We start from the raw sequence: 72089 nt of genomic DNA on the forward strand, positions 1-72089 counted from the left end.
ATTTAGCCAACAACACCAGTCTGGGATCACGCTGCGACCATTGAGGGCATCTCTCCACCAGCAGCTCTGCTCTGAAATCCAGCAACGATACCAGGAGACAGAGACGTCAGACAATAATGCGAGCAGGAACGAGACCATCGGACTGGAAAACACACCGGTTGTCAGGAAAAACCAAACTGAAGTGACGAGTAGTGTAGAAGACACAGCTGCGCAAGCCCACCTGAGGGATGAGCTCAGCATGTCCTCGCGTGGTAGCATAGAACGGGGCCATAAAGATGCAGAGATGTCACACGCGGGAAACACTCCTGTGGACGAGGCTTCCTTCCTTAACAGATTACCCCATCCCATCTCCCAGTCGACACCTGGGGCATTCACAATGACTCGTAAACCGCTCTCGGGTAGAATACAGCAAATCAAAGCCAAGCTGACTGGTTCTGACATGTCGTTACATGAAGAACCTTCCACTGAGACTTCTGGTCATAATGTAGCTTCTTCTGCCGTGCCCCAATCTATCCAGAGCAGCCAAGGATACCCAGAGAGCAGCGACTCTCAGAGGTCACTATCCCCACAAAGAAGGAGAATTCAGTCACTGCCAAGTCTAAATTATATCGAGAAGGTTGGAGCCTGGAACACAAATCAGTCATTCGATGCTTTGGTTCTCCGTGGCTTAACTGGAATGTCTCCTAAAAAATTGGCTTATAACGCCGTGGCCGATTCCTTGAACCGCATGCTGTCCAAACAAACAAGTACCACCGTGCCAAAGAAAGGGCTCTCTGCCTCGTTCAAGGCCACATCATCTATGACCAACCTGAGTGTAGCAGAGAAAGAGTCGTCCTCCACCATCACCAGATCTCAGTCTTACAACTCTGTCTTACCTGGAAGAGATCAACTGGAAACAGACGGACAACCTATAAAAGAAGCACAAGAGATGAGCAAGGCTGCAGCATCACAATCCAACGTCTCGCTGAGAGGGTCCTCTTCAGCCTCCACTAAGTCGGTGGTAAATAACTTCAGAGGCTTAAGTGTTGAAGGCCATGATGTTCCTGTCGGGCAAATGTCATCAGGACTTGAGGAGAATTCATGTAGTGGACAAGAAAAGGCATCGAAGACTCAGAGCCGCAGCGTTGTAACAATGGATCAGTTCAGTGATGTCTCACTGGATCAAGATTACGCCAGTAGCGCTCATTCTAGTAACCACGAGAAGGAGAAGCTCCTGAGGTCTCCGACTTCTGTAGAGCATGACCTGACCGGAGGAGGACAGAACGAGTGGTCACCTACTGAAGAAACATCTGAGAAGGAGGAGCTGGACATAGAAGAGCGAATACCTGTGAGTAGCATGTTCTCTGTCGTTAGATTCATACTGACCGAACCATGGGCAGCATCAACCAGAGGCTGAGGAATTACTGCAGGTTTTCAGAGTAAACCTAGTTTGAAAAGCCGGCCGGCTGAGGACAATAGGGAGACACTTGACTAGTCCAGCGCTGCCCCGGGCAGCTTCTACCTGCAACCCTCCATTTGATTAACAGATCTGATCCTATGTACACAACAGAGAGACCTCTCAACTGGAAGGGGTGCAGAGAGAAGCTGGCCGGGAGACTACACCGGACCACCCAGGCCTCTGACGTTCAGCGCTTTAGTACAGTAACACATGCCGCTCCTGGTCCGGCCTGCAGGACTTTGACAGGTTTCCTTTAATGAAAGATGAGGGCCATAACCTGTATTCTACTCCAGAGCTGCACTCACTATTCTGTTGGTGCAGTCACTGTGTGATACAGGTTTTTCACTTCAGGCAGGCCCTCGTGGAGATGCTGCTTATACTAAACAAGATTGTCTTGTCTTGTAGACTTATCTCAGGAACCTCGGGATTGATCAGTCCCCTCACCTCTATCCTCACACCTTTTGCTCCAAAGGGTTCCCATCCGAGAACCAGAATTTTCCCCATCAGAGCTGAGAACAATCAAGGGATCCACAGCAACGCCGAGCCGGAGTATGAGACTGTCCGAAGGTGAGTGCCTGAGGACGGAGTGTCTCTTCACACTAGTGTTTACTGCGCACTGTGGCAGTCTTTTTATGTATCACTAGTAGTAGTGCCCTGTACCGTCCCCTCGTCTATCAATAGTAGTAGTGTCCTGTACACTCCCCTCGTGTATTACTGGTAGTAATGCCCTGTACCGTCCCCTCATCTATCACTAGTAGTAGTGCCCCGTACACTCCCCTCGTGTATTACTGGTAGTAGTGCCCTGTACAGTCCCCTCATCTATCACTAGTAGTAGTGCCCCGTACACTCCCCTCGTGTATTACTGGTAGTAGTGCCCTGTACCGTCCCCTCATCTATCACTAGTAGTAGTGCCCTGTACAGTCCCCTCATCTATCAATAGTAGTAGTGTCCCGTACACTCCTCTCGTCTATCACTGGTAGTAGTGCCCTGTACCGTCCCCTCATCTATCACTAGTAGTAGTGCCCTGTACACTCCCCTCGTGTATTACTGGTAGTAGTGCCATGTACCGTCCCCTCATCTATCACTAGTAGTAGTGCCTGTACAGTCCTCTCATCTATCACTAGTAGTAGTGCCCTGTACAGTCCCCTCATCTATCACTAGTAGTAGTGCCCTGTACAGTCCTCTCATCTATCACTAGTAGTAGTGCCCTGTACAGTCCTCTCATCTATCACTAGTAGTAGTGCCCTGTACCGTCCCCTCATCTATCACTAGTAGTAGTCCCTGTACCGTCCTCTCGTCTATCAATAGTAGTGTCCCGTACACTCCTCTCGTCTATCACTGGTAGTAGTTGCCCTGTACCGTCCCCTCATCTATCACTAGTAGTGCTCCATACAGTCCTCTCGTCTATCACTAGTAGTAGTGCTCCATGCAGTCCTCTCGTCTATCACTAGTAGTAGTGCCCCGTATAGTCCCCTCATCTATCACTAGTAGTAGTGCCCCGTATAGTCCCCTCATCTATCACTAGTAGTAGTGCTCCGTATAGTCCCCTCATCTATCACTAGTAGTAGTGCTCCATACAGTCCTCTCGTCTATCACTAGTAGTAGTGCCCCGTATAGTCCCCCTCATCTATCACTAGTAGTAGTGCCCCGTACAGTCCTCTCGTCTATCACTAGTAGTAGTGCTCCGTATAGTCCCCTCATCTATCACTAGTAGTAGTGCCCCGTATAGTCCCGTCATCGATCACTAGTAGTAGTGCCTCATACACTCCTCTCGTCTATCACTAGTAGTAGTGCCTCATACACTCCTCTCGTCTATCACTAGTAGTAGTGCCCGTACAGTCCCCTCATCCATCACTAGTAGTAGTGCTCCGTACAGTCCTCTCGTCTATCACTAGTAGTAGTGCCCCGTATAGTCCCCTCATCGATCACTAGTAGTAGTGCCTCATACACTCCTCTCGTCTATCACTAGTAGTAGTGCCTCATACACTCCTCTCGTCTATCACTAGTAGTAGTGCCCGTACAGTCCCCTCATCCATCACTAGTAGTAGTGCTCCATACAGTCCTCTTGTCTATCACTAGTAGTAGTGCTCCGTACAGTCCTCTCGTCTATCACTAGTAGTAGTGCTCCGTACAGTCTTCTCGTCTATCACTAGTAGTAGTGCTCCATACAGTCCTCTCGTCTATCACTAGTAGTAGTGCTCCATACAGTCCTCTCGTCTATCACTAGTAGTAGTGCTCCATACAGTCCTCTCGTCTATCACTAGTAGTAGTGCCCCGTATAGTCCCCTCATCTATCACTAGTAGTAGTGCCCCGTATAGTCCCCTCATCGATCACTAGTAGTAGTGCCTCATATACTCCTCTCGTCTATCACTAGTAGTAGTGCCTCATACACTCCTCTCGTCTATCACTAGTAGTAGTGCCCGTACAGTCCTCTCATCCATCACTAGTAGTAGTGCTCCGTACAGTCCTCTCGTCTATCACTAGTAGTAGTGCTCCATACAGTCCTCTCGTCTATCACTAGTAGTAGTGCCCCGTATAGTCCCCCTCATCTATCACTAGTAGTAGTGCCCCGTATAGTCCCCTCATCGATCACTAGTAGTAGTACCCCGTATAGTCCCCTCATCTATCACTAGTAGTAGTGCCTCATACACTCCTCTCGTCTATCACTAGTAGTAGTGCCCGTACAGTCCCCTCATCTATCACTAGTAGTAGTGCCCCATATAGTCCCCTCATCTATCACTAGTAGTAGTGCCCGTACAGTCCCCTCGTGTATAACGAGTAGTAGTGCTCCGTACAGTCCATTCATCTATCACTAGTAGTAGTGCCCCATATAGTCCCCTCATCTATCACTAGTAGTAGTGCCCCGTACAGTCCATTCATCTATCACTAGTAGTAGTGCCCCGTACCATCCCCTCGTCTATCACTAGTAGCAGTGCCCTGTACACTCATCTCGTCTATCACTAGTAATTGTGCCCCGTACAGTCCCCTCATCTATCACTAGTAGTAGTGCCCTGTGTAGTCCCCTCATCTATCACTAGTAGTAGTGCCCTGTGTAGTCCCCTCATCTATCACTAGTAGTAGTGCCCCGTACCATCCCCTCGTCTATCACTAGTAGTGGTGCCCTATACAATCATCTCGTCTATCACTAGTAGTTGTGCCCCGTACAGTCCCCTCATCGATCACTAGTAGTAGTGTCCTGTACCGTCCCCCTCATCTATCACTAGTAGTAGTGCCCTGTACAGTCCCCTCATCTATCACTAGTAGTAGTGCCCTGTACAGTCCCCTCATCTATCACTAGTAGTAGTGCCCTGTACAGTCCCCTCATCTATCACTAGTAGTAGTGCCCCGTACCATCCCCTTGTCTATCACTAGTAGTAGTGCCCTGTACCGTCCCCCTCATCTATCACTAGTAGTAGTGCCCTGTACAGTCCCCTCATCTATCACTAGTAGCAGTGCCCTGTACAGTCCCCTCATCTATCACTAGTAGTAGTGCCCTGTACAGTCCCCTCATCTATCACTAGTAGTAGTGCCCCGTACCATCCCCTTGACTATCACTAGTAGTAGTGCCCTGTGTAGTCCCTTTGTCTATCACTAGTAGTAGTGCCCTGTACCATCCCCTTGTCTATCACTAGTAGTAGTGCCCTGTGTAGTCCCTTTGTCTATCACTAGTAGTAGTGCCCTGTACAGTCCCCTCGTGTATCACTAGTAGTAGTGCCCCGTACCGTCCCCTTGTCTATCACTAGTAGTAGTGCCCTGTGTAGTCCCTTTGTCTATCACTAGTAGTAGTGCCCCGTACCATCCCCCTCATCTATCACTAGTAGTAGTGCCCTGTACCGTCCCCCTCATCTATCACTAGTAGTAGTGCCCTGTACCGTCCCCTCATCTATCACTAGTAGTAGTGCCCTGTACCGTCCCCCTCATCTATCACTAGTAGTAGTGCCCTGTACCGTCCCCCTCATCTATCACTAGTAGTAGTGCCCTGTACCATCCCCCTCATCTATCACTAGTAGTAGTGCCCTGTACCGTCCCCCTCATCTATCACTAGTAGTAGTGCTCTGTACCGTCCCCCTCATCTATCACTAGTAGTAGTGCCCTGTACCGTCCCCTCATCTATCACTAGTAGTAGTGCCCTGTACCGTCCCCTCATCTATCACTAGTAGTAGTGCCCTGTACCGTCCCCTCATCTATCACTAGTAGTAGTGCCCTGTACAGTCCCCTCATCTATCACTAGTAGTAGTGCCCTGTACAGTCCCCTCGTGTATCACTAGTAGTAGTGCCCCGTACCATCCCCTTGTCGATCACTAGTAGTAGTGCCCTGTGTAGTCCTTTTGTCTATCACTAGTAGTAGTCCTCGTCACATCCCGTCACCACTTGCAGTATGTTTTTTTTCTTCCTGGTCAGGAGGCTCTCAGAGCGCAGTGAACATCTCCCAGTCCAGCCTGTATTCCTCCACCTCCACCACCAGCGTGTCTATCCCCATGGGATCAGAAGTTGGGCCGGAGTCTCCGTTACCCACTGACACGTCTCCTCCTTTCGTCTCTGGATCTGGTAATGACAGACCAATCAGCCAGGATGACACAATGACTCGGGGTATCGGCCATGATTTAGTGGTGCGTTCTCCCTGTGTAGAGTTGACTGAGGCCACCCCATCCATCGATGGTCTTACATCGAGCACTATGGCCACCCATAGTGTCCTCATCGATGATAGTGTGGGGTCCACGCCGGTGAAGCAGCTAATTGAGAAAATTAAGTCTGGTGGGATCAACGAGACCGCCTCACAGGATCATGAACAGTCGGCATCCTTACAAGTGTACCCCAAGATACCCCCCACCATAAATCCAGTCAATGACTCGTTTGTGGGGTCCAACACCCTCAAGGAGATCCAGAAACTTTTAGCTGAAGCAAAAGATGTGAGTCTCGATAGAACGATGTCCTCTACGCACAGAGCTTCTCCAGTCGGCGATTTGTTTACCATGGATCCAAGATGTCTCAATCTACAGGAGTCTATGAATAGCCGATCGGCGAGCCCTCTGGATCTCCAGGTGAAGGACATGTCCTGGGACTCCTCCTTTAATAGCGGCTCTACAGGAGACCACCTCAAGGATTCATCGATGTCTTGGAAGAACAACTCTTTCCATAGTTCTGCTGGGAGCAACTCTTATTTAGAACTTGTAGATAACAGAAGAGCCCACCTTGTGCCGTCCAGTCTACAGCGACAGTGGGGAAGGTCAGAGCCAGAAGGCTGCAGTAAAGCCACCACAAATAAGGCGATGCCATCACATGTGACAGCAGACCTAACTGAGAGGGTCCAGCGCAGTGAACAACTTCTAAGCAACGTTTCGAGCTCTGTAGGGGTCCTGAGAAACGCCTTGGCTGTGACAGGGACGGGTTACCTTACAGGGAGGGAAGCGGAAAGTGATGAAAGTAGCGGAGACTCCCTGGCTGCGCGTGTTACAAGCCTCCTAAAGAGCGAAGCCCCATTGACGTACACATCGCGAGCCATGGAAAGTACAGACGAGGAGGAAAGAAGGGCACGAGGTGAGTCTGGAGCCGGACTGCCCCCTAGCCCGGTATTATGGGATGGCGGGTGCAGACTCCCGGACTCTCACACTGTCCCTCTGTTCTCTCATGTCAGGGTCGGTGAAGCTGAAGCTCACAAATCACTCCATGATGCCGGATACAGAGCTGAGCGAGGAGGACAGACGACGGATCGAGGAAATCAAGAGAGAACTGATGGGCAGAGCCTCGGAGGCAGAGAAGGTGACCACCACGATGCAGGATGATAATCGGGGTGACAGTGAGCAGGGTATGGGGGTGTAGTGTGAGGTAGAGGGATGGTCAAGGGCAGGACGTGGGATATGGGGGACTAGTGTGATGTAGAGGACTCGTAGGCGGCAGGGTGCGGGATATGAGGGAGTAGTGTGATGTAGAGGGCTGGTCGGGGGCAGGGCGCGGGATATGGGGGAGTAGTGTGATGTAGAGGGCTGGTCGGGGGCAGGGCGCAGGATATGGGGTAGTAGTGTGATGTAGAGGGCTGGTCGGGGGCAGGGTGCGGGATATGGGGTAGTAGTGTGATGTAGAGGGCTGGTCGGGGGCAGGGCGCGGGATATGGGGTAGTAGTGTGATGTAGAGGGCTGGTCGGGGCAGGGTGCGGGATATGGGGGAGTAGTGTGATATAGAGGGCTGGTCGGGGGCAGGGCGCAGGATATAGGGGAGTAGTGTGATGCAGAGGGCTGGTCGGGGGCAGGGCGCGGGATATGGGGGAGTAGTGTGATGTAGAGGGCTGGTCGGGGGCAGGGCGCGGGATACAGGGGAGTAGTGTGATGTAGAGGGCTGGTCGGGGGCAGGGTGCGGGATATGGGGGAGTAGTGTGATGTAGAGGGCTGGTCGGGGGCAGGGCGCAGGATATAGGGGAGTAGTGTGATGTAGAGGGCTGGTCGGGGGCAGGGTGCAGGATATGGGGGAGTAGTGTGATGTAGAGGCCTGGCCGGGGGCAGGCTGCGGGATATGGGGGAGTAGTGTGATGTAGAGGGCTGGTCGGGGCAGGGTGCGGGATACAGGGGAGTAGTGTGATGTAGAGGGCTGGCCGGGGCTAGGCTGCGGGATATGGGGGAGTAGTGTGATGTAGAGGGCTGGTCGGTGGCAGGGCGCGGGATATGGGGGAGTAGTGTGATGTAGAGGGCTGGTTGGGGGCAGGGCGCGGGATATGGGGGAGTAGTGTAATGTAGAGGGCTGGTCGGGGGCAGGGCGCGGGATATGGGGGAGTAGTGTGATGTAGAGGGCTGGTCGGGGGCAGGATATGGGGGAGTGGTGTGATGTAGAGGGCTGGTCGGGGGCAGGGCGCGGGATATGGGGGAGTAGTGGGATGTAGAGGGCTGGTCAGGGCAGGGTGCGGGATACAGGGGAGTAGTGTGATGTAGAGGGCTGGTCGGGGGCAGGGCACGGGATATGGGGGAGTAGTGTGATGTAGAGGGCTGGTCGGGGGCAGGGTGCGGGATACAGGGGAGTAGTGTGATGTAGAGGGCTGGTCGGGGGCAGGGCACGGGATATGGGGGAGTAGTGTGATGTAGAGGGCTGGTCGGGGGCAGGGTGCGGGATACAGGGGAGTAGTGTGATGTAGAGGGCTGGTCGGGGGCAGGGCACGGGATATGGGGGAGTAGTGTGATGTAGAGGGCTGGTCGGGGGCAGGGTGCGGGATACAGGGGAGTAGTGTGATGTAGAGGGCTGGTCGGGGGCAGGGTGCGGGATATGGGGGAGTAGTGTGATGTAGAGGGCTGGTCGGGGGCAGGGTGCAGGATATGGGGGAGTAGTGTGATGTAGAGGGCTGGCCGGGGGCAGGCTGCGGGATATGGGGGAGTAGTGTGATGTAGAGGGCTGGTCGGGGCAGGGTGCGGGATACAGGGGAGTAGTGTGATGTAGAGGGCTGGCCGGGGCTAGGCTGCGGGATATGGGGGAGTAGTGTGATGTAGAGGGCTGGTCGGGGGCAGGGCGCGGGATATGGGGGAGTAGTATGATGTAGAGGGCTGGTTGGGGGCAGGGCGCGGGATATGGGGGAGTAGTGGGATGTAGAGGGCTGGTCGGGGCAGGGTGCGGGATACAGGGGAGTAGTGTGATGTAGAGGGCTGGCCGGGGCTAGGCTGCGGGATATGGGGGAGTAGTGTGATGTAGAGGGCTGGTCGGGGGCAGGGCGCGGGATATGGGGGAGTAGTGTGATGTAGAGGGCTGGTCGGGGGCAGGGCGCGGGATATGGGGGAGTAGTGGGATGTAGAGGGCTGGTCCGGGGGCAGGGCGCGGGATATGGGGGAGTAGTGTGATGTAGAGGGCTGGTCGGGGGCAGGGCGAGGGATATGGGGGAGTAGTGTGATGTAGAGGGATGGTTGGGGGCAGGGCGCGGGATATGGGGGAGTAGTGTGATGTAGAGGGCTGGTCGGGGGCAGGGCGTGGGATATGGGGGAGTAGTGGGATGTAAAGGGCTGGTCGGGGGCAGGGCGCGGGATATGGGGGAGTAGTGTGATGTAGAGGGCTGGTCGGGGGCAGGGCGTGGGATATGGGGGAGTAGTGTGATGTAGAGGGCTGGTCGGGGGCAGGGCGCGGGATATGGGGGAGTAGTGTGATGTAGAGGGCTGGTCGGGGGCAGGGCGCGGGATATGGGGGAGTAGTGTGATGTAGAGGGATGGTCGGGGGCAGGGCGCGGGATATGGGGGAGTAGTGTGATGTAGAGGGATGGTCGGGGGCAGGGCGCGGGATATGGGGGAGTAGTGTGATGTAGAGGGCTGGTCGGGGGCAGGGCGCGGGATATGGGGGAGTAGTGTGATGTAGAGGGCTGGTCGGGGGCAGGGCGTGGGATATGGGGGAGTAGTGTGATGTAGAGGGCTGGTCGGGGGCAGGGCGCGGGATATCCGCTCCTCCAGTAACCTCTCCTTACTTGTCACGCAGCTGCTGGTGAGGATGGCAGGTAAGCCCACAGTGTGCCGCGTGCTGTGCTCCTCTGCATGATGTACCAGGCAGTGCCGGGGTGTGACCAGCGGGGCATTACCTGACCCGCCCCCTAGGGGGCACTGTCATACCCTCATCTGCCTGTTACAGGGGCCGCTCCACTCTTCAGCCTCATCACCGTATAAACAAAAGTTCCACAACGTTCTGTCTCTCACTTTGTGTTTCCCTTATTCTCCATATTCAGGATCTCTGCTTGCTGTCAGTGATTAGGGACATCCGCACTGAGCTGCGACCCTCTGGTGAGAGGCGGTCACAATGTGCGGTCCAGGGGGCGTCGTCTGCCGGACACAGATCCTGAGGCTTCACTGCATTCACTGTGATCTATTATGTCACTGGCCGCAAGCAAAGATCTGCGGCCCGGTACAATGCAGCCGTCTGCCCCGGGTGTGATCCCTGCGTGCCGTGTCTGTGCTGTGTGATCTGCAGTGACACTACAAGTCTCAGCATGCCCTGACAGCCCGTGTGCTCAGTAGTGATTAACTGCAAACCCCAGATGAATGATCTCCTAGGAAGGGAAGAAACCGGACCGGTCCGTGGAGCAGGACTTTATCCTCTAGGCGGCAGCGCTTCCCTCCGCTCCCGGAGTTTCCTCTTCCTATAATGAAGATGGTCTAGTCCGCGGAGCAGGACTTTATCTTCCCGGCGGCAGCGCTTCCCTCCGCTCCCGGAGTTTCCTCTTCCTGTAATGAAGCCGGACCGGTCCTCGGAGCATGACTTTATCCTCCAGGCGGCAGCGCTTCCCTCCGCTCCCGGAATTTCCTCTTCCTGTAATGAAGCTGGACCGGTCCGCGGAGCAGGGCTTTCTCCTTCAGGTAGCAGCGCGTCCCTCCGCTCCCGAAGTTTCCTCTTCCTGTAATGAAGCTGGACCGGTCCGTGGAGCAGGACTTTATCCTTCCCTCCGCTTTCGGAGTTTCCTCTTTCTGTAATGAAGCCAGACCGGTCCGTGGAGCAGGACTTTATCCTCCAGGCGGCAGCGCTTCCCTCCTCTCCCGGAGTTTCCTCTTCCTGTAATGAAGCTGGACTAGTCCGCGGAGCAGGACTTTATCCTCCAGGTAGCAGCGCTTCCCTCCGCTCCCGGAGTTTCCTCTTCCTGAAATGAAGCTGGTCTAGTCCGCGGAGCAGGACTTTATCCTCCAGGTAGCAGCGCTTCCCTCCGCTCCCGGAGTTTCCTCTTCCTGTAATGAAGCTGGACTGGTCCGCGGAGCAGGGCTTTCTCCTCCAGGCGGCAGCGCTTCACTCCGCTTCCGGAGTTTCCTCTTCCTGTAATGCCGCCATTGAGTCGCCATGTGTTCTGTACTGTGTGTGGCCCTGAGATTCTCCATCTGACGTGTACTCGGAGGGTCTCTTTGTACGTGGAGGGGCCGGGGGGATTTCTAGAAGCCGCTTTCCTGAAGGCTGCCCGCTGCAGAGCCTCACATAACAATCTGCTCTCGGAGAGCACAATGCCGCTCGTACTGCGGCAGCTCCGCCGACCGTGACCCCCGGGCACCGGAAGCTTTATTCCGAGCTTCATTCATCGCGGACTCTTTTATCTGCTTCTTTTCGGATTATTTTGTCCTTGTAGAAAATGTTTTGGTTTTTTTTTAGCCCTCGAGAGATATTTATAACCACAGGAGAAGCTGAGAACACGGGATTCTGCCCGCACACAATGGAAAGCAATGAATGGAAGCGTAGGCGGCCATATTCAGCGAGATCTCTCCACTCCGCGCCGTAAATAGCTAACGTTAACCCTTACTCACCATTAATAGAGGCTCACAACAATCCAGAGCCGTGCATGGGGTGGTGTTATCGGGGCGGGGGCATAACCTGCTGTGTTCTCCACATCTACAGACCGTTCATTGCTCTGTCATTCTAGGACTATCCTCGTCCCGACAAGCCGCCGGTGTCTTCAGGGACCACGGAGGAATTCAGGTTACGACTGACCCCATCACCATTCCTATTACCCATCACCAGCGTTCATGACACCACGGACGACACGAATAGAACAACCCCCAAGCTCAATGTACCATCTGGAGTGATGACTAAGGTCGTGTCCTCAGTGGAGGCTGATCGGCCTCCACCAACATTTTACCAAGATCCATTGTCCGAGCGTTCTAGTCAAGAAGCCGCGAGAAGAACTGTCCGTGATCCTGAGAAACATGACATGCCGTCACTGGTGACGTCCACCGAAGAGGCCACAAAACCAATATCTTCCATAACGTTCTCCTCACGGAAACGTTCCCCACCTCTGTCCACTTCTCCGGATGGAGGGTCTCCACCACTTCTTCTCTCTGTCCCCGATAAGTCCCCAACCGTGCGAGTCTCAGAGCTGTGTCCTGCGCCATCACATAACATCCATCACATTGGTTATGAAGACGCACCACCGTCACACCCGGCCGAGGTGAATCCTGTACAATGGCGGCCTTGTGCATCATCCGCAAGTTCTTGGGCCGCAGAGTATCCCACTGCTGCATCCACACAACAGCCGTCGGCTCCATCTGTGGTGGGATCCAGGACGGTTCCACGTCCTCAAAATGAAAATATGGATCCTGGAAATGTAAATTCTGAAGGGACTTTAGTCATTAACCGTGACTTTTCGATGATTAATGGCGGCACCGACCGTCTGGTAACAGGCAGCAGACTGGAAGCTGGGGGGGACAGGTCACGTCAATCATCTTCTCAGGAAATCCAACCCAATCCAACAATGGCTTCTCCAACTCGGAAAGCCCTCTCTTGTATCCGTGTCACCATATCTCCAAAGGACGACATGAAAGTTCTCGATGTGTCCAGGGCCCTGGTGACATCAGATGGTGGGGCTGGACCTTATGAAGATACAACGGACCGGCCTGCTGGATCAGCGCCAATCTGCCGTCCGTGCCTAACCCCCACAGGAGACAACAAAGCCATCTATGGAGATGGCGTCCAATATATGGGCAAAGAAAACATCCCCGACAGACTGGTCCAGTCCGATAGAAGACGCTCGCCATTATCTGATGCCACTACCCAGATAACCACCGAAAGTCCAGAGAAGACCACCTTCTCCGCCGAGATCTTCGTGGAAGGGTCCGTAATAGAATCTTCAACGTCATCAATCCGAAAAGTCAGCCCCACCCCAGAACGGCAGCCGTGGTCCCGTACTCCGTTGTCCTGCCTGTCCCGGGCTAATGGTGAGCGCTGGATCTCCTAAATACCCCGGGGCATCACGGGGGATGGGACATCACTTCTGTCATCAGATCCAGATATATTTATCCCCTTCATAGTCGGCAGCTCGGCATAATGGCGCCTTGTTGTCCTCATCATGGCGGGAGGGTCACATCTTACACTGGCGGGAGGGGATTGCCTTTTTTCAGTAAGGTGGGCTGAATCACTACACAACATATAGATGACTCGAGACCTCCGGGTCCAATGTAGACTATATAATGGGGGCCCGGCCGCCATAATCTGTATATAACACTGATGGTGAGGCCGCTGCTCACCCCAGCAGGGTTTGTGGCCCCCAATATCTCCGTACCCCATATATCCTCTTCAGAGATACAGGATAACTTTGTCATCTCTTTTCCCCGTGGTTCAGAAAAACCTCTGCTGCTGCCGTACCGACCCCCGGGGAGCCCGGAACTCTTCTATGTGCCCTTCATGGAGGGAGGGTCCAGGATGTCCCCCGTCAGCACCATCGAGAGCTCCCACCCAGGTAACGCAGGCCTCTGTCTGAACTGTCATCCGCTCTGGAGATTCAGTATCCCCGGTGCATGGCGCCGTGCAGTCCCACCTGCATCATAAGCTTTCCCCCATACTTTACACTTCTGCTGCAGGCAGGGGTGCTAACACATATAGCAGCCCTAGGTGTATTCCTGTGATTACTCAGTTATGGGTAACACATTCGGGACCCCTGCGCCCCGTCCCTTTCACTTCCACCTCTAGAGATTGCTGGTACGCATTACTTAACCCTTCCCTTACTGGTCAGCAGGGCACGCAGTCCTCCCTGCAGGGGGCGCTGTTCTGCAGTGTGGACATTTTATAATATTCCCGATATAACAATGTATTATTACTACAGCTCTCCTGCTTACGTCAGCCCACACAGCACTCTCCTTGTATCACCATCCCTGCGCCCCCGATCCCACCCGTCCTTGGTCCCTTTGTCCCTGCACCCCCTGGTCCCAACACCCCCGATTCCATTATTCCTGGTCCCAATATGACTGATTTTCCCTGTTCTTGGTCCCTTCGTCCCTACATCCTCTCATGTCTGAGCCCTCGAGCTCCCTGGTCCCTGCGCCTTCGATCCCCCTATCCATGGTCCCTCGCTCCCTGCACCCCCGATCTCCCTATCCATAGTCCCTTTATCCCAGCACTCACTGGTCCCCCCCGTCCTTGGTCCCTTTGTCCCTGGTCCCAACACTCTGAACCCCTCATTCTCTGTCCCATTATCCCTGATCCCAATACGACTGATATCCCCCTTCCTTAGTCCTTTCGCCCCCGCATTGCCTGGTCCCTGCGCCTTCGATCCCCCTATCCATGGTCCCTCTCTCCCTGCATCCCCTGGTCCCTTTGTCCCTTCACTCCCTGGTCCCTGCACCCCTGATCTCCCTAGCCATAGTCCCTTTGTCCCAGCACTCACTGGTCCCCCCCGTCCTTGGTCCCTTTGTCCCTGGTCCCAACACTCTGAACCCCTCATTCTCGGTCCCATTATCCCTGATCCCAATACGACTGATATCCCCCTTCCTTAGTCCTTTCGCCCCTGCATTTCCTGGTCACTGAGCCCTCGATGCCCCTGGTCCCTGCGCCTTCGATCCCCCTATCCGTGGTCCCTCTATCCCTGCACCCCCGATCCCCCTGTCCATGGTCCCTTTGTCCCAGCACTCACTGGTCCCCCCGTCCTTGGTGCCTTTGTCCCTGGTCCCAACACTCCGATCCCTTCGTCCTCGGTCCCATTATCCCTGGTCCTAATATGACTGATATCCCCCTTCCTTGGTCCCTTCGTCCCTGCATCCCCCTGGTCCCTGAGCCCTCGATCACCCTGGTCCCTGCGCCTTCGATCCCCCTATTCGTAGTTTCTCTGGTCCCCCTGTCCTTGGTCCCTTTATTCCTGGTCCCAACACCCCGATCCTCTCATCCTTGGTCCCATTATCCATGGTCCCAATACAACTGATTTCCCCCTTCCTTGGTCCCTTTGTCCCTGCATCCCCTGAGCCCTTGATCCCTCTAGTCCCTGTGCCTTCAATTTCCCTATCCGTGATCCCTCTGTCCCTGCACCCCCTTGTCCCTCAGTCCTTTTGTCCCTTCACCCCGATTCCCCTACCCACTGATCCCCCCCCCCGTTCGTGGTCCCTTCATCCCTGTACCCTTTTTCCATTGTTTCTTTGGCCTTGACAATAAAAGTTGTTCATCTTCCTACTTACAGGCTCGAACGATGCCATTTCCCCAAAGTTTCCCCTAGACATTTTGGGGTCCGCCACAGAAAAGCTTTCAGACCCCTGTATACCCAGACACCGAGAGGGCATCTACAGTAAGGAGCTGAGCCTGAAGACTGCAGACTGGAAGCAGATACCGGCACGAGGTGAGCAACAACATGGCCGCCAGGAGCTGCGCTCAGATCTGCCCCTGTGGATTTGGCCCCTCACATCTATAAAACAGACGCTCACCTGTAATATCATCCAAAGATAAGTTACTTTATTACTTCATAAAACCTAACATACAAATAGGATATAGATGTGAGATGCAGAGAAAGAAACCCGGTGGCGGCCATATGTGTCAATACAAGACAGGACAATATCTAGACGTGTATAGAAAATAGAATATAGAAAGTGCTATAGAGTCCTCAGGATGAGACGGAGACTATGTCTGACTGACGGCCTGAAGATGAGATGGAGACCGTGTCTGACTGACGGCCTGAAAATGAGACTGTGACCATGTCTGACTGACGGCCTGAAGATGAGATGGAGACCATGTCTGAATGACGGCCTGAAGATGATATAGAGACCATGTCTGAATGACGGCCTGAAGATGAGACGGAGACCATGTCTCAATGACGGCCTGAAGATGAGACTGTGACCATGTCTGAATGACGGCCTGAAGTTGAGACGGAGATCATGTCTGAATAACGGTCTAAAGATGAGACTGTGACCATGTCTGAATGACGGCCTGAAGTTGAGACGGAGATCATGTCTGAATAACGGTCTAAAGATGAGACTGTGACCATGTCTGAATGACGGCCTGAAGATGAGACGGAGACCATGTCTGACTGACTACCTGAAGAGGAGACGGAGACCATGTCTGAATGACAGCCTGGAGATGAGATGGAGACCATGTCTGAATGACAGCCTGGAGATGAGATGGAGACCATGTCTGAATGACGACCTGAAGATGAGACTGTGACCATGTCTGAAAGACGGCCTGAAGATGAGATGGAGACCCATGTCTGTGAGACAGAGACCATGTCTGAATGACGACCTGAAGATGAGACGGTGACCATGTCTGACTGACTACCTGAAGATGAGACGGAGACCATGTCTGAATGACGACCTGAAGATGAGACGGAGACCATGTCTGATTGACGACCTGAAGATGAGACGGAGACCATGTCTGTGAGACTGAGACCATGTCTGAATGACGACCCGAAGATGAGACGGAGACCCATGTCTGTGAGACAGAGACCATGTCTGACTGACTACCTGAAGATGAGACGGAGACCATGTCTGAATGACGACCTGAAGATGAGAAGGAGACCATGTCTGATTGACGACCTGAAGATGAGACTGTGACCATGTCTGAAAGACGGCCTGAAGATGAGACTGTGACCATGTCTGACTGACTACCTGAAGATGAGACGGAGACCATGTCTGTGAGACTGAGACCATGTCTGAATGACGACCCGAAGATGAGACGGAGACCATGCCTGAATGACTGCCTGAAGATGAGACGGTGACCATGTCTGAATGACGGCCTGAAGATGAGACGGAGACCGTGTCTGAATGACGACCTGAAGATGAGACTGTGACCATGTGTGACTTACGGCCTGAAGATGAGACTGTGACCATGTCTGACTGCGTGAAGATGAGACGGAGACCATGTCTGACAGACTACCTGAAGTTGAGACGGTGACCATGTCTGAAAGACGGCCCCTGAACAAACACAAATGATAGGGGAGGACAGGCTTTCTTACGATCAGAGTTTATTGGACAGTGTCAAGTATAAACCAAGTTACATCCTATAGAGGGCAGTATAACAAACATCACACATAAACCGCACCTTGTACTGACGTGGACAGTATTACAAGAGGGAGCGCAGTATAACCTGGGTAATGGCAGAGGTTCAGTCAATGCTGCAAAATAAGCCTCGCAAAAACTCATCTACCATCCGACATGAATTGGCAGGAAAGCCCTGACGTCCATTTCGCCTTGTGGCTTCCCCAGAGCAAGGCTAGAATGGAGCCAGACCCAGGATAGAACGAGGATAGAACAAGGCCAGAAGAAGGCTAGAACGAGGCTACAACAGAGCCAGATCGAGGTCAGAACCAAAATGGAATGACGATAGAACAAGGCCAGAGCGAAGATAGAATGGAGCCAGAACGAAGATAGAATGGAGCCAGAACGAAGATAGAATGGAGCCAGAACGAAGATAGAATGGAGCCAGTGTGTGCATAGAACAAGGCCAGAATGCGCATAGGACAAGGTTAGGACGAGGCCACAGAGAGCATAGAACAAAGCCTGAACGAGGATAAAACAAGGCCAGGACGAGGCCAGAACAGAGCTAGGATGAGGATAGAACAAGGCCTGGATGAGACCACAACGAGGATAGAACAAGGCCAGGATGAGGTCATAACGGAGCCAGGATGAGGATAGCCAGGAGGAGGCCAGCGAGAGGATAGAACAAGGCCAGAATAGAGCCAGAAAGAGGCTAGAATGGAGCTAGAGCAAGGATAGGATAGAACAAGACCAGAATGGAGCCATACCCAGAATAGAAGAAGGATAGAAAGGTGCCACAGCGAGACTATAATCGAGACAGAAGAAGGCTAGAAGGAGAAGAGAACGAGGCCAAAACAAGGACAGAATGGTGCCGAAACGAGGCCAGCGTGAGGATAGAATGGAGCCAGAACAAAGCCAATACAAGGCCAGCGCGAGGTTAGAACGAGGCCAGAATCGAGCCAGCACGAGGATAGAACAAGGCCAGAATGGAGCCTGCACAAGTTTAGAACAGAACAAATATAGAAGGGCCACAACGAGACCTGAACAAGGATAGAACAGCGAGGCTAGAATGGAGCCAGAACGAGGCTTGTGAGAGGATAGAAGAAGACCAAAACAGTCAGAGCGGAGCCAGAACTAGGATAGAACAAGGCCAGAACGAGGATAGAAGGAGCGAGAACGAGGATAGAAGGAGCGAGAACGAGGATAGTAGGAGCCAGAACGAGGATAGTAGCAGCCAGAACGAGGAAAGTAGCAGCCAGAACGAGGATAGTAGGAGCCAGAACGAGGATAGTAGGAGCCAGAACGAGGATAGTAGGAGCCAGAACGAGGATAGTAGGAGCCAGAACGAGGATAGTAGGAGCCAGAACGAGGATAGTAGGAGCCAGAACGAGGATAGTAGGAGCCAGAACGAGGATAGTAGGAGCCAGAACGAGGATAATAGGAGCCAGAACGAGGATAATAGGAGCCAGAACGAGGATAGTAGGAGCCAGAACGAGGATAGAAGGAGCCAGAACGAGGATAGAAGGAGCCCAGAACAAGAATAGAACGAGGCCACAGTAAGGATAGAACGAGGCCACAGTAAGGATAGAACGAGGATCAAAGGGGCCCAAATGAGGATCGAAGGGGCCCAACTGAGGATCGAAGGGGCCCAACTGAGGATCGAAGGGGCCCAAATGAGGATCGAAGGGGCCCAAATGAGGATCGAAGGGGCCCAAATGAGGATCGAAGGGGCCCAAATGAGGATCGAAGGGGCCCAAATGAGGATCGAAGGGGCCCAAATGAGGATCGAAGGGGCCCAAATGAGGATCGAAGGGGCCAAAACGAGGATAGAACAAGGCCAGAACAAAGCCAGAAAGAGGCTAGAACGGAGCCAGAAAGATTCAAGAACTGAGCCAGAGCAGGGATAGAACGAGGAAAAACAAGGCCAGAACAAGTCTACAATGGAGCCAGAAAGACGCCAGAATCAGAATAAAACGAGAATAGAAAGGAGCCAGTGCGTATGGAAGGAGGCCAGAATGAGGCTAGAAGGAGGATAGAGCGAAGCCAGAACGGAGCGAGAACAAGGCTAGTACAAGGCCAAAACAAAGATAGAAAGGAGCCAGAATGAGGATAGAACAGAATCAAAACGAGGCCAGAACGAGGATAGAATGAGGCCAGAACGAGGATAGAATGAGGCCAGAACGAGGATAGAATGAGGCCAGAACGAGGATAGAATGAGGCCAGGAGGAGGATAGAACGGGGCCAGAAGGAGGATAGAACGGGGCCAGAAGGAGGATAGAACGGGGCCAGAAGGAGGATAGAACGGGGCCAGAAGGAGGATAGAACGGGGCCAGAAGGAGGATAGAACGGGGCCAGAAGGAGAATAGAACGGGGCCAGAAGGAGAATAGAACGGGGCCAGAAGGAGAATAGAACGGGGCCAGAAGGAGAATAGAACGGGGCCAGAAGGAGAATAGAACGGGGCCAGAAGGAGAATAGAACGGGGCCAGAAGGAGAATAGAACGGGGCCAGAAGGAGAATAGAACGGGGCCAGAAGGAGAATAGAACGGGGCCAGAAGGAGAATAGAACGGGGCCAGAAGGAGAATAGAACGGGGCCAGAAGGAGAATAGAACGGGGCCAGAACGAGGATAGAACTGGGCCAGAATGAGGCCAGAACAAGTATAGAAGGAGGCCAGAATGAGGCTAGAAGGAGGATAGAGTGAAGCCAGAACGGAGCGAGAACAAGGCTAGTACAAGGCCAAAACAGATAGAAAGGAGCCAGAATGAGGATAGAACAGAATCAAAACGAGGCCAGAGGAATGATAGAATGAGGCCAGAACGGGGTTAGAATGAGGCCAGAACGGGGTTAGAATGAGGCCAGAACGGGGTTAGAATGAGGCCAGAACGGGGATAGAACGAGGCCAGAACGGGGATAGAACGAGGCCAGAACGGGGATAGAACGAGGCCAGAACGGGGATAGAACGAGGCCAGAACGGGGATAGAACGAGGCCAGAACGAGGATAGAACGAGGCCAGAACGGGGATAGAACGAGGCCGGAACGGGGATAGAACGAGGCCGGAACGGGGATAGAACGAGGCCGGAACGGGGATAGAACGAGGCCAGAACGAGGATAGAACGAGTCCAGAACGAAGATAGAAGGGGCCAGAACGGGGCCGGAACGAGAATAGAACGGGGCCGGAACGAGAATAGAACGGGGCCGGAACGAGAATAGAACGGGGCCGGAACGAGAATAGAACGGGGCCGGAACGAGGATAGAACGGGGCCGGAACGAGGATAGAACGGGGCCGGAACGAGGATAGAACGGGGCCGGAACCAGAATAGAACGGGGCCAGAACCAGAATAGAACGGGGCCGGAACGAGAATAGAACGGGGCCAGAACGAGAACAGAACGGGGCCAGAACGAGAACAGAACGGGGCCAGAACGAGAATAGAACAGAACGGGGCCAGAACGAGAATAGAACAGAACGGGGCCAGAACGAGGATAGAACGGGGCCAGAACGAGGATAGAACGGGGCCAGAACGAGGATAGAACGGGGCCAGAACGAGGATAGAACGGGGCCAGAACGAGGATAGAACGGGGCCAGAACGAGGCCAGAACGAGTATAGAAGGAGGCCAGAATGAGGCTAGAAGGAGGATAGAGTGAAGCCAGAACGGAGCGAGAACAAGGCTAGTACAAGGCCAAAACAAATAGAAAGGAGCCAGAATGAGGATAGAACAGAATCAAAACGAGGCCAGAGGAATGATAGAATGAGGCCAGAACGGGGTTAGAACGAGGCCAGAACGGGGATAGAACGAGGCCAGAACGGGGATAGAACGAGGCCAGAACGGGGATAGAACGAGGCCAGAACGGGGATAGAACGAGGCCAGAACGGGGATAGAACGAGGCCAGAACGGGGATAGAACGAGGCCAGAACGAGGATAGAACGAGGCCAGAACGAAGATAGAAGGGGCCGGAACGAGAATAGAACGGGGCCGGAACAAGAATAGAACGGGGCCGGAACGAGAATAGAACGGGGCCGGAACAAGAATAGTACTGGGCCGGAACGAGAATAGAATGGGGCCAGAGCGAGGCCAGAATCAGAATAAAACGAGAATAGAAAGGAGCCAGTGCGAGGCCAGAACGAGTATAGAAGGAGGATAGAGCGAAGCCAGAACGGAGCGAGAACAAGGCTAGTACAAGGCCAAAACAAAGATAGAAAGGAGCCAGAATGAGGATAGAACAGAGTCAAAACGAGGCCAGAGGAAGGATAGACTGAGGCCAGAACGAGGATAGAATGAGGCCAGAACGAGGATAGAACGAGGCCAGAACGAGGATAGAACGGGGCCAGAACGAGAATAGAACGGGGCCAGAACGAGAATAGAACGGGGCCAGAACGAGAATAGAACGGGGCCAGAACGAGAATAGAACGGGGCCAGAACGAGAATAGAACGGGGCCAGAACGAGAATAGAACGGGGCCAGAACGAGAATAGAACGGGGCCAGAACGAGAATAGAACGGGGCCAGAACGAGAATAGAACGGGGCCAGAACGAGGATAGAACGGGGCCAGAATGAGGCCAGAACAAGTATAGAAGGAGGCCAGAATGAGGCTAGAAGGAGGATAGAGTGAAGCCAGAACGGAGCGAGAACAAGGCTAGTACAAGGCCAAAACAGATAGAAAGGAGCCAGAATGAGGATAGAACAGAATCAAAACGAGGCCAGAGGAATGATAGAATGAGGCCAGAACGGGGTTAGAATGAGGCCAGAACGGGGATAGAACGGGGATAGAACGAGGCCAGAACGGGGATAGAACGAGGCCGGAACGGGGATAGAACGAGGCCGGAACGGGGATAGAACGAGGCCGGAACGGGGATAGAACGAGGCCGGAACGGGGATAGAACGAGGCCGGAACGGGGATAGAACGAGGCCGGAACGGGGATAGAACGAGGCCGGAACGGGGATAGAACGAGGCCAGAACGAGGATAGAACGAGGCCAGAACGAAGATAGAAGGGGCCAGAACGGGGCCGGAACGAGAATAGAACGGGGCCGGAACGAGAATAGAACGGGGCCGGAACGAGAATAGAACGGGGCCGGAACGAGGATAGAACGGGGCCGGAACGAGGATAGAACGGGGCCGGAACGAGGATAGAACGGGGCCGGAACCAGAATAGAACGGGGCCGGAACGAGGATAGAACGGGGCCGGAACGAGGATAGAACGGGGCCAGAACGAGAATAGAACGGGGCCAGAACGAGAATAGAACGGGGCCAGAACGAGAATAGAACGGGGCCAGAACGAGAATAGAACGGGGCCAGAACGAGAATAGAACGGGGCCAGAACGAGAATAGAACGGGGCCAGAACGAGAATAGAACAGAACGGGGCCAGAACGAGAATAGAACAGAACGGGGCCAGAACGAGGATAGAACGGGGCCAGAACGAGGATAGAACGGGGCCAGAACGAGGATAGAACGGGGCCAGAACGAGGATAGAACGGGGCCAGAACGAGGCCAGAACGAGTATAGAAGGAGGCCAGAATGAGGCTAGAAGGAGGATAGAGTGAAGCCAGAACGGAGCGAGAACAAGGCTAGTACAAGGCCAAAACAAATAGAAAGGAGCCAGAATGAGGATAGAACAGAATCAAAACGAGGCCAGAGGAATGATAGAATGAGGCCAGAACGGGGTTAGAATGAGGCCAGAACGGGGTTAGAATGAGGCCAGAACGGGGTTAGAACGAGGCCAGAACGGGGTTAGAACGAGGCCAGAACGGGGATAGAACGAGGCCAGAACGGGGATAGAACGAGGCCAGAACGGGGATAGAACGAGGCCAGAACGGGGATAGAACGAGGCCAGAACAAGGATAGAACGAGGCCAGAACGAAGATAGAAGGGGCCAGAACGGGGCCGGAACGAGAATAGAACGGGGCCGGAACAAGAATAGAACGGGGCCGGAACGAGAATAGAACGGGGCCGGAACAAGAATAGTACTGGGCCGGAACGAGAATAGAATGGGGCCAGAACGAGGCCAGAATCAGAATAAAACGAGAATAGAAAGGAGCCAGTGCGAGGCCAGAACGAGTATAGAAGGAGGATAGAGCGAAGCCAGAACGGAGCGAGAACAAGGCTAGTACAAGGCCAAAACAAAGATAGAAAGGAGCCAGAATGAGGATAGAACAGAGTCAAAACGAGGCCAGAACGAGGATAGAATGAGGCCAGAACGAGGATAGAATGAGGCCAGAACGAGGATAGAATGAGGCCAGAACGAGGATAGAATGAGGCCAGAACGAGGATAGAATGAGGCCAGAACGAGGATAGAATGAGGCCAGAACGAGGATAGAATGAGGCCAGAACGAGGATAGAATGAGGCCAGAACGAGGATAGAATGAGGCCAGAACGAAAATAGAATGGGGCCAGAACGAGGATAGAACGGGGCCAGAACGAGGATAGAACGGGGCCAGAACAAGGATAGAACGGGGCCAGATCGATGATAGAACGGGGCCAGATCGATGATAGAACGGGGCCAGAACGAGGATAGAACGGGGCCAGAACGAGAATAGAACGGGGCCAGAACGAGAATAGAACGGGGCCAGAACGAGAATAGAACGGGGCCAGAACGAGAATAGAACGGGGCCAGAACGAGAATAGAACGGGGCCAGAACGAGAATAGAACGGGGCCAGAACGAGGATAGAACGGGGCCAGAACGAGGATAGAACGGGGCCAGAACGAGGATAGAACGGGGCCAGAACGAGGATAGAACGGGGCCAGAACGAGGATAGAACGGGGCCAGAACGAGGATAGAACGGGGCCAGAACGAGGATAGAACGGGGCCAGAACGAGGATAGAACGGGGCCAGAACGAGGATAGAACGGGGCCAGAACGAGGATAGAACGGGGCCAGAATGAGGATAGAAGGGCAAAAACAAGAATAGCATGGGGCCAGAATAAAAATAGAATGAGGCAAGAACGACGATAGAAGGGGCCAAAATGACGATAGAAGGGGCCAGAACGAGAATAGAACGGGGCCAGAACAAGAATAGAACGGGGCCAGAACGAGGATAGAACGGGGCGAGAACGGGAATAGAAAGAGGCCAGAACAAGGTAAGAAAGAGGACAGAACAAGGAGAGAAGGGACCAGAACGAGGATAGGAGGTGCCAAAACGAGGATAGAATGAGGCAAGAACGAGGATAGAACGAGATGAGACCGAGGCACGCTTGTATGTGGATGGAACTCAGTACTCGATACATGAAATCTGCGTGTTGCTGTCACGTAAGACCTCGTGTGTCGTCCTGGTTGGAAATTCATTCAGTACGTTCTTCTTTCTAGGTCCAGCTGATGACCTGCAATTATCCCGGCTTCCATCAGCGACCGCTGCGCTGTCATCTCTGGTAGAGAAGGATTCTGCGAATCACAGTCCCCTGCATCCTAGAAGCTCCACAGATATATCGGATCCCAGAGGATGGCGGCCGTATCCAGCCTCCTCCAGGGAGGATAACGAGTTCCTCCCATTACAGCCGGAAATTGATTATTCCCAAGAAGATATTAATCAACGAACAGAGTCCAGGGCCTCGAAAGCAAGAACGAGAGGGGAAACTATTGCAGAAACTCCTGGACGGACCCCCGCAGAGACCCCCGGAGGCCTGAGTCACAAGAGCGCACAGACCCCCAGAGACCTGACTCACAAGAGCGCACAGACCCCCAGAGACCTGAGTCACGAGAGCGCACAGACCCCCAGAGACCTGACTCACAAGAGCGCACAGACCCCCAGAGACCTGAGTCACGAGAGCACACAGACCCCTGGAGGCCCCAGTCACAAGTGCGCACAGACCCCCAGAGACCTGAGTCACGAGAGCACACAGACCCCCAGAGACCGGAGTCACAAGAGCGCACAGACCCCCAGAGACCTGACTCACAAGAGCGCACAGACCCCCGGAGACCTGAATCACAAGAGCGCACAGACCCCCGGAGACCTGAATCACAAGAGCGCACAGACCCCCAGAGACCTGACTCACAAGAGCGCACAGACCCCTGGAGGCCTGAGTCACAACAGCGCACAGACCCCCAGAGACCTGACTCACAAGAGCGCACAGACCCCCAGAGACCTGACTCACAAGAGCGCACAGACCCCCGGAGACCTGAATCACGAGAGCACACAGACCCCTGACCAGAGCTTCTCGAGAACTCAGAGTGTTGTGTCCCACCAGAGCCTGGACGATCTGTGGGCGCGATATACTGAAAGCAGAAGGCGGGCAACCGAACCCAGCAGTGATGTGGAGGTGTCCCTTGTGGAGCGTCTCGAGCGGCTGGCCAGGCTGCTGCAGAACCCCACAACCCGCTCACTAAGGTCATCTAAAGACGAGGAGAGGCATCAGAAGAGAGAGACGAAGAAATCTGCCCGAGAGATGTGGTACAAGAGGAAACTGAGGGAAGACCCTGCGCTGGATGATGACTCAGTGGGTAAACCCTACGAGGACAGTCCTGACAGCGGCTCTCTGCAGTCAGACCTCATGTCAGAGGCGAGAAGTTCAGTGACTGATAGTGCCACCGCCAGCACACAGTCACAGGTGGGCAGCGACATCTCGTCCATGACTGTCGGCAGCAACTCTGTGTCCACCATAGACACCATCAGACTGATAAAGGCTTTTGGGCCCGGGAGAGTTCTCCCTTCCTCAAGACTTGGCCGTCTGTACAGCACCATCAACCTCCAAAAGAAACACACAGAGGAGCCGGTGAGGAGATCGAAACGAGCATCCGCAGGCCGGGGAACGTCCAGGCTGGAGGTGCAGGAGCTGCTGAGGAGCCAGACGAAGGTAGAGGAAAGCGAGATCTTCACTGAGAGGGGGAAATTGTCTGAAGGATCCTGTCCAGTAGCTGCATTGTCCAGGCTCTGGGGTCATGATGCCGCTTATCTCCAGATTAGGCTACAAACACCGCTCTCCGGTCACTCATTGTGTCTCTTTCAGATGGCGGATGCAGAATCGGTCAGCTTGTCCAACTCTTTATGGGAACCAAGTCCAGCGCTAAGACAGAAGAAGAGCAGCCGCAGGATGAACAAAGGCATCCAGGCTGGTAGGAAACTTGTGTGAACAGACTGACTGTGTGTCCAGGCGAACCGGCCGTGTCCTGGGGAACGGGCCGCCTCCGTGCCCTGGGGCACGGGCCGCCTCCGCGTCCTGGGGAACTGGCTGCCTCCGCCTTCCTGGGGAATGGGCCGCCTCCGCCTTCCTGGGGAACGAGCTGCCTCCACGTCCTGGAGAACGGGCTGCCTCCGCATCCTGGGGAACAGGTCGCCTCCGTCCTCCTGGAGAACGGGCTGCCTCCGCCTTCCTAGGGAACGGGCCGCCTCCGCCTTCCTGGGGAACGGGCCGCCTCCGCCTTCCTGGGGAACGGGCCCGCCTCCGCCTTCCTGGGGAACGGGCCGCCTCCGCCTTCCTGGGGAACGGGCCGCTTCCGCCTTCCTGGGGAACGGGCCACCTCCGCCTTCCTGGGGAACGGGCCACCTCCGCCTTCCTGGGGAACGGGCCGCCTCCGCCTTCCTGGAGAACGGGCCGCCTCCGCGTCCTGGAGAACGGGCCGCCTCCGCGTCCTGTGGAACTGGCCACCTCCGCCTTCCTGGGGAACGGGCCGCCTCCGCGTCCTGGGGAACGGGCCGCCTCTGTGTCCAAGCGAACGGGAAACCTTTCCAGTCTCAGAGTAGCATAATTACCCCAGTATCCACATACACTGTAGTACATGTCCATGTAATTCGGGGGGCGGCACTTACTTTCACCTAGAGTCTATAGGGGCGAGGCAGTAATGCGCAGAGCCGTGTGTGTAGCATGGACGGGCTGAGATATTAGTGGATGTGGGTCTGTGTAAGCGGCAGATCCAGTATAGAACACTGTTCTACAGAAAGTGCGAAAAATACACCATGTTCCAAATTATTGTGCAAATGATATTTTTCTCTGATTTTCCTGAATGCTCGGTGCAGGTGACCGTCCGTCTAATAACAGTCATCACCCGTTAAAGTATATATATAAATTTATTGAAGAAACCTCTCAATGATAACAGTATAATCTTCCTGTTCCAAATTATTAGGCACAGGAGAGTTTCTAACTGATAATGCTGATTTGTGGAATTTGCAGCATTAGGAGGTCATAGTCACTGAAATAAAAAGCTATTTCCATCCAGATCATCCTAACAGGCCAAGCTACATGTAACATAGGAACCCTTCTTTGATGTCACCTTCACAATTCTTGCATCCATTGAACTTGTGAGTTTTTGGAGAGTTTCTGCTTGAATTTCTTTGCATGATGTCAGAGTCGCCTCCCAGAGCTGCTGTTTTGATGTGAACTGCCTGCCACCCTCATAGATCTTATGCTTGATGATACTCCAAAGGTTCTCTATAGGGTTCAGGTCAGGGGAAGATGGTGGCCACACCATGAGTTTATCTCCTTTTATGCTCATAGCAGCCAATGACACAGAGGTGTTCTTTGCAGCATGAGATGATGCATTGTCATGCATGAAGATGATTTTGCTCCTGAAGGCACGTTTCTGCTTTTTGTACCAAGGAAGAAAGTTGTCAGTCAGAAACTCTATATACTTTGCAGAGGTCATTTTCACACCTTCAGTAACCACAAAGGGGTCTACCAGATGTCTCCCCATGATTCCGGCCCAAAACATGACTCCTCCACCTCCTTGCTGATGTCGCAGCCTTGTTGGGACATGGTGGCCATCCACCAACCAACCACTACTCCATCCATCTGGACCATCCAGGGTTTCTCGACACTCATCAGTAAAAAAGACTGTTTGAAAATTAGTCTTAATGTATATCTGGGCCCACTGCAACCGTTTGTGCTTGTGAGCACTGGTTAGGGGTGGCCGATTAGTAGGTTTATGCACCACAGCAAGCCTTAGAAGGATCCTACACCTTGAGGTTCGAGGGACTCCAGAGACACCAGCAGCTTCACATATCTGTTTGCTGGTTTGTAATGGCTTTTTAGCAGCTGCTCTCTTAATCCGATGGACTTGCCTGGCAGAAACCTTCCTCATTCTGCCTTTATCTGCACCAACACCTATGTGCTCAGAATCAGCCACAGATCTCTTCACAGTATGATTATCACACTTAAGTTTTCGTGACATATCTAATGTTTTCATCCTTTGTCCAGGGCATTGCACTATTTGATGCTTTTTGGTAGCAGAGAGATCCTCCTTCTTTCCCATGTTACTTGAAAACTGTGGCTGCTTAATATTGTGGAGCATCCAGTTTTCCTTTTATTGGGCCTCACCTGGAAACTAATTATCACAGGGATCTGAGATTGATTTCAGTGATCCAAAGACCCCGAGACACAAAACCATCAATGAGCTTCATTATTAATCGCGAGGACACTTACATCCAATCTGCATAATAATTTGGAACATGGTGTAAAGGGGAACCCACCATCATTACCTAGGGTCTGTTTATGTAGAGGTCACCAGAGTCCTGCTCTCAGCACTGGTGCATACTGGTGGGACTGGTCTCTCGGCATCCCCTCTTTGTAGCCCCCCACGTCCATTACTTGCACTGAGAGTCTCTGGTTCCTGTAGGAGAGCTGGAGATTGTGATGAGCGGCACCAGGAAAAACACCAGAGATGTGGGGACCACGTTCCCATCTCCAGGAGGTGAGCGGCTGACGGCTGGGAACATGGAGGCCAACACAAGGACGTCAAAAAGGAAAGTGACTGTAGCGGCACTGTACATCCCGCCAGGTGGGTGACGTCTCCAGCGGTGTCACACTGGTGTAGACTGGTGATGTGTAGGGTAGATATTACCCGTCTGTCTCCATGTGTCATATTCGGGCACTTCTCGCTGTAATCGCAGGGCTGAGCTGGTTTGTGCCGGCTGAAAACTTAAAATCCGAGTCTCGGAAAGAGAATGCGCCGAGGATGAGGAGTGGTCCGGGACTGGCCTGGTACGAGGCAGTAACCAGCACCAAACCCTGGAGAGAACCTCTGCGGGAGAAGAATGAGCAGGACCAGGTGACCGAGAGACCAGACGGCCCGATCCACAGCGCCAGGGTCATACCCACTACACAGGACAAGCCATTCATCAAAGTGACCCTGCAGGTGAGGCTGGGCGAGTGTGGTGTCAGGAGAGCGGTCCTCGACTCTGCTGGTGAGAGTGGTGTCAGTAGAGCGGTCCTCTACCCTGCAGGTGAGTGTGGTGTCAGGAGCGAGGTCCTCGACCCTGCAGGTGAGGGTAGGCGAGTGTGGTGTCAGGAGCGAGGTCCTCGACCCTGCAGGTGAGGGTGAGTGAGTGTGGTGTCAGGAGCGAGGTCCTCGACCCTGCAGGTGAGGGTGGGTGAGTGTGGTGTCAGGAGAGCGGCCCTCGACCCTGCAGGTGAGGGTAAGTGTGGTGTCAGGAGCGCGGTCCTCGACTCTGCTGGTGAGAGTGGTGTCAGTAGAGCGGTCCTCTACCCTGCAGGTGAGTGTGGTGTCAGGAGCGCAGTCCTCCAAAAATACAAAATTATCCCCGGCACTCCAAGAGAAAAAAGAAACAATGTCTGGGTATTTTTGATGTTTTTTATTGTGAATAGTCTTATCTCGACGTTTCGGTCATACCTTGACCTTTATCAAGAGAATTAATCAGACTCAAAAGGGAAACAGCCTATATGGTAACAGTGTCCTATGCCAGGGCTATGCTCAAAAGTGGTAACTTGGAAAAAGGTCAAAGACCTGGTGTATGAGATGATACAGGCTTGTGTCCAGGGGGAATGGTGGCTGGCTACTCAGTAGCCAGCCACCATTCCCCCTGGACACAAGCCTGTATCATCTCATACACCAGGTCTTTGACCTTTTTCCAAGTTACCACTTTTGAGCATAGCCCTGGCATAGGACACTGTTACCATATAGGCTGTTTCCCTTTTGAGTCTGATTAATTCTCTTGATAAAGGTCAAGGTATGACCGAAACGTCGAGATAAGACTATTCACAATAAAAAACATCAAAAATACCCAGACATTGTTTCTTTTTTCTCTTGGAGTGCCGGGGATAATTTTGTATTTTTGGAGTATTGACTGTTTCCCTAGAGCACCCGCATTCATAGTGAGCCAGGTCTATACGAATTATAGGAGCGCAGTCCTCGACCTTGCAAGTGAGGGTAAGTGAGTGTGGTGTCAGGAGCGTGGTCCTCTAGGTCCTGTCTAATCCTCTGTGTTGTGTCTCAGGAGTCTCTGAGATCTCATCGGCCGGACTTTATCTTCCGCTCTGGGGAGAGGGTGAAACGACTGCAGCTCCTCACAGAGGAACGCAAGCTTCAGAGCGTGTTCCAAGATGAGAGAGACGAGCTCTTCAACCAGCCATCGAGGAGCGCAGCTCACCAAAACAAAGGTGAAAGCCAGAATGATGGCAGGATCAAGCACTCTAATTTCTATCCTCCTTTCCCCTTCCTCCAAACTCCATCATTCTACAACTGCGCTGTTTTTACTCCTCCTCTGTCCTTCCTCTTCCTAGAAACCCCTTATTGTCCCTCTTTACCTCATCCTCTTCTTCAGGTACTTCTGTCCCTCCATTTCCCCAAGGCCCCTCTGTCCTTTTTCCCTGTTTCTCCAGACCCCTTACTGTCAGTTATTTTTTTCCTTTAGGCTCCTCTGTCCCTCCTCCACGTCCTTCAGGCCCATTTGTTCTTCCTCCAGGGCCCTCTGTCCTTCCTCCTATTTCTCTCCTTCTCTTCCTCCTGGTTCCTCTGTCCCTTCTCTTCCTTCTGTTACCCCGTTCCTCCTCCACTTCCTTCAGACCCCTCTATCTCTCCTCATCCTTCAGACACTTTTCGGTTCTTTCTCTGGACCTCTCGATCTCTCCTCCTCTTGGTCCCTCTGTCCCCCTCCTCATCTACCCCCTCCTTTTTCTTTAGGCCTCTCTATACCTCATTCTCTTCCTCCTTCAGAATCTTCTGGCCCCCCTGTCCTCCAGACCCCTTATTGTCCCTCATTTGTCCTCCAGGCTCCTCTGTCGTCCTCCTCCGGGATCCTTCCTCCTCTTCTTCCTGGTTTCTCCGTCCCTCCTCTTCCTCCTAGCTTCTCTGTTCCTCCTCTATCTCCATTCATCTCTGTGCCTCCTTCATTTCCTGCAGGCCCCTCTGTCCTTCTTTCACTTCCTCTAGGCGCCTCTGTCCTTCCTTCACTTTCTTTAGGCCCCTCTGTACCTCCTTCATTTCCTTCAGGCTGCTGTGTCCCTCCTCCTCTTCATCCATTCCCCTCTTACTCCTGGTTCATTTGCCCCTCCTCTGCTTCCTCTGTTCCCTCATCCTCCCCTTGGTTCCACTGTCCCTCCCCTGCTTCCTCCTTGGTCTCCACTGCCTCCTGCACTTCCTCTTGGTTCCTCTGTCCCGCCTCTGCTTCCTCCAGGCCCCTGTCTTTCCTTTTCTTTCTCTACGCCGCAGTCCCTCTGCCGCTTCCTCCAGGCCCGATTGTTCCTTCTCCATTTCCTTCTGATTGTGCTGTCTGTCCACCTCTTCCTCCTGGTTCCTCCAGGCCCTTCTGTACCTCATTCTCTCCCTCCAGGCCTCTCTCTTTCCTTCTCTTTCTCAAAGCCTGTCCCTTCTCCTCATTCCTCCAGGGCCCACTGTCCCTCATCTGCTTCCTTCTGGTTGCGCTATCCCTCCACCCTTGCCTTCTGGTTCCTCTGTCCCTCATCTTCTCCTCTGTCCTTCCTCCTTTTCCCCTCTGTCCTTCCTCCTTTTCCTCTTGATTGGAATGTCCCACTTCCTTCTTCCAGGCACTTCTATCTTTTCTCCTTTCCCTCCAGGCACCTGTCCCTCTTCCTCCAGACCCTACTTATCAATACACCTTCTTCCTGGTACCTCTGTCCCTCCTCTTCCTTCATTCTCCTCCTCCTTGTCCCTCTGTCTTTCCTCCAGACCCCACTGTCCTCCAACTCTTCCTCCTGGTTCCTCTATCCCTTCTCTTCCTCCAGGTCCCTCTTTGCCCTTCCTCATCTTCCTCCTGGTTGTGTTGTCCCTTCTCTTTCTCCAGCCTTTTCTTGTATAGGTCAGGGACTGAAATTCTGTCCATCTTTCTGACCTCTGCCGGTCCCCGTTGGCATACATTGCCCGCTGTGGTCTCTGTCTGCTCTAGGTGCCTAGAACCTTCTGATTATCACATTAGTTTCCAGTTCATCTCACACGTTTTGTCTCATAGATTTCAGATTATTGCAGCAGAACCGAACCATCCCAAAAAAAGAGATGATCCAACGGTCCAAGAGGTGAGATGTGAGCCCTGGGCAGAGAGGACCTCAGAGTCCTGGCACTATACTGACATCCAGGGAAGGATTTACTGGCTGTCCTTCTGATGAGATCGGCTCCGTCCTGCTAGGGTTAATAATCTGTGATAGAAGTGTTTGTGGCCCCGGCTCCGACCACGGGGACACATGTACATACAACAGGCACAAGGAGTGACATGCAAGCCACATTCCCATAGGTGTCTACAGGCAGGAGGCGCTGATCGCACCACGCCGGGGCAGACATGGAGGACACTGCAAGCCACATTCCCATAGGTGTCTACAGGCAGGAGGCGCTGATTGCACCACGCCGGGGCAGACATGGAGGACACTGCATGCCACATTCCCATAGGTGTCTACAGGCAGGAGGCGCTGATTGCACCACGCCGGGGCAGACATGGAGGACACTGCAAGCCACATTCCCATAGGTGTCTACAGCCAGGAGGCGCTGATTGCACCACGCCGGGGCAGACATGGAGGACACTGCAAGCCACATTCCCATAGGTGTCTACAGGCAGGAGGCGCTGATCGCACCACGCCGGGGCAGACATGGAGGACACTGCATGCCACATTCCCATAGGTGTCTACAGCCAGGAGGCGCTGATTGCACCACGCCGGGGCAGACATGGAGGACACTGCAAGCCACATTCCCATAGGTGTCTACAGGCAGGAGGCGCTGATCGCACCACGCCGGGGCAGACATGGAGGACACTGCATGCCACATTCCCATAGGTGTCTACAGCCAGGAGGCGCTGATCGCACCACGCCGGGGCAGACATGGAGGACACTGCATGCCACATTCCCATAGGTGTCTACAGGCAGGAGGCGCTGATTGCACCACGCCGGGGCAGACATGGAGGACACTGCATGCCACATTCCCATAGGTGTCTACAGGCAGGAGGCGCTGATCGCACCACGCCGGGGCAGACATGGAGGACACTGCATGCCACATTCCCATAGGTGTCTACAGGCAGGAGGCGCTGATCGCATCACGCCGGGGCAGACATGGAGGACACTGCATGCCACATTCCCATAGGTGTCTACAGGCAGGAGGCGCTGATCGCACCACGCCGGGGCAGACATGGACACTGCATGCCACATTCCCATAGGTGTCTACAGGCAAGAGGTGCTGATCGCACCACGCCGGGGCAGACATGGAGGACACTGCATGCCACATTCCCATAGGTGTCTACAGGCAGGAGGCGCTGATCGCATCACGCCGGGGCAGACATGGAGGACACTGCAAGCCACATTCCCATAGGTGTCTACAGGCAGGAGGCGCTGATCGCATCACGCCGGGGCAGACATGGAGGACACTGCATGCCACATTCCCATAGGTGTCTACAGGCAGGAGGCGCTGATCGCACCACGCCGGGGCAGACGCTCCGGGACTTATTGTAATTATCGCTTTTATTCCAGGATTTATGAACAACTTCCAGAAATCAGGAAGAGGAAGGAAGTAGAGAAGAGGAGATCGGAATACGAGACCTACCGCCTGAAAGCGCAACTCTACCGGAAGGCTAGTGTCCTACAGTACCGCAACTCCACCACAGGAGGGCAGCATCTCCTTACTGCAGATTATTAATGGAACACCACAACTCCACCACCACAGGAGGGCAGCACCTCCCCACTGCAGATTATTAATGTAATCCCATAACACCATCACAGGAGCGCAGCATCTCCCCACTGCAGATTATTAATGTAACACCACAACTCCACCACAGGAGGGCAGCACCTCCTCACTGCAGATTATTAATGTAATACCACAATAACTCCACCACCACAGGAGGGCAGCATCTCCTTACTGCAGATTATTACACCACAACTCCACCACCACAGGAGGGCAGCACCTCCCCACTGCAGATTATTAATGTAATCCCATAACACCATCACAGGAGCGCAGCATCTCCCCACTGCAGATTATTAATGTAACACCACAACTCCACCACAGGAGGGCAGCACCTCCTCACTGCAGATTATTAATGTAATACCATAACACCACCACAGGAGGGCAGCACCTCCCCACTGCAGATTATTAATGTAACACCACAACTCCACCATAGGAGGGCAGCACCTCCCCACTACAGATTATTAATGTAATCCCATAACACCATCACAGGAGGGCAGCACCTCCCCACTGCAGATTATTAATGTAACACCACAACTCCACCATAGGAGGGCAGCACCTCCCCACTGCAGATTATTAATGTAATCCCATAACACCATCACAGGAGCGCAGCACCTCCCCACTGCAGATTATTAATGTAACACCACAACTCCACCATAGGAGGGCAGCACCTCCCCACTGCAGATTATTAATGTAACACCACAACTCCACCACAGGAGCGCAGCACCTCCCCACTGCAGATTATTAATGTAACACCACAACTCCACCACAGGAGCGCAGCACCTCCCCACTGCAGATTATTAATGTAATCCCATAACACCATCACAGGAGGGCAGCACCTCCCCACTGCAGATTATTAATGTAATCCCATAACACCATCACAGGAGCGCAGCACCTCCCCACTGCAGATTATTAATGTAACACCACAACTCCACCACAGGAGGGCAGCACCTCCCCACTGCAGATTATTAATGTAATCCCATAACACCATCACAGGAGGGCAGCACCTCCCCACTGCAGATTATTAATGTAATCCCATAACACCATCACAGGAGGGCAGCACCTCCCCACTGCAGATTATTAATGTAATCCCATAACACCACCACAGGAGGGCAGCACCTCCCCACTGCAGATTATTAATGTAATAACATAACACCACCACAGGAGGGCAGCACCTCCCCACTGCAGATTATTAATGTAATCCCATAACACCACCACAGGAGGGCAGCACCTCCCCACTGCAGATTATTAATGTAATCCCATAACACCATAACAGGAGGGCAGCACCTCCCCACTGCAGATTATTAATGTAATACCATAACACCATCACAGGAGGGCAGCACCTCCCCACTGCAGATTATTAATGTAATACCATAACACCATCACAGGAGGGCAGCACCTCCCCACTGCAGATTATTAATGTAATCCCATAACACCATCACAGGAGGGCAGCACCTCCCCACTGCAGATTATTAATGTAATACCATAACACCATCACAGGAGGGCAGCACCTCCCCACTGCAGATTATTAATGTAACACCACAACTCCACCACAGGAGGGCAGCACCTCCCCACTGCAGATTATTAATGTAATCCCATAACACCACCACAGGAGCGCAGCACCTCCCCACTGCAGATTATTAATGTAATCCCATAACACCATCACAGGAGGGCAGCACCTCCCCACTGCAGATTATTAATGTAATCCCATAACACCATCACAGGAGCGCAGCACCTCCCCACTGCAGATTATTAATGTAACACCACAACTCCACCACAGGAGCGCAGCACCTCCCCACTGCAGATTATTAATGTAACACCACAACTCCACCACAGGAGCGCAGCACCTCCCCACTGCAGATTATTAATGTAATCCCATAACACCATCACAGGAGGGCAGCACCTCCCCACTGCAGATTATTAATGTAATCCCATAACACCATCACAGGAGCGCAGCACCTCCCCACTGCAGATTATTAATGTAACACCACAACTCCACCACAGGAGCGCAGCACCTCCCCACTGCAGATTATTAATGTAATCCCATAACACCATCACAGGAGGGCAGCACCTCCCCACTGCAGATTATTAATGTAATCCCATAACACCATCACAGGAGGGCAGCACCTCCCCACTGCAGATTATTAATGTAATCCCATAACACCACCACAGGAGGGCAGCACCTCCCCACTGCAGATTATTAATGTAATACCATAACACCATCACAGGAGGGCAGCACCTCCCCACTGCAGATTATTAATGTAATCCCATAACACCACCACAGGAGGGCAGCACCTCCCCACTGCAGATTATTAATGTAATCCCATAACACCATCACAGGAGGGCAGCACCTCCCCACTGCAGATTATTAATGTAATACCATAACACCATCACAGGAGGGCAGCACCTCCCCACTGCAGATTATTAATGTAATACCATAACACCATCACAGGAGGGCAGCACCTCCCCACTGCAGATTATTAATGTAATACCATAACACCATCACAGGAGGGCAGCACCTCCCCACTGCAGATTATTAATGTAATCCCATAACACCATCACAGGAGGGCAGCACCTCCCCACTGCAGATTATTAATGTAATCCCATAACACCATCACAGGAGGGCAGCACCTCCCCACTGCAGATTATTAATGTAACACCACAACTCCACCACAGGAGGGCAGCACCTCCCCACTGCAGATTATTAATGTAATACCATAACACCATCACAGGAGGGCAGCACCTCCCCACTGCAGATTATTAATGTAATCCCATAACACCACCACAGGAGGGCAGCACCTCCCCACTGCAGATTATTAATGTAATACCATAACACCATCACAGGAGGGCAGCACCTCCCCACTGCAGATTATTAATGTAATCCCATAACACCATCACAGGAGGGCAGCACCTCCCCACTGCAGATTATTAATGTAATACCATAACACCATCACAGGAGGGCAGCACCTCCCCACTGCAGATTATTAATGTAATACCACAACTCCACCACAGGAGGGCAGCACCTCCCCACTGCAGATTATTAATGTAACACCACAACTCCACCACAGGAGGGCAGCACCTCCCCACTGCAGATTATTAATGTAATACCATAACACCATCACAGGAGGGCAGCACCTCCCCACTGCAGATTATTAATGTAATCCCATAACACCATCACAGGAGGGCAGCACCTCCCCACTGCAGATTATTAATGTAATCCCATAACACCATCACAGGAGGGCAGCACCTCCCCACTGCAGATTATTAATGTAACACCACAACTCCACCACAGGAGGGCAGCACCTCCCCACTGCAGATTATTAATGTAATCCCATAACACCATCACAGGAGGGCAGCACCTCCCCACTGCAGATTATTAATGTAATCCCATAACACCATCACAGGAGGGCAGCACCTCCCCACTGCAGATTATTAATGTAATACCATAACACCACCACAGGAGGGCAGCACCTCCCCACTGCAGATTATTAATGTAACACCACAACTCCACCATAGGAGGGCAGCACCTCCCCACTGCAGATTATTAATGTAATCCCATAACACCATCACAGGAGCGCAGCATCTCCCCACTGCAGATTATTAATGTAACACCACAACTCCACCACAGGAGGGCAGCACCTCCTCACTGCAGATTATTAATGTAATACCATAACACCACCACAGGAGGGCAGCACCTCCCCACTGCAGATTATTAATGTAACACCACAACTCCACCATAGGAGGGCAGCACCTCCCCACTGCAGATTATTAATGTAATCCCATAACACCATCACAGGAGGGCAGCACCTCCCCACTGCAGATTATTAATGCAACACCACAACTCCACCATAGGAGGGCAGCACCTCCCCACTGCAGATTATTAATGTAATCCCATAACACCATCACAGGAGCGCAGCACCTCCCCACTGCAGATTATTAATGTAACACCACAACTCCACCATAGGAGGGCAGCACCTCCCCACTGCAGATTATTAATGTAACACCACAACTCCACCACAGGAGCGCAGCACCTCCCCACTGCAGATTATTAATGTAATCCCATAACACCATCACAGGAGGGCAGCACCTCCCCACTGCAGATTATTAATGTAATCCCATAACACCATCACAGGAGCGCAGCACCTCCCCACTGCAGATTATTAATGTAACACCACAACTCCACCACAGGAGCGCAGCACCTCCCCACTGCAGATTATTAATGTAACACCACAACTCCACCACAGGAGCGCAGCACCTCCCCACTGCAGATTATTAATGTAATCCCATAACACCATCACAGGAGGGCAGCACCTCCCCACTGCAGATTATTAATGTAATCCCATAACACCATCACAGGAGCGCAGCACCTCCCCACTGCAGATTATTAATGTAACACCACAACTCCACCACAGGAGCGCAGCACCTCCCCACTGCAGATTATTAATGTAATCCCATAACACCATCACAGGAGGGCAGCACCTCCCCACTGCAGATTATTAATGTAATCCCATAACACCATCACAGGAGGGCAGCACCTCCCCACTGCAGATTATTAATGTAATCCCATAACACCACCACAGGAGGGCAGCACCTCCCCACTGCAGATTATTAATGTAATACCATAACACCATCACAGGAGGGCAGCACCTCCCCACTGCAGATTATTAATGTAATACCATAACACCATCACAGGAGGGCAGCACCTCCCCACTGCAGATTATTAATGTAATCCCATAACACCACCACAGGAGGGCAGCACCTCCCCACTGCAGATTATTAATGTAATCCCATAACACCATCACAGGAGGGCAGCACCTCCCCACTGCAGATTATTAATGTAATACCATAACACCATCACAGGAGGGCAGCACCTCCCCACTGCAGATTATTAATGTAATCCCATAACACCACCACAGGAGGGCAGCACCTCCCCACTGCAGATTATTAATGTAATCCCATAACACCATCACAGGAGGGCAGCACCTCCCCACTGCAGATTATTAATGTAATCCCATAACACCATCACAGGAGGGCAGCACCTCCCCACTGCAGATTATTAATGTAATCCCATAACACCATCACAGGAGGGCAGCACCTCCCCACTGCAGATTATTAATGTAATCCCATAACACCATCACAGGAGGGCAGCACCTCCCCACTGCAGATTATTAATGTAATACCATAACACCATCACAGGAGGGCAGCACCTCCCCACTGCAGATTATTAATGTAATACCACAACTCCACCACAGGAGGGCAGCACCTCCCCACTGCAGATTATTAATGTAACACCACAACTCCACCACAGGAGGGCAGCACCTCCCCACTGCAGATTATTAATGTAATACCATAACACCATCACAGGAGGGCAGCACCTCCCCACTGCAGATTATTAATGTAACACCACAACTCCACCACAGGAGGGCAGCACCTCCCCACTGCAGATTATTAATGTAATCCCATAACACCATCACAGGAGGGCAGCACCTCCCCACTGCAGATTATTAATGTAATCCCATAACACCATCACAGGAGGGCAGCACCTCCCCACTGCAGATTATTAATGTAATACCATAACACCACCACAGGAGGGCAGCACCTCCCCACTGCAGATTATTAATGTAACACCACAACTCCACCATAGGAGGGCAGCACCTCCCCACTGCAGATTATTAATGTAATCCCATAACACCATCACAGGAGCGCAGCATCTCCCCACTGCAGATTATTAATGTAACACCACAACTCCACCACAGGAGGGCAGCACCTCCTCACTGCAGATTATTAATGTAATACCATAACACCACCACAGGAGGGCAGCACCTCCCCACTGCAGATTATTAATGTAACACCACAACTCCACCATAGGAGGGCAGCACCTCCCCACTGCAGATTATTAATGTAATCCCATAACACCATCACAGGAGGGCAGCACCTCCCCACTGCAGATTATTAATGTAACACCACAACTCCACCATAGGAGGGCAGCACCTCCCCACTGCAGATTATTAATGTAATCCCATAACACCATCACAGGAGCGCAGCACCTCCCCACTGCAGATTATTAATGTAACACCACAACTCCACCATAGGAGGGCAGCACATCCCCACTGCAGATTATTAATGTAACACCACAACTCCACCACAGGAGCGCAGCACCTCCCCACTGCAGATTATTAATGTAATCCCATAACACCATCACAGGAGGGCAGCACCTCCCCACTGCAGATTATTAATGTAATCCCATAACACCATCACAGGAGCGCAGCACCTCCCCACTGCAGATTATTAATGTAACACCACAACTCCACCACAGGAGCGCAGCACCTCCCCACTGCAGATTATTAATGTAACACCACAACTCCACCACAGGAGCGCAGCACCTCCCCACTGCAGATTATTAATGTAATCCCATAACACCATCACAGGAGGGCAGCACCTCCCCACTGCAGATTATTAATGTAATCCCATAACACCATCACAGGAGGGCAGCACCTCCCCACTGCAGATTATTAATGTAATCCCATAACACCACCACAGGAGGGCAGCACCTCCCCACTGCAGATTATTAATGTAATACCATAACACCATCACAGGAGGGCAGCACCTCCCCACTGCAGATTATTAATGTAATACCATAACACCATCACAGGAGGGCAGCACCTCCCCACTGCAGATTATTAATGTAATCCCATAACACCACCACAGGAGGGCAGCACCTCCCCACTGCAGATTATTAATGTAACACCACAACTCCACCACAGGAGGGCAGCACCTCCCCACTGCAGATTATTAATGTAATCCCATAACACCATCACAGGAGGGCAGCACCTCCCCACTGCAGATTATTAATGTAATCCCATAACACCATCACAGGAGGGCAGCACCTCCCCACTGCAGATTATTAATGTAATCCCATAACACCACCACAGGAGGGCAGCACCTCCCCACTGCAGATTATTAATGTAACACCACAACTCCACCACAGGAGGGCAGCACCTCCCCACTGCAGATTATTAATGTAATCCCATAACACCATCACAGGAGGGCAGCACCTCCCCACTGCAGATTATTAATGTAATCCCATAACACCATCACAGGAGGGCAGCACCTCCCCACTGCAGATTATTAATGTAATCCCATAACACCATCACAGGAGCGCAGCATCTCCCCACTGCAGATTATTAATGTAACACCACAACTCCACCACAGGAGGGCAGCACCTCCTCACTGCAGATTATTAATGTAATACCATAACACCACCACAGGAGGGCAGCACCTCCCCACTGCAGATTATTAATGTAACACCACAACTCCACCATAGGAGGGCAGCACCTCCCCACTGCAGATTATTAATGTAATCCCATAACACCATCACAGGAGGGCAGCACCTCCCCACTGCAGATTATTAATGCAACACCACAACTCCACCATAGGAGGGCAGCACCTCCCCACTGCAGATTATTAATGTAATCCCATAACACCATCACAGGAGCGCAGCACCTCCCCACTGCAGATTATTAATGTAATCCCATAACACCATCACAGGAGGGCAGCACCTCCCCACTGCAGATTATTAATGTAATCCCATAACACCATCACAGGAGCGCAGCACCTCCCCACTGCAGATTATTAATGTAACACCACAACTCCACCACAGGAGCGCAGCACCTCCCCACTGCAGATTATTAATGTAACACCACAACTCCACCACAGGAGCGCAGCACCTCCCCACTGCAGATTATTAATGTAATCCCATAACACCATCACAGGAGGGCAGCACCTCCCCACTGCAGATTATTAATGTAATCCCATAACACCATCACAGGAGCGCAGCACCTCCCCACTGCAGATTATTAATGTAACACCACAACCTCCACCACAGGAGCGCAGCACCTCCCCACTGCAGATTATTAATGTAATCCCATAACACCATCACAGGAGGGCAGCACCTCCCCACTGCAGATTATTAATGTAATCCCATAACACCATCACAGGAGGGCAGCACCTCCCCACTGCAGATTATTAATGTAATCCCATAACACCATCCACAGGAGGGCAGCACCTCCCCACTGCAGATTATTAATGTAATACCATAACACCATCACAGGAGGGCAGCACCTCCCCACTGCAGATTATTAATGTAATACCATAACACCATCACAGGAGGGCAGCACCTCCCCACTGCAGATTATTAATGTAATCCCATAACACCACCACAGGAGGGGCAGCACCTCCCCACTGCAGATTATTAATGTAATCCCATAACACCATCACAGGAGGGCAGCACCTCCCCACTGCAGATTATTAATGTAATACCATAACACCATCACAGAGAGGGCAGCACCTCCCCACTGCAGATTATTAATGTAATCCCATAACACCACCACAGGAGGGCAGCACCTCCCCACTGCAGATTATTAATGTAATCCCATAACACCATCACAGGAGGGGCAGCACCTCCCCACTGCAGATTATTAATGTAATACCATAACACCATCACAGGAGGGCAGCACCTCCCCACTGCAGATTATTAATGTAATCCCATAACACCATCACAGGAGGGCAGCACCTCCCCACTGCAGATTATTAATGTAATCCCATAACACCATCACAGGAGGGCAGCACCTCCCCACTGCAGATTATTAATGTAATACCATAACACCATCACAGGAGGGCAGCACCTCCCCACTGCAGATTATTAATGTAATACCACAACTCCACCACAGGAGGGCAGCACCTCCCCACTGCAGATTATTAATGTAACACCACAACTCCACCACAGGAGGGCAGCACCTCCCCCACTGCAGATTATTAATGTAATACCATAACACCATCACAGGAGGGCAGCACCTCCCCACTGCAGATTATTAATGTAACACCACAACTCCACCACAGGAGGGCAGCACCTCCCCACTGCAGATTATTAATGTAATCCCATAACACCATCACAGGAGGGCAGCACCTCCCCACTGCAGATTATTAATGTAATCCCATAACACCATCACAGGAGGGCAGCACCTCCCCACTGCAGATTATTAATGTAATACCATAACACCACCACAGGAGGGCAGCACCTCCCCACTGCAGATTATTAATGTAACACCACAACTCCACCATAGGAGGGCAGCACCTCCCCACTGCCAGATTATTAATGTAATCCCATAACACCATCACAGGAGCGCAGCATCTCCCCACTGCAGATTATTAATGTAACACCACAACTCCACCACAGGAGGGCAGCACCTCCTCACTGCAGATTATTAATGTAATACCATAACACCACCACAGGAGGGCAGCACCTCCCCACTGCAGATTATTAATGTAACACCACAACTCCACCATAGGAGGGCAGCACCTCCCCACTGCAGATTATTAATGTAATCCCATAACACCATCACAGGAGGGCAGCACCTCCCCACTGCAGATTATTAATGTAACACCACAACTCCACCATAGGAGGGCAGCACCTCCCCACTGCAGATTATTAATGTAATCCCATAACACCATCACAGGAGCGCAGCACCTCCCCACTGCAGATTATTAATGTAACACCACAACTCCACCATAGGAGGGCAGCACATCCCCACTGCAGATTATTAATGTAACACCACAACTCCACCACAGGAGCGCAGCACCTCCCCACTGCAGATTATTAATGTAATCCCATAACACCATCACAGGAGGGCAGCACCTCCCCACTGCAGATTATTAATGTAATCCCATAACACCATCACAGGAGCGCAGCACCTCCCCACTGCAGATTATTAATGTAACACCACAACTCCACCACAGGAGCGCAGCACCTCCCCACTGCAGATTATTAATGTAACACCACAACTCCACCACAGGAGCGCAGCACCTCCCCACTGCAGATTATTAATGTAATCCCATAACACCATCACAGGAGGGCAGCACCTCCCCACTGCAGATTATTAATGTAATCCCATAACACCATCACAGGAGCGCAGCACCTCCCCACTGCAGATTATTAATGTAACACCACAACTCCACCACAGGAGCGCAGCACCTCCCCACTGCAGATTATTAATGTAATCCCATAACACCATCACAGGAGGGCAGCACCTCCCCACTGCAGATTATTAATGTAATCCCATAACACCATCACAGGAGGGCAGCACCTCCCCCACTGCAGATTATTAATGTAATCCCATAACACCACCACAGGAGCGGCAGCACCTCCCCACTGCAGATTATTAATGTAATACCATAACACCATCACAGGAGGGCAGCACCTCCCCACTGCAGATTATTAATGTAATACCATAACACCATCACAGGAGGGCAGCACCTCCCCACTGCAGATTATTAATGTAATCCCATAACACCACCACAGGAGGGCAGCACCTCCCCACTTGCAGATTATTAATGTAATCCCATAACACCATCACAGGGAGGGCAGCACCTCCCCACTGCAGATTATTAATGTAATTCCCATAACACCATCACAGGAGGGGCAGCACCTCCCCACTGCAGATTATTAATGTAATCCCATAACACCATCACAGGAGGGCAGCACCTCCCCACTGCAGATTATTAATGTAATCCCATAACACCATCACAGGAGGGCAGCACCTCCCCACTGCAGATTATTAATGTAATACCATAACACCATCACAGGAGGGCAGCACCTCCCCACTGCAGATTATTAATGTAATATCCACAACTCCACCACAGGAGGGCAGCACCTCCCCACTGCAGATTATTAATGTAACACCACAACTCCACCACAGGAGGGCAGCACCTCCCCACTGCAGATTATTAATGTAATCCCCATAACACCATCACAGGAGGGCAGCACCTCCCCCACTGCAGATTATTAATGTAATCCCATAACACCATCACAGGAGGGCAGCACCTCCCCACTGCAGATTATTAATGTAATCCCATAACACCATCACAGGAGGGCAGCACCTCCCCACTGCAGATTATTAATGTAACACCACAACTCCACCACAGGAGGGCAGCACCTCCCCACTGCAGATTATTAATGTAATCCCATAACACCATCACAGGAGGGCAGCACCTCCCCACTGCAGATTATTAATGTAATCCCATAACACCATCACAGGAGGGCAGCACCTCCCCACTGCAGATTATTAATGTAATACCATAACACCATCACAGGAGGGCAGCACCTCCCCACTGCAGATTATTAATGTAATACCAATAACACACCATCACAGGAGGGCAGCACCTCCCCCACTGCAGATTATTAATGTAATACCATAACACCATCACAGGAGGGCAGCACCTCCCCACTGCAGATTATTAATGTAATACCATAACACCATCACAGGAGGGCAGCACCTCCCCACTGCAGATTATTAATGTAATACCATAACACCATCACAGGAGGGCAGCACCTCCCCACTGCAGATTATTAATGTAATCCCATAACACCATCACAGGAGGGCAGCACCTCCCCACTGCAGATTATTAATGTAATCCCATAACACCATCAACAGGAGGGCAGCACCTCCCCACTGCAGATTATTAATGTAACACCACAACTCCACCACAGGAGGGCAGCACCTCCCCACTGCAGATTATTAATGTAATCCCATAACACCATCACAGGAGGGCAGCACCTCCCCACTTGCAGATTATTAATGTAATCCCATAACACCCATCACAGGAGGGCAGCACCTCCCCACTGCAGATTATTAATGTAACACCACTAACACCACCACAGGAGGGCAGCACCTCCCCACTGCAGATTATTAATGTAATCCCATAACACCATCACAGGAGGGCAGCACCTCCCCACTGCAGATTATTAATGTAATACCCATAACACCATCACAGGAGGGCAGCACCTCCCCACTGCAGATTATTAATGTAATCCCCAATAAACACCATCACAGGAGGGCAGCACCTCCCCACTGCAGATTATTAATGTAACACCACAACTCCACCACAGGAGGGCAGCACCTCCCCACTGCAGATTATTAATGTAATCCCATAACACCATCACAGGAGGGCAGCACCTCCCCACTGCAGATTATTAATGTAATCCCATAACACCATCACAGGAGGGCAGCACCTCCCCACTGCAGATTATTAATGTAACACCACAACTCCACCACAGGAGGGCAGCACCTCCCCACTGCAGATTATTAATGTAACACCACAACTCCACCACAGGAGGGCAGCACCTCCCCACTGCAGATTATTAATGTAACACCACAACTCCACCATAGGAGGGCAGCACCTCCCCACTGCAGATTATTAATGTAATCCCATAACACCATCACAGGAGGGCAGCACCTCCCCACTGCAGATTATTAATGTAACACCACAACTCCACCACAGGAGGGCAGCACCTCCCCACTGCAGATTATTAATGTAATCCCATAACACCATCACAGGAGGGCAGCACCTCCCCACTGCAGATTATTAATGTAATCCCATAACACCATCACAGGAGGGCAGCACCTCCCCACTGCAGATTATTAATGTAATCCCATAACACCATCACAGGAGGGCAGCACCTCCCCACTGCAGATTATTAATGTAACACCACAACTCCACCACAGGAGGGCAGCACCTCCCCACTGCAGATTATTAATGTAATCCCATAACACCATCACAGGAGGGCAGCACCTCCCCACTGCAGATTATTAATGTAATACCATAACACCATCACAGGAGGGCAGCACCTCCCCACTGCAGATTATTAATGTAATACCATAACACCATCACAGGAGGGCAGCACCTCCCCACTGCAGATTATTAATGTAACACCACAACTCCACCACAGGAGGGCAGCACCTCCCCACTGCAGATTATTAATGTAATACCATAACACCATCACAGGAGGGCAGCACCTCCCCACTGCAGATTATTAATGTAATCCCATAACACCACCACAGGAGGGCAGCACCTCCCCACTGCAGATTATTAATGTAATACCATAACACCATCACAGGAGCGCAGCACCTCCCCACTGCAGATTATTAATGTAACACCACAACTCCACCATAGGAGGGCAGCACCTCCCCACTGCAGATTATTAATGTAATCCCATAACACCATCACAGGAGGGCAGCACCTCCCCACTGCAGATTATTAATGTAACACCACAACTCCACCACAGGAGGGCAGCACCTCCCCACTGCAGATTATTAATGTAATCCCATAACACCATCACAGGAGGGCAGCACCTCCCCACTGCAGATTATTAATGTAATCCCATAACACCATCACAGGAGGGCAGCACCTCCCCACTGCAGATTATTAATGTAATCCCATAACACCATCACAGGAGGGCAGCACCTCCCCACTGCAGATTATTAATGTAACACCACAACTCCACCACAGGAGGGCAGCACCTCCCCACTGCAGATTATTAATGTAATCCCATAACACCATCACAGGAGGGCAGCACCTCCCCACTGCAGATTATTAATGTAATCCCATAACACCATCACAGGAGGGCAGCACCTCCCCACTGCAGATTATTAATGTAATCCCATAACACCATCACAGGAGGGCAGCACCTCCCCACTGCAGATTATTAATGTAACACCACAACTCCACCACAGGAGGGCAGCACCTCCCCACTGCAGATTATTAATGTAACACCACAACTCCACCACAGGAGGGCAGCACCTCCCCACTGCAGATTATTAATGTAATCCCATAACACCATCACAGGAGGGCAGCACCTCCCCACTGCAGATTATTAATGTAACACCACAACTCCACCACAGGAGGGCAGCACCTCCCCACTGCAGATTATTAATGTAATCCCATAACACCATCACAGGAGGGCAGCACCTCCCCACTGCAGATTATTAATGTAATCCCATAACACCATCACAGGAGGGCAGCACCTCCCCACTGCAGATTATTAATGTAATCCCATAACACCATCACAGGAGGGCAGCACCTCCCCACTGCAGATTATTAATGTAACACCACAACTCCACCACAGGAGGGCAGCACCTCCCCACTGCAGATTATTAATGTAATCCCATAACACCATCACAGGAGGGCAGCACCTCCCCACTGCAGATTATTAATGTAATACCATAACACCATCACAGGAGGGCAGCACCTCCCCACTGCAGATTATTAATGTAATACCATAACACCATCACAGGAGGGCAGCACCTCCCCACTGCAGATTATTAATGTAATACCATAACACCATCACAGGAGCGCAGCACCTCCCCACTGCAGATTATTAATGTAACACCACAACTCCACCATAGGAGGGCAGCACCTCCCCACTGCAGATTATTAATGTAATCCCATAACACCATCACAGGAGGGCAGCACCTCCCCACTGCAGATTATTAATGTAACACCACAACTCCACCACAGGAGGGCAGCACCTCCCCACTGCAGATTATTAATGTAATCCCATAACACCATCACAGGAGGGCAGCACCTCCCCACTGCAGATTATTAATGTAATCCCATAACACCATCACAGGAGGGCAGCACCTCCCCACTGCAGATTATTAATGTAATCCCATAACACCATCACAGGAGGGCAGCACCTCCCCACTGCAGATTATTAATGTAACACCACAACTCCACCACAGGAGGGCAGCACCTCCCCACTGCAGATTATTAATGTAATCCCATAACACCATCACAGGAGGGCAGCACCTCCCCACTGCAGATTATTAATGTAATCCCATAACACCATCACAGGAGGGCAGCACCTCCCCACTGCAGATTATTAATGTAATCCCATAACACCATCACAGGAGGGCAGCACCTCCCCACTGCAGATTATTAATGTAACACCACAACTCCACCACAGGAGGGCAGCACCTCCCCACTGCAGATTATTAATGTAATCCCATAACACCATCACAGGAGGGCAGCACCTCCCCACTGCAGATTATTAATGTAATCCCATAACACCATCACAGGAGGGCAGCACCTCCCCACTGCAGATTATTAATGTAATCCCATAACACCATCACAGGAGGGCAGCACCTCCCCACTGCAGATTATTAATGTAACACCACAACTCCACCACAGGAGGGCAGCACCTCCCCACTGCAGATTATTAATGTAACACCACAACTCCACCACAGGAGGGCAGCACCTCCCCACTGCAGATTATTAATGTAATCCCATAACACCATCACAGGAGGGCAGCACCTCCCCACTGCAGATTATTAATGTAACACCACAACTCCACCACAGGAGGGCAGCACCTCCCCACTGCAGATTATTAATGTAATCCCATAACACCATCACAGGAGGGCAGCACCTCCCCACTGCAGATTAATGTAACACCACGACTCCACCACAGGAGGGCAGCACCTGCTGACACTTATACTCTCCAGCAGCACAGAGTATTTCAGGGGAGGAAGGTGCTGCTCTTCAGAGGTTCCCTTCCCTCTGCATCAGGTCAGCCTCTGATCTCTGCTGCTCATTATTTTACTTTCCTCTCTTGTAGAAAGTGACCAATCACGTCCTGGGCAGGAAGACCCCATGGAACTGACGCGACCCCCTCCCATCACCCGGAAGTGCCTTCTTCCCCGCTCATGTGACAGTGCAGACGCCTCCTCGTGCTTTTGTAGATTGGAGTATTTATATTTTTCTAGCAGACGCTGATTTTATTTTCTTGTGGTTTTATAATTGAAATAAATGTAATATATTTGAGTTTTGTGTTTCTTGTCTCCCTCCAGCAGAGGGCAGTGTAACGCGGAGGCGTCTGTCAGGAGCGTTCACCATCCCCCGAGACCGCGGCGGGGTGTGGAGAACATAGTACAAAGCTTTGGCTTCTACGCCCTCCCCTCAGTAATGAGTACAGATCTGAGTGCTGGACCCCCGCATAGTGCAGACCCCCGAGTGGTCTTGTATGAGGCTCCAGCCACTGACAACAATCAGAGATCTTGAAAAACGTCTTTATTTACAGTGGGCTGGTGGTAAAGATGGCGGCCGTTCCTCAGGCGGTCATGCACCCGCTCAGCTCCTTCTCTAGCGCCTGCACGGCCGCGTGGCTGAGGAACAGCAGCGCCCCCTGCGGGATGAAGGTGTCCAGGATCAGCTCCATCTTGTCGGCGCGGAGGACAGCGTGGCTGCTGTGAGTGGCGAGGCGCAGCGTCTCCAGCAGATACTTCACCATCATCCGCAGCGTCATCTCCGCCAGCGTCAGGTTCTCCTGGGGGTCACAGATCAGAGAGAAGCCGAAGAGGTGAACCCCGAAAAAGAGGACAACCATCTCCTGCGGAAAGGGCGCGCCCGCGGGTAACCCCAGCACCCCGACATCCTCCTCCTGGAGAACCACCATCTCCTCCGATTCAGCGACCGGACGAGCGGAGACCTGACGTCTCAGGAGACACCGCGAGGCCACCAGCCTGAGGAAAGACAGCCACAATGCATCATGGGAAATCCAAACATCATAGGGGGGGGGGGTCTGTCCCCTCAGGGTGGGGGCATTACCGGGCCACGGCCGCCATCTGCTCCTTCCTCCTCACATTCTCCTGCTCCAGAAAGTCTTCATCCATCCGCCGCTGCTCATCTAGAACTTCACAGCTGAAGAGTCGCTGGTACAAGACCCTGCAGGGCGGACCCCCGGGAGCAGAGCCCACCGAGTGCATGAGGAAACCGTACACCATGGCGCAGTCTGGAATATAGAAGGGAACAGTCAGAGGGGGGAAGAAACCAACAAATAACAACATCCACTGCTATCATCAGTGACGGATGGGGACCACCAGGACGCCGCACCCCAACAAGGAGAACAAGACCCCCACTATCATCAGAGACCGATGGGAACCATGACGACACCGCAGCCCAACAAAGAACATCCCCCGCTATCATCAGAGACCGATGGAGCCCACCAGGAAGCTGCACCCCAACAAGCAGAACAAGACCCCCCCCCCTTTAACCACGAGACGAGGGTGTTGGGGCCGCGGCTCTGCAGACAGAGGCTTATGAGGCGGTCACTCTCCGGTCAGGAGACCCCGTCTGTTCTGTGCACGGAAATCTGACCGACTCCACCAGTGACCGAGGAGGAGAGAACAGAGGCCCGGACACCGGGAGCAGCAGAGGAGAATCCCCGGCACCGCAGAGGCCCGGACACCGGGAGCAGCGGAGGAGAATCCCCGGCACCGCACAGGCCCGGACACCGGGAGCAGCGGAGGAGAATCCCCGGCACCGCAGAGGCCCGGACACCGGGAGCAGCGGAGGAGAATCCCCGGCACCGCAGAGGCCCGGACACCGGGAGCAGCAGAGGAGAATCCCCGGACACCGCACAGGCCCGGACACCGGGAGCAGCGGAGGAGAATCCCCGGGCACCGCAGAGGCCCGGACACCGGGAGCAGCGGAGGAGAATCCCCGGCACCGCAGAGGCCCGGACACCGGGAGCAGCGGAGGAGAATCCCCGGCACCGCACAGGCCCGGACACCGGGAGCAGCGGAGGAGAATCCCCGACACCGCAGAGGCCCGGACACCGGGAGCAGCGGAGGAGAATCCCCGGCACCGCAGAGGCCCGGACACCGGGAGCAGCAGAGGAGAATCCCCGGCACCGCAGAGGCCCGGACACCGGGAGCAGCGGAGGAGAATCCCCGGGCACCGCAGAGGCCCGGACACCGGGAGCAGCGGAGGAGAATCCCCGGCACCGCAGAGGCCCGGACACCGGGAGCAGCGGAGGAGAATCCCCGGACACCGGGAGCAGCGGAGGAGAATCCCCGGCACCGCAGAGGCCCGGACACCGGGAGCAGCGGAGGAGAATCCCCGGCACCGCAGAGGCCCGGACACCGGGAGCAGCAGAGGAGAATCCCCGGACACCGCACAGGCCCGGACACCGGGAGCAGCGGAGGAGAATCCCCGGCACCGCACAGGCCCGGACACCGGGAGCAGCGGAGGAGAATCCCCGGACACCGCACAGGCCCGGACACCGGGAGCAGCAGAGGAGAATCCCCGGCACCGCACAGGCCCGGACACCGGGAGCAGCAGAGGAGAATCCCCGGACACCGCACAGGCCCGGACACCGGGAGCAGCAGAGGAGAATTCCCGGCACCGCAGAGGCCCGGACACCGGGAGCAGCAGAGGAGAATCCCCGGCACCGCAGAGGCCCGGACACCGGGAGCAGCGGAGGAGAATCCCCGGCACCGCAGAGGCCCGGACACCGGGAGCAGCAGAGGAGAATCCCCGGCACCGCACAGGCCCGGACACCGGGAGCAGCAGAGGAGAATCCCCGGCACCGCAGAGGCCCGGACACCGGGAGCAGCGGAGGAGAATCCCCGACACCGCAGAGGCCCGGACACCGGGAGCAGCGGAGGAGAATCCCCGGCACCGCACAGGCCCGGACACCGGGAGCAGCGGAGGAGAATCCCCGGACACCGCAGAGGCCCGGACACCGGGAGCAGCGGAGGAGAATCCCCGGCACCGCAGAGGCCCGGACACCGGGAGCAGCGGAGGAGAATCCCCGACACCGCAGAGGCCCGGACACCGGGAGCAGCAGAGGAGAATCCCCGGGCACCGCAGAGGCCCGGACACCGGGAGCAGCGGAGGAGAATCCCCGACACCGCAGAGGCCCGGACACCGGGAGCAGCGGAGGAGAATCCCCGGCACCGCACAGGCCCGGACACCGGGAGCAGCGGAGGAGGAGAATCCCCGGACACCGGGAGCAGCGGAGGAGAATCCCCGGCACCGCACAGGCCCGGGCACGGCGCTCACTATACACAGCCGCACACGCGCCATACCGACCCGGCACAGCCCGCAGCCATAACAACACAGGACTGGTCACATGACCGCTCCTACAAAGCGGCTGCTCCTGTGACGTCATCGGAAAAGGCGGAACATTTCTAGTTATAGGGCGGGGTTTATCGCCGAAACCTGCACTTACGGTAGATGCTAAACTGTATGGGCTCCTTCAAGGGCCGACGTAATTTGTCACGTGTACGGGGCGTGTTCAATATGCAGCGCGATGTTATCAAGAGACAGAAGACATTATGGCTACGTTCATACATTGCGTCTTATATCTTTAAGTCCACGTGGTCATAGGGTTGTTTATAATACAAGCGGAAGTCTGAGGAGAGGGCGGAGGAGGAAACATCACTATTTATCAGCGCCCCCCAGTGGTGACATGTAGGCAGTGCAGATAATTACACCACATTACACTATATATATCAGCGCCCCCCAGTGGTGACATATAGACAGTGCAGGGTAATTACACCACATTACACTATATATATATATATATATCAGCGCCCCCCAGTGGTGACCTGTAGACAGTGCAGGGTAATTACACCACATTACACTATATATATATATATATATATATCAGCGCCCCCCAGTGGTGACATGTAGGCAGTGCAGGGTAATTACACCACATTACACTATATATATATATCAGCGCCCCCCAGTGGTGACATGTAGACAGTGCAGGGTAATTACACCACATTACACTATATATATATATATATATATCAGCGCCCCCCAGTGGTGACATGTAGACAGTGCAGGGTAATTACACCACATTACACTATATATATATATCAGCGCCCCCCAGTGGTGACATATAGACAGTGCAGGGTAATTACACCTCATTACACTATATATATATATCAGCGCCCCCCAGTGGTGACATGTAGGCAGTGCAGGGTAATTACACCACATTACACTATATATATATATATATATATCAGCGCCCCCCAGTGGTGACATGTAGACAGTGCAGGGTAATTACACCACATTACACTATATATATATATATATATATATATATATCAGCGCCCCCCAGTGGTGACATGTAGACAGTGCAGGGTAATTACACCACATTACACTATATATATATATCAGCGCCCCCCAGTGGTGACATGTAGACAGTGCAGGGTAATTACACCACATTACACTATATATATATATATATATATCAGCGCCCCCCAGTGGTGACATGTAGACAGTGCAGGGTAATTACACCACATTACACTATATATATATATCAGCGCCCCCCAGTGGTGACATGTAGACAGTGCAGGGTAATTACACCACATTACACTATATATATATATATATATATATATCAGCGCCCCCCAGTGGTGACATGTAGATAGTGCAGGGTAATTACACCACATTACACTATATATATATATATATATATATATCAGCGCCCCCCAGTGGTGACATGTAGACAGTGCAGGGTAATTACACCACATTACACTATATATATATATATATATATATATATATATATCAGCGCCCCCCAGTGGTGACATGTAGATAGTGCAGGGTAATTACACCACATTACACTATATATATATCAGCGCCCTCCAGTGGTGACATGTAGGCAGTGCAGGGTAATTACACCACATTACACTATATATATCAGCGCCCCCCAGTGGTGACATGTAGGCAGTGCAGGGTAATTACACCACATTACACTATATATATATATATCAGCGCCCCCCAGTGGTGACATGTAGGCAGTGCAGGGTAATTACACCACATTACACTATATATATATATCAGCGCCCCCCAGTGGTGACATGTAGACAGTGCAGGGTAATTACACCACATTACACTATATATATATATATCAGCGCCCCCCAGTGGTGACATGTAGGCAGTGCAGGGTAATTACACCACATTACACTATATATATATATATATATATCAGCGCCCCCCAGTGGTGACATATAGACAGTGCAGGGTAATTACACCACATTACACTAATATATATATATCAGCGCCCTCCAGTGGTGACATATAGACAGTGCAGGGTAATTACACCACATTACACTATATATATATATATATATCAGCGCCCCCCAGTGGTGACCTGTAGACAGTGCAGGGTAATTACACCACATTACACTATATATATCAGCGCCCCCCAGTGGTGACATGTAGACAGTGCAGGGTAATTACACCACATTACACTATATATATATATATATATATATATATATATATATATATATATCAGCGCCCCCCCAGTGGTGACATATAGACAGTGCAGGGTAATTACACCTCATTACACTATATATATATATCAGCGCCCCCCAGTGGTGACATGTAGACAGTGCAGGGTAATTACACCACATTACACTATATATATATATATATATATCAGCGCCCCCCAGTGGTGACATGTAGACAGTGCAGGGTAATTACACCACATTACACTATATATATATATATATATCAGCGCCCCCCAGTGGTGACATGTAGACAGTGCAGGGTAATTACACCACATTACACTATATATATATATATCAGCGCCCCCCAGTGGTGACATGTAGACAGTGCAGGGTAATTACACCACATTACACTATATATATATATCAGCGCCCCCCAGTGGTGACATGTAGACAGTGCAGGGTAATTACACCACATTACACTATATATATATATATCAGCGCCCCCCAGTGGTGACATGTAGGCAGTGCAGGGTAATTACACCACATTACACTATATATATATATATATATCAGCGCCCCCCAGTGGTGACATATAGACAGTGCAGGGTAATTACACCACATTACACTAATATATATATCAGCGCCCTCCAGTGGTGACATGTAGACAGTGCAGGGTAATTACACCACATTACACTATATATATATATATATATATATATATCAGCGCCCCCCAGTGGTGACATGTAGACAGTGCAGGGTAATTACACCACATTACACTATATATATATATCAGCGCCCCCCAGTGGTGACATGTAGACAGTGCAGGATAATTACACCACATTACACTATATATATATATATATCAGCGCCCCCCAGTGGTGACATGTAGACAGTGCAGGGTAATTACACCACATTACACTATATATATATATATCAGCGCCCCCCAGTGGTGACATGTAGACAGTGCAGGGTAATTACACCACATTACACTATATATATATATATCAGCGCCCCCCAGTGGTGACATGTAGACAGTGCAGGGTAATTACACCACATTACACTATATATATATATCAGCGCCCCCCAGTGGTGACATGTAGACAGTGCAGGGTAATTACACCACATTACACTATATATATATATATATATCAGCGCCCCCCAGTGGTGACATATAGACAGTGCAGGGTAATTACACCACATTACACTAATATATATATCAGCGCCCTCCAGTGGTGACATGTAGACAGTGCAGGGTAATTACACCACATTACACTATATATATATATCAGCGCCCCCCAGTGGTGACATGTAGACAGTGCAGGGTAATTACACCACATTACACTATATATATATATATCAGCGCCCCCCAGTGGTGACATGTAGACAGTGCAGGGTAATTACACCACATTACACTATATATATATATATATATCAGCGCCCCCCAGTGGTGACATATAGACAGTGCAGGGTAATTACACCACATTACACTATATATATATATATATATATATATATATATATATATATCAGCGCCCCCCCAGTGGTGACATATAGACAGTGCAGGGTAATTACACCTCATTACACTATATATATATATCAGCGCCCCCCAGTGGTGACATGTAGACAGTGCAGGGTAATTACACCACATTACACTATATATATATATATCAGCGCCCCCCAGTGGTGACATGTAGACAGTGCAGGGTAATTACACCACATTACACTATATATATATATCAGCGCCCCCCAGTGGTGACATGTAGACAGTGCAGGGTAATTACACCACATTACACTATATATATATATCAGCGCCCCCCAGTGGTGACATGTAGACAGTGCAGGGTAATTACACCACATTACACTATATATATATATCAGCGCCCCCCAGTGGTGACATGTAGGCAGTGCAGGGTAATTACACCACATTACACTATATATATATATATATATATCAGCGCCCCCCAGTGGTGACATATAGACAGTGCAGGGTAATTACACCACATTACACTATTTATCAGCGCCCCCAGTGGTGACCTGTAGACAGTGCAGGCTAATTACACCACATTACACTATATATATATATATCAGCGCCCCCCAGTGGTGACCTGTAGACAGTGCAGGGTAATTACACCACATTACACTATATATATATATATATATATATATATATATATATATATATATATATCAGCGCCCCCCAGTGGTGACATATAGACAGTGCAGGGTAATTACACCTCATTACACTAATATATATATCAGCGCCCTCCAGTGGTGACATGTAGACAGTGCAGGGTAATTACACCACATTACACTATATATATATATATATATATATATCAGCGCCCCCCAGTGGTGACATGTAGACAGTGCAGGGTAATTACACCACATTACACTATATATATATATATATCAGCGCCCCCCAGTGGTGACATATAGACAGTGCAGGGTAATTACACCACATTACACTATATATATATATATGTATATATATATATATATATATATATATATATATATATATATATCAGCGCCCCCCAGTGGTGACATATAGACAGTGCAGGGTAATTACACCTCATTACACTAATATATATATCAGCGCCCTCCAGTGGTGACATGTAGACAGTGCAGGGTAATTACACCACATTACACTATATATTGGACCAGTTAGTGGTCATCCTGTACTGGGGGTAATAATATGGAGTCAGAGATCTGCTGCCGGGGACGTGAAGGTGTGAAAGTCTCAGCGTCTTCTGTACATGAAAGTCCAAGATTTCAGCTCAACTTCTGTTCCTCTTATACTTACTCTCAGGAACACATGAAGGATTCAGCTCCTCAGGGCGGTACACACCTTCATATTTCCAAAGATCAAAGAGGGGGCAGTATTATAGCAGTTATATTCTTGTACATAGGGGCAGTATTATAGTAGTTATATTCTTGTATATAGGGGGCAGTATTATAGCAGTTATATTCTTGTACATAGGGGGCAGTATTATAGTAGTTATATTCTTGTACATAGGGGGCAGTATTATAGTAGTTATATTCTTGTACATAGGGGGCAGTATTATAGTAGTTATATTCTTGTACATAGGGGGCAGTATTATAGCAGTTATATTCTTGTACATAGGGGGCAGTATAGCAGTTATATTCTTGTATATAGGGGGCAGTATTATAGCAGTTATATTCTTGTATATAGGGGGCAGTATTATAGTAGTTATATTCTTGTACATAGGGGCAGTATTATAGTAGTTATATTCTTGTATATAGGGGGCAGTATTATAGCAGTTATATTCTTGTACATAGGGGGCAGTATTATAGTAGTTATATTCTTGTACATAGTGGCAGTATTATAGTAGTTATATTCTTGTACATAGTGGCAGTATTATAGTAGTTATATTCTTGTACATAGGGGCAGTATTATAGTAGTTATATTCTTGTACATAGTGGCAGTATTATAGTAGTTATATTCTTGTACATAGTGGCAGTATTATAGTAGTTATATTCTTGTACATAGGGGGCAGTATTATAGTAGTTATATTCTTGTACATAGTGGCAGTATTATAGTAGTTATATTCTTGTACATAGTGGCAGTATTATAGTAGTTATATTCTTGTACATAGGGGCAGTATTATAGTAGTTATATTCTTGTATATAGGGGGCAGTATTATAGTAGTTATATTCTTGTACATAGGGGGCAGTATTATAGTAGTTATATTCTTGTACATAGTGGCAGTATTATAGTAGTTATATTCTTGTACATAGGGGCAGTATTATAGTAGTTATATTCTTGTATATAGGGGGCAGTATTATAGCAGTTATATTCTTGTACATAGGGGGCAGTATTATAGTAGTTATATTCTTGTACATAGGGGCAGTATTATAGCAGTTATATTCTTGTACATAGGGGGCAGTATTATAGTAGTTATATTCTTGTACATAGGGGGCAGTATTATAGCAGTTATATTCTTGTACATAGGGGGCAGTATTATAGCAGTTATATTCTTGTATATAGGGGGCAGTATTATAGCAGTTATATTCTTGTATATAGGGGGCAGTATTATAGTAGTTATATTCTTGTACATAGGGGCAGTATTATAGTAGTTATATTCTTGTATATAGGGGGCAGTATTATAGCAGTTATATTCTTGTACATAGGGGGCAGTATTATAGTAGTTATATTCTTGTACATAGTGGCAGTATTATAGTAGTTATATTCTTGTACATAGGGGCAGTATTATAGTAGTTATATTCTTGTATATAGGGGGCAGTATTATAGCAGTTATATTCTTGTACATAGGGGGCAGTATTATAGTAGTTATATTCTTGTACATAGGGGGCAGTATTATAGTAGTTATATTCTTGTACATAGGGGGCAGTATTATAGTAGTTATATTCTTGTACATAGGGGGCAGTATTATAGCAGTTATATTCTTGTACATAGGGGGCAGTATTATAGTAGTTATATTCTTGTATATAGGGGGCAGTATTAAAGCAGTTATATTCTTGTACATAGGGGGCAATTTTTATTATAAAACAAACAAATACAATTATAAAAACACAAAATTGCCCGAAGAAAACACAAATCACTGCATTCTGCAGTCACATATACAAAAGCACTAAATAATCACATTCCATACATAAATAAATGATGAAGTCCACCGTTAGCAGAGAAAGAGGGAGAGAAAACAAAAAAAAAAACACCATATCTCCTAACTGAACCTCACATTCCTCCATAATGTTGCGTTCCTCTGACTCCTTCCAATTTCTATGGCTTTTATCCACCTGAGCTCCGACATAACCTGATCGGCCGCAGCGGTGTGATCACACGGCTCATTGTGCAGCGATAGCCGGGTCCTCATGTGCCAGTGGTAGTACTTGATGACACTAATTATGATATACATGGTCTCTCTGTCGATATTACTGACATTTGAGGGGACACCGTACACTATGTCAGGATACTTTAGGGTCCGCAGTCTGGGGATTTGGAGACGATCGGACACTTCTTCCCGGATCTTCCTTCCTCCCCAGCAATCACATATAAAGTGATCCATAGTCTCCTCCTGCCGACAACCAAGGGGACAGGTCCGATCAGAGACGCTCAGAAACTTCAGATTCCCCCTGACAAAGAGCCGACTATGGAGCGAAAGCCAAGTAATATCGAACAGTTTGGAAGGAAGTCGTCTCCCGTTTAGGAACCTGAGACTGTCCTGAAGGGTGGTCGTGACACAGTCCCTCAGGGCCAGTGGAGAATGGAAGAAAGTCCCACATATCCGAGCATACAGGTCTCTTCTCGTGGTGCTCTCAATGTAAGACCTCTCCAGTCCCCACTTCCTGACACACTTCAGACCATAGTCCAGATACTGGGGGAGGTGGTCACCCGTCCATCTCCTCCTCTTGAGACTGCCGCCTCGCACCCAAGACTCTGCAAAAGGCAATATCCAGTACCGGATACTATTCACCCACAGGGAGCTACTGTTTGAGTCCATGTTCCCAAAATTCACCTTCAGAAACAAGGAGTCAAAGAAAACCCTTGGATTCAACATATCCAACCCCCCCTCTCTCCGCTGTAAGTACGTTACTCCCCTCTTTATTAGGTTCAGCCTATTCCCCCACAAGAGCTGGAAGAACAGGCTGAAGAGCCTCGCTGAGAAAGGCTCTGGCAAAGGGAAAATGACAGAGACATACAAAAACACGGGGACCAGGTAAGTCTTCAACATAGTGACCCTTTCTCTGTAGGTCAGCCTCCAGTTCTTCCATCGCTGAACCTTCACATTTCCGGTTTCCAATTTCTCCTCCCAATTTAGCCTGGCATTATCATCCCTCCCGAATTTAACCCCTAGGATCTTAATATGGGTGGAGGCATTGGCAAACTGCGGCAGATCAAAGCCGGGATCAGTGTCTAATGTCCACAGAGCTTGACTCTTCTCAAGGTTGACCAGAGACCCGGAGGCCTCTGAGTAGCTTCTGATGGACGCAGATAACATCTGCACCTCATGAGGATTGGAGATCACCAACGTCACATCATCCGCATAGGCAACAACATTCAGAGGCAAGCAGTGGGGGACCGACACCCCCTGAAAATCGCACTCCTGCAGTGACCTCAGAAACGGGTCCAGGGCAAAAACATACAGGAGTGGACTCAATGGGCAGCCCTGTCTCACCCCTGCCTCAACTCCAAAAGTGTCCCCCTGCCAACCATTAATCAGAGGAAAGCTCACTGCCTCTCTGTACAGTGTCTTCAGCCAATCCACAAATTTTCCCGGAATACCGTACTTTGACAAAGTCGCCCACAGATAGTCATGATCAACCCTGTCAAAGGCTTTAGCCTGGTCCAGACTCACAACATATCTCCCACACCGCTGAGCTTTACATCTCTCGAACATCTCCCGTATCGAGATGACTGCTCCAGAGATGTTCCGCCCTTTTACTGTGCCAAACTGAGAGCCTGCCAACAGTGCCGGAGACAAACAGACTAATCTAGAAAAGAGGATCTTTGCCAGAATCTTCCTGTCCACATTCAGGAGGGCAATCGGCCTCCAGTTCCTGATGTCGCTCGGCTCTTTACCTTTAGACAGCAGAATTAACGAGGAGACTCTCATGGATGGAGGCATCAGGTGAGTTTCTAGGCAATTGCTATACACATCCACAAGGATTGGAGCCAGGAGGTCTCTAAATTTCTTATAAAACTCTGCTGTAATACCATCTGGACCCGGTGCCTTCTTCAGACATAATTTATCAATAGCCTCCTTAACTTCCTCCACCGTTAATTTTGCTGTCAAAGGAGAAAAGTCCAGATCATAAGTATCAGGCACTGGAGTTGCCTCCAAGAATTGAGCCATCTTATCTCTATCCAAAACCTTCCTCTGAAACAAGTCAGCATAGTAAGATCTCACCACCCCCAGGATACCCTCCCGTGAATCCTGCAATACACCCTGGGAATCAGTGAGACCTGTGACCATTTTCTTGGCCACCCTCTCCCTGCAATTCTCAAACGGATCAGGGGCCCCTAAGGACCCATAATCTCGCTCAAGAACCAGGGAGGTGTACCTACTGTACTGATACTGCCTTATCTCAGATTTCATCCGGTTAATCCTTACTCTGTCATCCCCACCCGCCGAATACAATGACTCCAATTCTTTACGCAGTCTTAGGTACTGGCTGTACTTATTCCTCCCTTTATTAACTGACAGTCTCTGCAAGAGGGATCTGATATCCTCCTTGACGTCCTCCCACCAGTCGGTCACGTTGTCATAGAAGTCAGCCCTGTCTAGATGAAGCTCCATAAGGGAGTGGATACGACTCTGGACATAAACATCATCCAGGAGACTGGAATTAAGCCTCCACAACCCTCTACCAATGTCCGGGCGGGTAGAGACCCCTAGGCACAAGCACAAAGCGAGGTGATCAGAGTAAGGGACGACCTTCTCACTCAGGGCGCCGGCAGCCTCAGTAGGACTCACAAACACAAAATCTATCCTACTGCTTCTGTTGGAACAAGAATATGTGAACTTAGGCTGCCGACCTCCCTGTGTGAAAGCGTCAGTCAGCCCTGCCTGTGTTATGATGTCCTGTAGGACCTTACCATCCCTGGTCACTGTCCTGCCTGAGGAACTGTCACCTGATGACAGTATCGCATTAAAGTCCCCCGCCATCACCACTGGAAGAGAAGTGAAGAGGTAAGGCTTGACGTCATTATAAAGCTGGATCCTGTCAGTCACCGTCTGTGGCCCATAGATGTTAATAAGCCGGAGTCGCCTACCATGGATAGTGACTTCCAGAACCAGACACCTCCCCATGACCACCTCCGTCATCCTATGTACAGTCACGTCATTGGTGCTAAACAGGACAGCGACCCCGGCGTAAGGCTCCACAGCCAGTGACCAGAATGATGGACCGGACCGCCATTCCCTCTCAGCCTCCCTCATAAGCCCCAGGGATGTCAGTCGCGTCTCCTGCAGGAAGATGACATCAGTGCCCAGGTATCGGAGATGTTCATATACCGTATGTCTCGTCCTCCTCACCTTAATACTATTCACATTACTCGAGGTTATTGTTAATGAGAACCCGGCCATCACAACACAGTATAAAAGGAGCAGAGTAACAGCCATCATCATGAATCAAAGATGTTCTGTCCACCACTGGTGTCCATGTCAGTCTCTACCTGATGGTCTACAGAAATGGGCTTCCTTTTCAGCGGGGGATGGTCCTCTACGTCCCTGTCACATTCAGCATCAATTTTCCTCAACTCGTTGTCATAGTCCTCATCATTAGACTCTGATAACACCCCATACCTGCCGGACACAACCATCACTTCAGCAGAACCCTGGACCTTCTTGCTAGCACCCTGACCAGAGTCATATTCTGCCTCAGGTTTACGAGAGGACGCATTTTTTTTCTTCCTCTTATTGTGCTTAACACTCCAGTCCTCAGATACAAAGAGTGATTCAGAAGAGGGGCCTACGTGAGGCTGCTGGACCTGAGGGACAACCTCCATGTTCCCCTTTGTACCCTGCTGCTCTGGTGTCACATAGGCGGACTCCTGGTGGGCATCTGAGTTGGTCGGTATCTCTCCTGACATTACATCCTCCTCCTGAGCCTCTGCCACCAGCTCAACTACCTCCTGAGCCTCAGCCCCTGCCATTACATCCTCATCCGGTAACTCTCTGCAGATGTTGTGCCAGGCGTCTGGACAGTCCCTGTGAGGATGGCCCATCTTACCACAGAGGTTGCACCGGACGTCCCGACAATCTGCAGCGACATGGCCAATTTCCCCACACAGGCTGCACTTCACCACAGCACAGGCATTAGCCAGATGACCCTTTCCACCACATTTGAAGCATTTTCGGGGCTGCCCGGGGTAGTAACATCTCCCCTTCTCCCTCCCAATGAAGAAGGAGTTGGGTAGGTGGGCAGTGATGTTGTTATATTGCCTCAGCTTCACCAGGACCTTCCACCTCATTGTCCAGATACCATCCTCATCCCTGACCTTGGTGAGATCAGAGACGAGGTCACAATGTCTCCGGAGCCACACCTCGATGTCCTGTGGGGGAACGGCCTCATTCCAGAAGGTGACATTCACAGTAACTGTATCTGGCCTGGAAATGGGGACCAACAAAAACTTATTCCAGCCCTCGGTGTCCCTGAACTTGGGATAATGGGCCCAGAATCTGTCCAGATTACCAACGAGCTTGAAACTGACCTCATAGCCCTGCCTGTCCTGCAGATTAGAGACCGCCAGGATCTCATGCACCACAAACCCCATCTGGCGGCACAGCAGCTCCCTCACCACATATCTGCGCTGCGGCAGATCCTCCTTGGGACCCATGTACTTAAAACGCACAACATTTATACGTTTAAACGTCTGGCCAGTATACCTGGCACTAGAGGTGAAGGATGGGGCGCCGCGGCTCCAGGCGTTCCTGGGGGGCACCCGCTGGGTCACACTGGGCTGACTGACAGGGAGAGGATCTGCAGTAGGGGGGGCTGTCACACCTTGTGGACTAGATGGTAAAGGGGGATAGTCACATACGTCATGTACATTAACATGAGCAGCATCATTGTCAGACAGTACAACGTCCATCACAGATTGTGAATCCCCTCCAGCCCCCGACCCCACAGGCACAGCGTCACTATGCCCAGGCTGTGCACCGGCCTCATCAGCACAATCAGTCTCACACATACTGTCCTGCTCCTGTGAGGAGCATGCTGAGACTTGTGGTGCCTCTGCTGGAGTCTGAGGCGTATGCTCCTGTTCAGACTCTACAGGCTGTCCCTGCTGCTGCAGTGGTGCTCCCTCCTGGAAGCAGAAGCGTGCCGCCTGTACCACCGGCCGTGCCTGCTGCTGGGGGGTCTCGTCCTGAACAGTCTCTGACTTTATGTGGGGGGTCCTGGTCTCCACAGCACAGTCTTGTGTATAGGAGGCAAACCGCTCCCGATTCACGTAGGTCTCCTTCAGGGGCCCCATCGCCTCCAGACAACAGTCCATGTCCTGTACCACCCCGGCCAGCTCCACACCCAGCGCATTCAGCCTCATGTCGTACGTGGCATTGTTATCAGGGTGACTGGTCTTCAGGGGCCCCATCACCTCCAGACAACAGTCCATGTCCTGTACCACGCCTGCCAGCTCCACACCCAGCGCATTCAGCCTCATGTCATACGTGGCATTGTTATCAGGGTGACTGGTCTTCAGGGGCCCCATCACCTCCAGACAACAGTCCATGTCTTGTACCACCCCGGCCAGCTCCACACCCAGCGCATTCAGCCTCATGTCATACGCGGCATTATTATCAGGGTGACTGGTCTTCAGGGGCCCCATCGCCTCCAGACAACAGTCCATGTCCTGTACCACCCCGGCCAGCTCCACACCCAGCGTATTCAGCCTCATGTCATACGTGGCATTGTTATCAGGGTGACCGCTCTTCAGGTGGTAAATACAGTCTATTTCACTTTGCAGCATTTGTTTATGTGTCTGCAACTCACCCATCTTCCTGACTAGTCCAGGCATCTCATCCGCTAGCTGCGGCTCGGGCACACACACTGTATCCACAGCTTCAGGCTTGGCCACAGGTGCAGGGACCTTGAATACAGGCTTGTCAGAGGCCTCCACCACAGATGTCTGCATGGTGGCCTTGCTGGACCCAGGCACTGGGACTTGCTTACCGCTGGCACTGGACTGCGACCTGGTGCGGCCTGAGCTCGCCATGCCGGACACCACATGCTGCTGCTGGAGATTCTCTTGCAGGGTCTGCTTCTCCAAAGATGTCCTCTGTCTGCGGGCCGGAGAGCTGAGCTGCACAGCTGATGGTGATGGAGGCTGAGCTCCTGGCTGGAGCTGTGCACTGACCGGGGCTTCTCTGCAGGAATCACAACACTGCACACTTTGTTTCTTTTCTTTACTCACTTCTGGCTTCTTTACTGCACTTGGAGTTGGGTTTTCCTCCCAAAACATGACACATGGATTCCTTACTTTCTCCTTTCCTGCTGGAGCTTTGTGCTATAGTCACAGGTCTCACAGCGACTCTGGGGGTGGTATTCCCAATAGAAGAGGCCTGGGAGCCATGTCCCAGTGTAGGCCGGAAGCCTGGGCCTTGCCTGGGGAGCTTCCCCGCCCAGGGGGGCCCCGCCCTGGGCTTGCTCCAGACATCAGGAGAACTGCTCACACACAACCTCACAGCTTGGGGGCAGTATTATAGCAGTTATATTCTTGTACATAGGGGCAGTATTATAGTAGTTATATTCTTGTACATAGGGGGCAGTATTATAGCTAGTTATATTTCTTGTACATAGGGGGCAGTATTTATAGCAGTTATATTCTTGTACACAGGGGGCAGTATTATAGTAGTAATATTCCTGTACACAGGGGGCAGTATTATAGTAGTAATATTCCTGTACATAGGGGGCAGTATTATAGTAGTTATATTCTTGTATATAGGAGCAGTATTATAGTAGTTATATTCTTGTAAATAGGGGGCAGTATTATAGTAGTTATATTCCTGTACATAGGGAGCAGTATTATAGTAGTTATATTCCTGTACATAGGGAGCAGTATTATAGTAGTTATATTCTTGTATATAGGGGCAGTATTATAGTAGTTATATTCTTGTACATAGGAGCAGTATTATAGTAGTAATATTCCTGTACATAGGAAGCAGTATTATAGTAAATATATTCTTGTATATAGGGAGCAGTATTATAGTAGTTATATTCTTGTATATAGGGAGCAGTATTATAGTAGTTATATTCTTGTATATAGGGAGCAGTATTATAGTAGTTATATTCTTGTACATAGGGGGCAGTATTATAGTAGTTATATTCTTGTATATAGGGAGCAGTATTATAGTAGTTATATTCTTGTACATAGGGGCAGTATTATAGTAGTTATATTCTTGTACATAGGGGGCAGTATTATAGTAGTTATATTCTTGTATAGGGAGGCAGTATTATAGTAGTTATATTCTTGTACATAGGGGGCAGTATTATAGTAGTTATATTCTTGTATATAGGGAGCAGTATTATAGTAGTTATATTCTTGTACATAGGAAGGGCAGTATTATAGTAGTTATATTCTTGTATATAGGGAGTCTTGTACATAGGGGGCAGTATTATAGTAGTTATATTCTTGTACATAGAGGCAGTATTATAGTAGTTATATTCTTGTATATAGAGGTCAGTATTATAGTAGTTATATTCCTGTAAATAGGAGCAGCATTATAGTAGTTATATTCTTGTACATAGGGGCAGTATTATAGCAGTTATACTCTTGTACATACGGCAGTATTATAGTAGTTATATTCTTGTATATAGGGGCAGTATTATAGTAGTTATATTCTTGAATATAGGGGCAGTATTATAGTAGTTATATTCTTGTATATAGAGGGCAGTATTATAGTAGTTATATTCTTGTATATAGGGGCAGTATTATAGTAGTTATATTCTTGTATATAGGGGCAGTATTATAGTAGTTATATTCTTGTACATAGGGGCAGTATTATAGCAGTTATATTCTTGTACATAGGGGCAGCATTATAGTAGCTATATTCTTGTATATACGGGCAGTATTATAGTAGTTATATTCTTGTACATAGGAGCAGTATTATAGTAGTTATATTCTTGTACATAGGGGGCAGTATTATAGTAGTTATATTCTTGTACATAGGGGCAGTATTACAGTAGTTATATTCTTGTACATAGGGGCAGTATTATAGTAGTTATATTCCTGTACATAGGGGGCAGTATTATAGTAGTTATATTCTTGTACATAGGAGCAGTATTATAGTAGTTATATTCTTGTACATAGGGGGCAGTATTATAGTAGTTATATTCTTGTACATAGAGGCAGTATTATAGTAGTTATATTCTTGTATATAGAGGTCAGTATTATAGTAGTTATATTCCTGTAAATAGGAGCAGCATTATAGTAGTTATATTCTTGTACATAGGGGCAGTATTATAGCAGTTATATTCTTGTATATAGGGGCAGTATTATAGTAGTTATATTCTTGAATATAGGGGCAGTATTATAGTAGTTATATTCTTGTACATAGGGGCAGTATTATAGTAGTTATATTCTTGTACATAGGGGGCAGTATTATAGTAGTTATATTCTTGTACATAGGGGGCAGTATTATAGTAGTTATATTCTTGTACATAGGGGCAGTATTATAGTAGTTATATTCTTGTACATAGGAGGCAGTATTATAGTAGTTATATTCTTGTATATAGAGGGCAGTATTATAGTAGTTATATTCTTGTATATAGGGGGCAGTATTATAGTAGTTATATTCTTGTATATAGGGGCAGTATTATAGTAGTTATATTCTTGTACATAGGGGCAGTATTATAGCAGTTATATTCTTGTACATAGGGGCAGCATTATAGTAGTTATATTCTTGTATATACGGGCAGTATTATAGTAGTTATACTCTTGTACATAGGGGCGGTATTATAGTAGTTATATTCTTGTACATAGGAGCAGTATTATAGTAGTTATATTCTTGTACATAGGAGCAGTATTATAGTGGTTATATTCTTGTACATAGGGGCAGTATTATAGTAGTTATATTCTTGTACATAGGAGCAGTATTATAGCAGTTAAATTCTTGTACATAGGGGCAGTATTATAGCAGTTATATTCTTGTACATAGGGGCGGTATTATAGTAGTTATATTCTTGTACATAGGAGCAGTATTATAGTAGTTATATTCTTGTACATAGGGGGCAGTATTATAGTAGTTATATTCTTGTACATAGGGGCAGTATTATAGCAGTTATATTCTTGTACATAGGGGCAGTATTATAGTAGTTATATTCTTGTACATAGGGGGCAGTATTATAGTAGTTATATTCTTGTACATAGGGGGCAGTATTATAGTAGTTATATTCTTGTATATACGGGCAGTATTATAGTAGTTATATTCTTGTATATAGGGAGCAGTATTATAGTAGTTATATTCTTGTACATAGGGGCAGTATTATAGCAGTTATATTCTTGTACATAGGGGCAGTATTATAGTAGTTATATTCTTGTACATAGGGGGCAGTATTATAGTAGTTATATTCTTGTACATAGGGGGCAGTATTATAGTAGTTATATTCTTGTATATAGGGGCAGTATTATAGTAGTTATACTCTTGTACATAGGGCAGCATTATAGTAGTTATATTCTTGTACATAGGGGGAGTATTATAGTAGTTATATTCTTGTACATAGGGGCAGTATTATAGTAGTTATATTCTTGTATATAGGGAGCAGTATTCAGGGTTGTGGAGTCGGTAAGCCAAACCTTCGACTCCGACTCCGACTCCTCAAATTCTCTTGCACCGACTCCGACTCCGACTCCGACTCCTACATATATTGCTTAAAGTTAGGTGAAAAATTTATTGTAGTACATGAATATGTGTATGTGAACATCAGACATTTAATAATTTTTTTGATACAATAATCAAGATATTTGGATAGAACTTAAAATATATTTATTGGAATACAACTTTAGAACACAAACTGTAATAAATTGTAAATATGTAATACACTATGTAATATACAGTAGATTACATATATATCTTGTGTGTGTATATACACTTTGTGTATATATATATATATATATATATATATATATATATATATATATTACATATTTACAATTTATTAGTTTTTTTGTGTTCTAAAGTTGTATTCCAATAAATATTTTATGTTCTATCCAAATATCTTGATTATTGTATCATAAAAACAATTAAATGTCTGATGTTCACATTGTACTACATTAAATGTTTCACTTAAATATAAGCATTATACTAAATGTTATTATTTAGTAAAATATTCAGCACATTCTGCATTGCACTCCTGTCCCCAATTTCTTATATATTTTAGGAGTCGGAGTCGGTGCATTTTATACCGACTCTGACTCCGACTCCGACTCCACCAATATGAGCTCCGACTCCGACTCCGACTCCACGACTCCGACTCCACAGCCCTGGCAGTATTATAGTAGTTATATTCTTGTATATAGGGGCAGTATTATAGTAGTTATATTCTTGTACATACGGGGCAGTATTATAGTAGTTATATTCTTGTATATAGGAGCAGTATTATAGTAGTTATATTCTTGTATATAGGGGCAGTATTATAGTAGTTATATTCTTGTACATACGGGGCAGTATTATAGTAGTTATATTCTTGTACATGGCGGCAGTATTATAGTAGTTATATTCTTGTACATAGGGGCAGTATTATAGTAGTTATATTCTTGTACATAGGAGCAGTATTATAGTAGTTATATTCTTGTACATAGGAGCAGTATTATAGTAGTTATATTCTTGTACATAGGGGGCAGTATTATAGTAGTTATATTCTTGTACATAGGGGCAGTATTACAGTAGTTATATTCTTGTATATAGGGGCAGTATTATAGTAGTTATATTCTTGTACATAGGGGCAGTATTACAGTAGTTATATTCTTGTATATAGGGGCAGTATTATAGTAGTTATATTCTTGTACATAGGAGCGGAGCAGTATTATAGTAGTTATATTCTTGTACATAGGGGCAGTATTATAGTAGTTATATTCTTGTACATAGGGGGCAGTATTATAGTAGTTATATTCTTGTACATAGGGGGCAGTATTATAGTAGTTATATTCTTGTACATAGGGGGCAGTATTATAGTAGTTATATTCTTGTACATAGGGGGCAGTATTATAGTAGTTATATTCTTGTACATAGGGGCAGTATTATAGTAGTTATATTCTTGTATATAGGGCCAGTGCTACAGTAGTTATATTCTTGTATATAGGGGCAGTATTATAGTAGTTATATTCTTGTATATAGGGGCAGTATTATAGTAGTTATATTCTTGTATATAGGGGCAGTATTATAGTAGTTATATTTTTGTATATAGGGGCAGTATTACAGTAGTTATATTCTTGTACATAGGAGCAGTATTATAGTAGTTATAGTCTTGTACATAGGGGCAGTATTATAGTAGTTATATTCTTGTACATAGGGGGCAGTATTATAGTAGTTATATTCTTGTACATAGGGGGCAGTATTATAGTAGTTATATTCTTGTATATAGGGGAAGTATTATAGTATATTCTTGTATATAGGGGCAGTATTATAGTATATTCTTGTATATAAGAGCAGAATTATAGCAGTTATATTCTTGTACATAGGAGCAGTAATATACTAGTTATATTCTTGTACATAGGGGGCAATTTTTAGTAGAAAAAACAAACATAAATACATGAATAAGAAACAAAAACTCACATTAATACAGGTCACAAATCACTGAGGTTACACAGACACCGGCACTAAATATTCAGATCAAATACAGAAATAAAGTAACGAGTCCACACCTGTGCGGGGAATGAAACATCAATGAAACTCAGCAATCACCATACAATATATAGAAGGAGCAGAGTGATACTCATCATCCCGAGTCAGGGACATTCTGTCCACCACCGGTGTCCATGGCAGATTCTACCTGAGGGTCTACAGAGAGGGGCCTCCGCTTTGGCGGGGGATGTTCCTCTATGTCCCTGTCACATTCAAGTGTCCCCAATTCCCTCTCAAAATCATCATCATGGGACAAAGCCCCATACTTGTTGGACACGACCATCGCACCCACAGAGCTCTGGACCTTCTTACTCGCCCTGTCACATGCAGCCTCAGGTGTACGGGAGGACGCGTCCTTCTTCCTTTTATTCTGACTAATGGTCCAGTCATCAGATACAGATGCTGAAGGGGGGGCCACCTGAGACTGCTGGGCCTGAGGGACGACCTCCATGTTCCCCTCCTCACCCTCCTGCTCTGGTATTAGCTGAGCGGACTCCCGGGGGATATTGGAGTTGGGCAGTACCTCCCCTGATGGTAAAACCTCCTCCTGGGCCTCTGCCACCACCTCCTGAGCCTCCGCCACCACCTCCTGAGCCTCTGCCACCACCTCCTGAGCCTCCACCTCCTGAGCCTCCGCCACCACCTCCTGAGCCTCCACCTCCTGAGCCTCTGCCACCACCTCCTGAGCCTCCACCTCCTGAGCCTCTGCCCCTGCCATCACATCCTCATCAGGGAACTCTCTGCAGATGTTGTGCCAGGCGTCTGGACAGTCCCTGTGAGGATGGCCCATCTTACCACAGAGGTTGCACCTGACGTCCCGGCAGTCTGCAGCGACATGACCGATGTCCCCACACAGGCTGCACTTCACCACGGTACAGGCATTGGCCAGATGACCTGTTTTACCACATTTGAAGCACTTTCGGGGCTGCCCGGGGTAGTAACATCTCCCCTTCTCCCTCCCAATGAAGAAGGAGTTGG

At 50.1% G+C, this 72089-nt stretch overlaps 3 protein-coding genes across 4 annotated transcripts in view; 1 reads left to right on the forward strand and 2 right to left on the reverse strand.

Moving 5' to 3' along the window:
- Window positions 1–1887: 1887 nt before the first annotated feature.
- ALMS1 (ALMS1 centrosome and basal body associated protein) lies at window positions 1888–49579 on the forward strand. The gene is made up of 14 exons (XM_075345982.1): window positions 1888–2005; window positions 5841–6977; window positions 7075–7199; window positions 11791–13081; window positions 13486–13602; window positions 15310–15465; window positions 24392–25875; window positions 26029–26134; window positions 28631–28792; window positions 28905–29149; window positions 30249–30411; window positions 32220–32283; window positions 33718–33817; window positions 49374–49579. The coding sequence occupies exons 1-14, from the start codon at window positions 1990–1992 to the stop codon at window positions 49416–49418; spliced, it is 5211 nt and encodes a 1736-aa protein (XP_075202097.1). The 5' UTR covers window positions 1888–1989; the 3' UTR covers window positions 49419–49579.
- Window positions 49580–49808: 229 nt separating this feature from the next.
- On the reverse strand, window positions 49809–52908 carry AP5S1 (adaptor related protein complex 5 subunit sigma 1). 2 transcript variants are annotated; one of them, XM_075345988.1, is made up of 3 exons: window positions 52770–52908; window positions 50363–50546; window positions 49809–50277 (listed from the first exon to the last, which is right to left on the reverse strand). In XM_075345988.1, the coding sequence occupies exons 1-3, from the start codon at window positions 52891–52893 to the stop codon at window positions 49866–49868; spliced, it is 720 nt and encodes a 239-aa protein (XP_075202103.1). In that variant the 5' UTR covers window positions 52894–52908; the 3' UTR covers window positions 49809–49865. The 2 variants fall into 2 exon arrangements, with proteins under 2 accessions (XP_075202103.1, XP_075202112.1); XM_075345997.1 differs by lacking the exon at window positions 52770–52908 and adding an exon at window positions 52631–52709.
- An 18178-nt stretch (window positions 52909–71086) lies between these two features.
- The window catches only part of LOC142291443 (uncharacterized), a 2099-nt gene continuing 1096 nt past the window's right edge, over window positions 71087–72089 (reverse strand). The window contains exons 1-3 of the mRNA XM_075336375.1: window positions 71806–72089; window positions 71260–71754; window positions 71087–71131 (exon numbers count right to left, since the gene is read on the reverse strand). The exon at window positions 71806–72089 is cut by the window's right edge and continues 1096 nt beyond it. Coding sequence (XP_075192490.1) covers window positions 71087–71131; window positions 71260–71754; window positions 71806–72089 — 824 coding nt within the window. The remainder of the gene's footprint in view (window positions 71132–71259; window positions 71755–71805) is intronic.

This window comes from Anomaloglossus baeobatrachus, chromosome 1, assembly GCF_048569485.1.
Source record: "Anomaloglossus baeobatrachus isolate aAnoBae1 chromosome 1, aAnoBae1.hap1, whole genome shotgun sequence".
NCBI lineage: Eukaryota > Metazoa > Chordata > Amphibia > Anura > Aromobatidae > Anomaloglossus > Anomaloglossus baeobatrachus.

What these genes read in the sequence shown, in the direction of transcription:
- AP5S1 (XM_075345988.1), bottom strand. Translation starts at nt 52,893, where the DNA reads ATGTATGAACGTAGCCATAATGTCTTCTGTCTCTTGATAACATCGCGC. An exon ending in CATACAGTTTAGCATCTACC is followed by an intron (nt 50,547 to 52,769) that starts GTAAGTGCAGGT and finishes TCTATATTCCAG; the next exon opens with ACTGCGCCATGGTGTACGGT. An exon ending in CAGATGGCGGCCGTGGCCCG is followed by an intron (nt 50,278 to 50,362) that starts GTAATGCCCCCA and finishes GTCTTTCCTCAG; the next exon opens with GCTGGTGGCCTCGCGGTGTC.
- ALMS1 (XM_075345982.1), top strand. An exon ending in CTGCCTGTCCCGGGCTAATG is followed by an intron (nt 13,082 to 13,485) that starts GTGAGCGCTGGA and finishes CCCGTGGTTCAG; the next exon opens with AAAAACCTCTGCTGCTGCCG. An exon ending in TCATCAAAGTGACCCTGCAG is followed by an intron (nt 29,150 to 30,248) that starts GTGAGGCTGGGC and finishes GTTGTGTCTCAG; the next exon opens with GAGTCTCTGAGATCTCATCG.